Source organism: Triticum dicoccoides, chromosome 3A, assembly GCF_002162155.2.
Source record: "Triticum dicoccoides isolate Atlit2015 ecotype Zavitan chromosome 3A, WEW_v2.0, whole genome shotgun sequence".
Lineage (NCBI taxonomy): Eukaryota > Viridiplantae > Streptophyta > Magnoliopsida > Poales > Poaceae > Triticum > Triticum dicoccoides.
Window position 1 is genome coordinate 625,661,316 of NC_041384.1, and position 56,737 is coordinate 625,718,052.

At 46.1% G+C, this 56,737-nt stretch overlaps 3 protein-coding genes and 1 pseudogene across 4 annotated transcripts; 1 reads left to right on the forward strand and 3 right to left on the reverse strand.

Moving 5' to 3' along the window:
* Positions 1-15,406: 15,406 nt before the first annotated feature.
* On the forward strand, positions 15,407-16,347 carry LOC119269692. The gene is made up of 2 exons (XM_037551590.1): positions 15,407-15,789; positions 15,872-16,347. The coding sequence occupies exons 1-2, from the start codon at positions 15,525-15,527 to the stop codon at positions 16,060-16,062; spliced, it is 456 nt and encodes a 151-aa protein (XP_037407487.1). The 5' UTR covers positions 15,407-15,524; the 3' UTR covers positions 16,063-16,347.
* Positions 16,348-16,480: 133 nt separating this feature from the next.
* LOC119269691 (histone-lysine N-methyltransferase ASHR3-like) lies at positions 16,481-20,970 on the reverse strand. Of its 2 annotated transcripts, XM_037551588.1 has the most exons (10): positions 20,868-20,970; positions 20,509-20,664; positions 19,682-19,708; positions 19,386-19,500; positions 19,022-19,121; positions 18,641-18,734; positions 18,232-18,310; positions 17,768-17,939; positions 17,554-17,634; positions 16,481-16,770 (listed from the first exon to the last, which is right to left on the reverse strand). In XM_037551588.1, the coding sequence occupies exons 2-10, from the start codon at positions 20,611-20,613 to the stop codon at positions 16,701-16,703; spliced, it is 843 nt and encodes a 280-aa protein (XP_037407485.1). In that variant the 5' UTR covers positions 20,614-20,664; positions 20,868-20,970; the 3' UTR covers positions 16,481-16,700. The 2 variants fall into 2 exon arrangements, with proteins under 2 accessions (XP_037407485.1, XP_037407486.1); XM_037551589.1 differs by lacking the exon at positions 20,868-20,970 and having other exon boundaries at positions 20,305-20,640.
* Positions 20,971-37,016: 16,046 nt separating this feature from the next.
* On the reverse strand, positions 37,017-38,722 carry LOC119269693 (E3 ubiquitin-protein ligase PUB23-like). Its single transcript, XM_037551591.1, has one exon. The coding sequence runs from the start codon at positions 38,443-38,445 to the stop codon at positions 37,189-37,191; it is 1,257 nt and encodes a 418-aa protein (XP_037407488.1). The 5' UTR covers positions 38,446-38,722; the 3' UTR covers positions 37,017-37,188.
* Positions 38,723-39,871: 1,149 nt separating this feature from the next.
* On the reverse strand, positions 39,872-43,070 carry LOC119269694 (annotated as a pseudogene).
* Between the last annotated feature and the right edge of the window lie 13,667 nt (positions 43,071-56,737).

Consider the following 56,737-nt stretch of genomic DNA (forward strand, 5'->3'; position numbering starts at 1 on the left):
GGGAACCTTCCTTCTTTTGAGAAAGAGACAGAGAAAGAAAGTAATGATATGGAGCCTTACGGCTCGTTATTGCTTACCGGGGTCTGGTGCTCCACAAAGTGTTAGATAACATATGCAAAAAGGATTACAGCATGAAATTGACAAGATGTGCGGGGCACATGAGCTTTACTTGTGCACGGGGTCTGCGCCCGGCTTTGTACAAAGGATTACATGCAACAGCGGCAAGACTTGTACAAAAGGTGGTTGCCGGAAAAGCTTCCGGCAACCGCGCCCTACGGGTAAAACTTACGAAGATGTTCAATGTTCCAGGAGTTGCTCACCGGAATGCCATCTTCGGTCTCAAGGCGGACAGCGCCGGGCCTAGTGACTTGTTTCACCCGATAAGGGCCTTCCCACTTCGGTGTCAACTTGTTGGAATTCTTGGCGGACTGAACACGCCGAAGAACAAGGTCGCCTTCCTCGAAGCTTCTAGCTTTAACTTTGCGGCTATGGTAGCGACGCAAAGCTTGCTGGTAGTGAGCGGCTCGCACAGCAGCCTGAAGACGGTCTTCCTCAAGGAGCAGCGCGTCATCTTGCCGCAGCTGCTCTTGCTCGAGCTCATCATAAGCGAGCACTCGAGGCGACCCGTAAACGAGTTCTGTAGGGAGAACTGCCTCTGCTCCATAGACTAGAGCGAAAGGTGTCTGGCCAGTGGCTCGATTTGGCGTCGTCCTGATCGACCAAAGAACCACCGGCAGCTCCTCGATCCAGTTTCTTCCGCACTTGTGCAGCCTGTCGAAAGTTCTGGTCTTGAGGCCTCGCAACACTTCAGCATTTGCCCTCTCCGCTCGACCGTTGCTTCTCGGATGAGCAACAGAAGCGAAGCAGACCCTGGCGCCAAGATCTTGGACGTACTGCATGAAGGTGCGGCTCGTAAATTGTGTGCCGTTGTCGGTGATGATCCTGTTAGGGATCCCGAAACGGCAAACAATCGACCTGAAGAACATGACTGCTGACTGTGCTGTCACCTTCCTCACTGGTTCCACTTCCGGCCACTTTGTGAACTTGTCGATGGCGACGTACAAGAACTCAAAGCCCCCGACAGCTCGGGGAAAGGGGCCGAGGATGTCGAGCCCCCAGACCGAAAATGGCCAGGATAAAGGGATCGTCTGGAGAGCTTGAGCTGGCTGGTGTATCTGTTTGGAATGGAACTGGCACGCTTCACACTTGGTTACTTGTGCAGTTGCATCCTGGAGGGCTGTCGGCCAGAAGAAACCTTGTCGGAACGCTTTGCCGGCAAGTGCTCTTGCGCCAATGTGGTGACCACATATGCCTCCATGTATCTCTGCCAACAGCTGTTGTCCATCTTCCCGGCGAATGCACTTCAATTTCACACCGTTGAGCCTTATTCTGTACAGTGTGTTGTCGACAAACTTGTACATACTTGACTGCCGGGCTACTCTTTCCGCTTCTTCTTGCTCTTCGAGAAGCTCTCCTGTCTGAAGGAAACGAACAATCTGTTGCGCCCATGCCGGAGCTTGCGGCTCGACAACAAGGACCAAAGGCATATCTGTTGCTGTGGGAACATCCGCTGCTACGACAAGAACCTGTGGTTCGGCCGGAGCGTGATGATCCCCGGCAAGCTTGCCGGAGCAAAACTTGTCGGGAGTGTCTGCTTCAACGGAAAAAACCGTGAGGTTCGCCGGAGCAGACTGCTCCTCAGCACTCTTGGCGTCGATCTTGGTGACCTTCTTGGCGGCGGCTTTGGGAAGCTCTGCCGGAAAGTAGTCACCAGAAACCAACTTTCTCTTCTTACTCTGTCCAGTCGATGGGGTTACGGATGATTGAGTCAGCTTGAGCACAAAGATCCCTGGTTCCACAGGTAACTTTAGTGCGGCGCACTTTGACAGGCCATCAGCAATATCGTTCTGAGCTCGTGGAACATGCTCCATTTGCAGGCTGTCAAAGTGTTCTTCTAGCTTCCTCACTTCATCAACATATGCTTCCATCAACGGACTCTGATAGTTTTTGTTTACTTGGTGGACGACCAACTGCGAGTCACCCCTGACAATGAGCTTGTTGATCCCAAGGTCTGCTGCGATTCTGAGGCAGGCAAGCAAACCCTCATACTCTGCGGTATTGTTCGTTGCTTGCTCCTTGGGAAAGTGCATCTGGACTACGTACTTGAGGTGCTCTCCGGTGGGTGCGATAAGCAGCACGCCAGCACCGGCACCTTGCAGCGAGAAGGCACCATCAAATTACATCAACCATTCTTTGCTTGCCTTTTTGACGGGGATGCTCGTTTCTGGAGTTTCTTCATCTGGTGTTGGCGTCCACTCCGCTATGAATTTCGCCAATGCTCTGCTATGTATAGTTGAGGTGCTCTCAAACTTGAGGCCAAAGCTTGACAGTTCCAGTGCCCACTCGACAATCCTGCCTGTTGCTTCTGGATTCTGCAATATCCTCTTCAACGGAAAGCGAGTGACAACTGTTATCTCATGTGCCTGGAAGTAATGGCGCAGCTTTCTCGAGGCCACGAGGAGGCTGAAAAGCAATTTCTGCACGCCAGAGTACCTCGACCTAGCCCCCTGCAGAAGGGAACTGACAAAGTAAACTGGGCGCTGCACCATTTTCTTCTGCACCTCCTTGCATGCCTGCGCAGATCCATCTTTGTCGGGACCAGAGCTTATCGGAGAAGCCCCCTGCTTGTCGCTGGATCCACTTGCTGCGGTTGCTGGCTCATCGTCCGCCTCCCTCTCCGCTACTAACGCAGCACTAACCACTTGATTGGTTGCTGCTAGATACAGCAGCAACTTCTCTTGTGGCTTAGGTGCGACAAGTATTGGAGTGGAGGACATGTACCTCTTCAAGTCCTGCAGCGCAGCCTCCGCTTCCGGAGTCCATTTCATCGGACCTGCCTTTTTCAGTATTTTGAAAAACGGCAAGGCGCGCTCTGCGGACTTAAAGATAAACCTGCTGAGAGCAGCCACGCAACCGACAAGCCTTCGTACATCCTTGACGCGCTTTGGTGCTTCAATCTGCTCGATGGCCTTGATCTTGTCGGGATTGGCTTCAATTCCCCGCTGTGAGAACCCGAGAAGCTTGCCGGAAGGGACTCCAAACACGCACTTCTCGGGATTGAGCTTAAGGTTGATCTTGCGTAGATTTGCAAAAGTTTCATCTAGATCTTGAATCAGAGTAGCCTTGTCCTTGCTCTTGACCACTATATCATCCATGTAGGATTCCACATTTCTGTGTATCTGGGGCTCAAAAGCGACATGGACTACCCTTGCAAATGTTGATCCAGCATTCTTCAACCCGAAGGGCATCCATACGAAACAGTATGTGCCACATGGGGTGATGAACGTGGTTTTATCCTCATCTTCTTCTGCCATGAAGATCTGATGGTATCCTGAGTATGCATCAAGAAATGAAAGCAAATCACATCCGGCTGTGGAGTCAACAATCTGGTCAATGTGCGGCAAGGGAAATGGGTCGTTGGGACAAGCTTTATTGACATCAGTGAAGTCTATACAAAGCCTCCATTTTCCGTTGGCCTTGCGCACGACTACAGGATTGGCCAACCACGTGGGATGGAGCACTCCTCTGATAAGGCCTGCTGCTTCCAGCTTCTTGATTTCTTCTGCAATAAACTCTTGGCGCTCCACTGCTTGCTTCCTGACTTTCTGCTTGACGGGCCGCGCATGAGGACAAACGGCTAGGTGGTGCTCAATCACTTTCCTGGGAACACCGGGGATGTCAGACGGCTGCCATGCAAACACGTCAACATTCGCCCGCAGGAAAGCAACGAGCGCGCTTTCCTATTTGGGGTCGAGAGTGGCACTGATGGTGAAGGTACCACCAGTGCCGTCCTCCTTGGCGGACACCTTCTTGGTCTCTGGTGGAGCTGTCATCGCCTTCTTAAACTTGCCAGTGGAGCTCGATGGTACGTCCTCGACGGTAGCGCAGCACTCCGAAGAGGTGCGCTTGCCGGAGTGGGCATCAGAGCTCTTGCCGGACTTGGTCTTCTTCTTCCCCCCGGGAGCTTCAGCGGCAAGTGACTTGCGATCGGCTGCGGCTGCTGCTTCCCGGTAAATCTTGTCGGCGCAGATAAGGGCATCTTTCTTGTCGCCAGGGACAGAAACGACACTTATCGGGCCTGGCATCTTGAGCATGTTGTATGCATAGTGAGAGGCTGCCATGAACTTGGTGAGCGCTGGACGGCCAAGGATCCCATTGTAAGGTAATGGAAAGTCGGCAACGTCAAAAGTGACCCTCTCAGTTCTAAAGTTCAGCTCGCTGCCAAATGTGACTGGCAGCGTGATCTTTCCCTTCGGCTTGCTCCTTCCCGGGCTGATTCCTTGGAACGTGCCGGTCTCTTCGAGCTCGCTGTCAGGGATCTGGAGTTTCTGGAGGACCGCGGAGGATATCAGGTTCAAGCCGGCCCCGCTATCAACTAGCATCTTCGTGACCTTGAGGTTGCGGATAGTTGGAGAAACCAACATCGGCAAGCACCCGACCGCAGTTATGCGATCAGGGTGGTCCTCAATATCGAAGATGATAGGCGTGCTGGACCATTTCAGGGGCTTGCGTGACTCTACGGATGGCTCTGCTGCATTTACTTCCCGCATCCACTGTTTGAGTTGGCGGTGCGAAGTATGCAGAGAGGCGCCACCGTCAACGCACAGGACCTCTGTGGCTTTCTGAAATTCCTGCTCGTCGGCCTCGTCATCATCCATGTCTTCGTCATCGTCGTCGTCTTCATCCTTGTCGCGGCCGTGGGGAGGTCTGTCTCCTTGCCGCTGCTTGGCCTTGCCGCGGCGTCCTCCCCGGCTGGGGCGTTTCTTGCCGACTCCTCCAGCACCTTCCTGGGCCTTCTCCTTGTCGCGTCGCTCGTACTCAGCTTTTTGCAGCTCAACAAGCTGATCGACCTTCTTGCAGCTCTGGAGATCGTGGCCCTTGGTGTGGTGGATCTTGCAATACTGCTTGCCGGAGCTGTCCTGCTTGTCGGCGGCTGCCACAGGCTGGGCCTCCTTGCCGGAGCCACCAGCTTTAGCTTCCTTGGCGCCACCTCCGTTGCCGGTCTGCTCGACAGCTAGCACTTCCTTGCCCTTCTTCCTTCTGTTGTTCCGCCGTCGGCCTTTCCTTGCCGGGGCGGCATCCTCACTGTCGGATCCTCCTGCTCTTGTATTCTCTCCGGGGAGCCTCCTCCCCTCTTCAGCGTGCGCACACTTGTCGGCCAGGACGTAAAGCTCGCTGACGTCCCTGATCTTACACATCGCCATCTCCTCCCTCATCCTGCGGTTTCGCATGTTCTGATGGAACGCGCTGATGATCGCGGCAGGGTGGACGTCTGGGATGTTATGTTGTACACGGCTGAATCTCTGAATGTACTTGCGCAGTGGCTCTCCTTCCTTCTGGGCGAGCAGATGAAGATCTCTCTCTTGGCCATGTGGCTTGTGGCCGCCTGTAAAGGCGCCGACAAATTGATGGCATAGATCTGCCCAAGAGGAGATGGAGTTGTCCGGCAAGTGCATGAGCCAGGACCTGACGTTGGGCTTGAGCACCAGCGGGAAGTAGTTGGCAAGGATCTTGTCGTCCCGTCCCCCGGCAGCCTGCACCGCGATGGTGTAGATGCTGAGGAACTCTGACGGATGCGACTTGCCATCGTACTTCTCTGGTACGTCTGGTTTGAAGTTTTTCTTGCTGGGCCACTGGACCTGCCGCAGCCCATGGGTGAACGCAGGGCAACCTACCGCGTACGGCAAGTCGCCTGGCTCCCCCGGCGCGTGCATGTCGACAGAGGGCCCAGCGCGCTGGTCAGATTGACGCCGCGCTTCTCTTCGGCGCTCGATGCGAGTACGAGCGTCCTCTTGTTGCCGTTCATGGAGAACTTGGTGCTGGTCGCGACGAGCTCGTGGGTCCGACGACGCGGTGGAGCCGCTGTCGGGGTGGATCCGGCGAGTCGGCGATCTTGGCCTTCGTGGTGGAGAGTGCATGGAAGTCGCGCCTCCCTCGGTCTTGTTGCCACCGGCTCGCGTTCGGCAGTCCTGCCGCGGCAGCGAGGTGCTTGGTTGCCGCGCAGTGTCGCCGTTGGCGAAGCCGATGAGGCTCTGGATAGTGGCCCTCCACTCGTCGGTCTTGTCCGCCGTCGGAGGGTAATCTAGGAGCAGTTGAGCTCGCACCAAGTCTTCTGCTGGAGTGGTGGGCGACAGAGGTGAACCGGTGCGAGGAGCGGGACATGCTCGGACTCCTAACCACGTTAGAAGGAGCAGTGTCCCGACCAGGCGACCGTACTTCGCTCGGGCCAGCATGTTGACGTGCATGCTGGTCTTGGACGCCACGAGAACCACCAGCTTGATCTTGGCCCAGCGGACGTATGGCGCTGCGAGCGCCATGACGCTGCTGGTCCCGCGCCTCCTAAGACGGGCGCGGTGCGCATACGGACGCCGAGGTCTGCGCCGCCTTGTCTTTGGACTTGGCCGCACTGTGAGCTCCCTCGTCGACGCCCGTTCTTCCGCCGGCGTCCACTCCACCACCCGTTTGCTCCGGAGGCGGTGGAAGCGACGCAGATGGATCAGCTGCCTCCGAAGCCTTCTTCTTCGGTGGCATGTCGATGAAGACGATGAAGATTTAGCTCGTGTGCACGCCGGATCGGGTTCACACGATCTCGACTCCCCCTACCTGGCGCGCCAGAGATGTCGGGGGGGCTAATCCTCGAACACCTATGGGACCGGCGGGCCGAGTGCCTTTCGATTCGGTGAGGGCGGAGGTCGCACGAAGAGCGGATCGAGGCGAAGCACACGAGCGGTTTACCCAGGTTCGGGCCGCACGGATGCGTAAAACCCTACTCCTGCTTGCTTGATTGTATTGAGTTCTTGCTCAGGAGCGATGAACGCTACCAGACCGAGCGTGAGAGTGTCCTTGGTGTTTTCGAATGAGCCGAACCCCTTCTACGTTGCGCATGGGCCTCCTTTTATACGCTCAAGGGGTCACCGACAGGTGGCAACGTAGACTAGAGGGGTAAAAATGGAAAAAGAATGCGGTAGGTACAGCTACCGCTACTGTGGGCACAGTGTATCCTACCTAAACCTGTTGGCAGGGGACAAGGGCATTGAATGCCCTTCTGAGACGCCTAAACAGTGCAAGAAGTGATCGTTAGGAGCGCCACCGTTTGCCACGATGGCCTCCTCTTCATCTTCGCTTGCCACCGCATACCCCTGGCTGCACAGGCTCCCGCCACGCGCCCCTGAGAAAGCCTCAGGGTAACGCGCGGGTGGATGCGCTGGAGCGCGGGTACAGAGTGGCAGCTGGCCCCCGGCAAGTACCTTGTCGGGGTCGTCGTCTTGTCGCGCCCGGAAGCTTGTCGCTCGCCAGACCTTGCCGGGATGCGAGGTGTGTCGCGGCAAGTTTCTTGAGGTGCCGATGTTGGCCTTCCCGGCAAGCTCCTCTTGCCGGGGCCTTGTCTCTTCCCGGCAAGCTCCTCTTGCTGGGGCCTTGTCTCTTCCTGGCAAGCTCCTCTTGCCGGGGCCTTGTCTCTTCATCTTGAATACTTTGTTCTTGAATGGCTCCAAAGGAACCAGCGGAGGACCCTGGCGGTCGCCCGGCAAGCCTTGCCGCGGGGCGCTGCAACTGCCCGTGCACGAGTTCGGGATACTAGGGTACCCCTACTCTAGTACACCGACACTCCCGATAAGAGGATCGATGGTGATGATTTCCCCCTCCCGGAGGGAAGTTTCCCCGGCAGAACAGCTCCGCCGGAGCCCTAGATTGGTTCCGCCAAGGTCCCGCCTCGTGGCGGTGGAGTTTCTTCTCGAAAGCTTGCTTATGATTTTTTCCTTGACGAAAGACTCCATATAGCCAAAGATGGGCATTAGAGGGCTGCAGGGGGGCCACGAGGCAGGGGGTGCGCCTAGGGGGGTAGGGCGCGCCCCCACCCTCGTGGACAGTGGGTGGCCCCCCTCTGGTACTTCTTTCGCCCAATATTTTTTATATATTCTGAAACGTGCTCCCGTGAAGTTTCAGGACTTTTGGAGTTGTTCAGAATAGGTCTCTAAGATTTGCTCCTTTTCCAGCCCAGAATTCCAGCTGCCGGCATTCCCCCTCTTCATGTAAACCTTGTAAAATAAGAGAGAATAGGCATAAGTATTGTGATATAATATGTAATAACAGCCCATAATGCAATAAATATTGATATGAAAGCATGATGCAAAATGGACATATTATGCCTCATGGGCAAGATGACTAAGACTCCGTTCTTCGGAACAATGGAGCGAGCAATAGACTTGTTGGAAATAATACATACTGATGTATGCGGTCCGATGAGTGTTGATGCTCGCGGCGGGTATCGTTATTTTCTTACCTTCACAGATGATTTGAGCAGATATGGGCATATCTACTTGATGAAACATAAGTCTGAAACATTTGAAAAGTTCAAAGAATTTCAGAGTGAAGTGGAAAATCATCGTAACAAGAAAATTAAGTTTCTACGATATGATCGTGGAGGTGAGTATTTGAGTTATGAGTTTGGTCTTCATTTGAAACAATGCGGAATAGTTTCGCAACTCGCGCCACCTAGAACACCACAGCGTAATGGTGTGTCCGAACATCGTAACCGCACTTTATTAAATATGGTTCGATCTATGATGTCTCTCACTGATTTACCGTTATCTTTTTGGTGTTATGATTTGGAGACGGCTGCATTCACGTTAAATAGGGCACCATCAAAATCCATTGAGACGACATCTTATGAACTATGGTTTGGCAAGAAACCCAAGTTGTCGTTTCTTAAGGTTTGGGGCTGCGATGCTTATGTGAAAAGGTTTCAACCTGATAAGCTCGAACCCAAATAGGAGAAATGTGTCTTCATAGGATACCCAAAGGAAACTGTTGGGTACACCTTCTATCACAGATCCGAAGGCAAGATATTTGTTGCTAAGAATGGATCCTTTCTAGAGAAGGAGTTTCTCTCGAAAGAAGTGAGTGGGAGGAAAGTAGAACTTGGCGAGGTAATTGTACCTACTCCCTTATTGGAAAGTAGTTCATCACAGAAATCAGTTCCAGTGATTCCTACACCAGTAAGTGAGGAAGCTAATGATGATGATCATGAAACTTCTGATCAAGTTACTACCGAACCTCGTAGGTCAACCAGAGTAAGATCCGCACCAGAGTGGTACGGTAATCCTGTTCTGGAGGTCATGTTACTTGACCATGATGAACCTACGAACTATGAGGAAGCAATGATGAGCCCAGATTTCGCAAAATGGCTTGAGGCCATAAAATCTGAGATGGGATCCATGTATGAGAACAAAGTGTGGACTTTGGTTGACTTGCCCGATGATCGACAAGCCATAGAGAATAAATGGATCTTCAAGAAGAAGACTGACACTGACGGTAATGTTACTATCTACAAAGCTCGACTTGTTGCAAAAGGTTTTTGACAAGCTCAAGGAGTGACTACGATGAGACCTTCTCACTCGTAGCGATGCTTAAGTCCGTCTGAATCATGTTAGCAATTGCCGAATTTTGTGATTATGAAATTTGGCAAATCGATGTCAAAACTGCATTCCTTAATGGATATCTTTAAAAAGAGTTGTATATGATGCAACCAGAAGGTTTTGTCGATCCAAAAGGTGCTAACAAAGTGTGCAAGCTCCAGCGATCCATTTATGGACTGGTGCAAGCCTCTCGGAGTTGGAATATACGCTTTGATAGTGTGATCAAAGCATATGGTTTTATACAGACTTTTGGAGAAGTCTGTATTTACAAGAAAGTGAGTGGGAGCTCTGTAGCATTTCTGATATTATATGTGGATGACATATTGCTGATCGGAAATGATACTGAATTTCTGAATAGCATAAAAGGATACTTGAATAAGAATTTTTCAATGAAAGACCTTGGTGAAGCTGCTTATATTGGGCATCAAGATCTATAGAGATAGATCAAGACGCTTAATTGGACTTTAACAAAGCACATACCTTGATAAAGTTTTGAAGAAATTCAAAATGGATCAAGCAAAGAAAGGGTTCTTGCCTATGTTACAAGGTGTGAAGTTGAGTCAGACTCAAGCCCGACCACTACAGAAGATACAGAGAAAATGAAAGTCATTCCCTATGCTTCAGCCATAGGTTCTATCATGTATGCAATGTTGTGTACCAGACCTGATGTGTGCCTTGCTATTAGTTTAGCAGGGAGGTACCAAAGTAATCCAGGAGTGGATCACTGGACAGTGGTCAAGAACATCTTGAAATACCTGGAAAGGACTAAGGATATGTTTCTCATTTATGGAGGTGACAAAGAGCTCGTCGTAGATGGTTATGTCGATGCAAGCTTTGACACTGATCCGGATGACTCTAAGTCACAAACCGGATACATATTTTTATTAAATGGTGGAGCTGTCAATTGGTGCAGTTCCAAGCAGAGCGTTGTGGCAGGATCTACGTGTGAAGCGGAGTACATAGCTGTTTCGGAAGCAGCAAATGAAGGAGTCTGGATGAAGGAGTTCATATCCGATCTAGGTGTCATACCTAGTGCATCGGGTCCAATGAAAATCTTTTGTGACAATACTGGCGCAATTGCCTTGGCAAAGGAATCCACATTTCACAAGAGAACCAAGCACATCAAGAGACGCTTCAATTCCATCCGCGATCAAGTCAAGGAGGGAGACATAGAGATTTGCAAGATACATACGGATCTAAATGTTGCAGACCCTTGACTAAGCCTCTCTCATGAGCAAAACATGATCAGCACCAAGACTCCATGGGTGTTAGAATCATTGCAATGTAATCTAGATTATTGACTCTAGTGCAAGTGAGAGACTGAAGGAAATATGCCCTAGAGGAAATAATAAAGTTGTTATTTATATTTCCTTATATCATGATAAATGTTTATTATTCATGCTAGAATTGTATTAACCGGAAACTTAGTACATGTGTGAATACATAGACAAACTGAGTGTCACTAGTATGCCTCTACTTGACTAGCTCGTTAATCAAAGATGGTTAAGTTTCCTAGCCATGGACAAAGAGTTTTCATTTGATGAACGGGATCATATCATTAGATAATGATGTGATTGACTTGACCCATCCATTAGCTTAGCACTTTGATCGTTTAGTTTATTGCTATTGCTTTCTCCATGACTTATACATGTTCCTATGAGTATGAGATTATGCAACTCCCGAATACCAGAAGAACACTTAGTGTGCTATCAAACGTCACAATGTAACTGGGTGACTATAAAGATGCTCTATAGGTGTCTCCGATGGTGTTTGTTGAGTTGGCATAGAACAAGATTAGGATTTGTCACTCTATGTATCGGAGAGGTATCTTTGGGCCCTCTCAGTAATGCACATCACTATAAGCCTTGCAAGCAATATGACTAATGAGTTAGTTACGTGATGTTGCATTACGGAACAAGTAAAGAGACTTGCCGGTAACAAGATTGAACTAGGTATTGAGATACCGACGGTCGAATCTCGGGCAAGTAACATACCGATGACAAAGGGAACAACGTATGTTGTTATGCGGTTTGACCGATAAAGATCTTCGTAAAATATGTAGGAACCAATATGAGCATCCAGGTTCCGCTATTGGTTATTGACCGGAGATGAGTCTCGGTCATGTCTACATAGTTCTCGAACCCATAGGGTCCGCACGCTTAACATTCAGTGACGATCGGTATTATGAGTTTGTGTGTTTTGATGTACCGAATGTAGTTCGGAGTCCCGGATATGATCACGGACATGACGAGGAGTCTCAGAAAGGTCGAGACATAAAGATCGATATATTGGAAGGCTATGTTTGGACATCGGAATGGTTCCGGATGACTTCGGGCATTTACCGGAGTACCGAGGGTTACCGGAACCCCTCGGGGAGCATATGGGCCTTAATGGGCCTTAGTGGGAGAGAAGAGAAGGCAGCCCAGGAGGGGGCGCTCCCCCAAGCCCAATCCGAATCGGGTGGGGGGGGGGCGCCCCCCCATTTCTTTTCTCCTTCCCCTCTTCCTTCTATTCCTAGTTGGACTAGGAAAGGGGGGAGTCCTACTCCTACAAAGAGGAGGACTCCTCCCCCTTGGCATGCCTAGAGAGGCCGGCTGGCCTCCCCTCTCCCTCCTTTATATACGTGGGGAGGGGGGCACCCTAGAACACACAAGTTGATTTCTTAGCCGTTTGCGGTGCGCCCCTCCACAGATTTCCACCTCGGTCATATCGTTGTAGTGCTTAGGCAAAGCCCTGCGTCGGTAACTTCATCATCACCGTCATCACGCCATCGTGCTGACGAAGCTCTCGCCCGACACTCAGCTGGATCTAAAGTTCGTGGGACGTCACCGAGCTGAACGTGTGCAGATCGCGGAGGTGTCGTACCTTCGGAGCTAGGATCGGTCGGATCGTGAAGACGTACGACTACATCAACCGCGTTGTCATAACGCTTCCACTTATGGTCTACAGGGTACGTGGACAACACTCTCCCCTCTCGTTGCTATGCATCACCTAGATGGATCTTGCGTGTGTGTAGGATTTTTTTTGGAAATTACTGCGTTCCCCAACAGGCTCCGGGGTAGGCGTGACCTAACCCTTGTTGGGGAGCCTGTGCGCGATGTTCGCGGACAGATAGCCCGCGCCCCGGAGCTCCTTGACGTCCTTCTCGGTGACGGAGGAGGCCTCCCACTTGCCCTTGGAACCGGATCCAGACATGGTTAGGGAGGTTGGTGGCGGTGGGAAAGATTGAAGTTTTGGGGCGCTGGAGCTCAGAGGTGGGAAGGCAAGAGCTAGAAGAAGGTGTGGGGAAGAAAGGAGGGATTTTCTACCTTCTTATAGGCAGTGAAATACCAAACGCCCCCCACTCAAGCCTTAAAACCTGCATGTTCCCAAAGAGATCGTGTGAATGGCGCGGTTGGATTATCCAAAACCGTATTGATGAGAATCCCGCAATGGGGGGCACGATCTCTGTTTTGACAAGATGTGGCAATGGGGCTATGCCTCGAAACGCAAAACGGGAGGCATGCAAACGGTTCGGAATATTAAAGAGCCAAATGTGACGCTTCACGGGAAAAAGTTGTCAGTAAAAGAAACTGCTTTATTTGGATATCTTGCCTTCGTGGCTAAGGGTTGTATCAATTATACAGAGTCGGATACAGTTCCTTTGTATAGAGAATTGTCCTAAAAGTGTTCAGGAGAAGGAACCCGTCTTGCAATGCCGAAGACAATCCGTGCGCCGAACACATCGCCATCGACGACTGGTTCAGGGGCTACTGAGGGAGTCCTGGATTAGGGGGTCCTCGGGTGTCCGGATTACTTGATATGGGCCGGACTGATGGACCGTGAAGATAAAAGCAGAAGACTTTCCTCCGTGTCTGAGTAGGACTCCTATATGCGTGGACGGCAAGATTGGTGTCCGGATATGTTATTTCCTTCCTCTACAAACCGACTTTGTACAACCCTAGGCCCCTCTGGTGTGTATATAAACCGGAGGGTTCAGTCCGTAGAGGCTATCTGAATTCTCATAGGCTAGACTGCTAGGGTTTAGCCATTACGAGCTCGAGGTAGATCAACTCTTGTAACCCCTATACTCGTCGAATACAATCAAGCAGGACGTAGGGTTTTACCTCCATTAAGAGAGGCCGAACCTGGGTAAACATTGTGTCCCACTTGTCCCTTGTTACCACCAATCCTCAGACGCATAGTTCGAAACCCCCTACCCGAGATCTGTCGGTTTTGACGCTGACAGGCGCGACTGTTGTGTTGGGGCTTACTGAATTTGCATGCCTATTTAGAGGGCACGTAACTCTGGAGACTGACTGCGTGGAGATCGGACGGGAACTTCAATTTGTACGAGAGTGCAGGAATGCCTTCCAAGCAGTTCTGTCGGATATGAGGAGACAACTCTCCTTGTTCACCAACGTGGAGATCAGCATCGTCGGCCGTAAGAAAAACAAGTTGGCTCATGAGTTAGCGGCCATTGCAAGGAAGGTGTGAGACTTCAAAATTATAGTTGATGTACCCGAGGCCATGAGGCTAGTAATGCAGAATGAGATTGTAACCACCATGGCGTAAGTCTTAACCATGGTTCTAAAAAAATCAACATAAGCAAGAAATGATACTTGGTAGGTGCAAACGGTGGGCTTCCCAGGGTTACCAACCAAACTTGCATCTTGTAAATCATTAAAAACAACATGAAAATGGTTAAATGTATATCCAATGATTAGTATAGCATCAAAGTAGAATTCCACAAATCATCTAGCGAAAGCATGTAAAAGCTTGTTCATCAATATCATGAAAGTATTAGGTGCATTGGTTAATCAAAAAGGCATAACTAATCACTCATATACCATGAATTCAATTTTTGATGTTGTTTTCTACCCATCTCCCAATTTCATAATAATTTAATGGTATCCACTGCGCAAATCAACTTCAAAAAATATGATGGATCCACTGAATTCATAAAGCATATTCTCTAACAAAGGAATAATATGACAATATCAAACAGTAATATTATTGACGGCTCTGCAATCAACACAGATAAGTCACGATCCATCCTTTTTGACGCTAAGACAACAAAAACAATCCATCAACTAAAGGATTTGTGAACATAACCCTTGTCAAGTACTCACTCCGTCTTAAAATAAGTGTCTCAAATTTAGTAGTATAACTTTGTACTAAAGTTAGTATAAAGTTGAGATATTGAGTTATGTACTTGACGCTGAATCTGAGACTGGAACCAGCACGCCGCCGATAGGAAAACAGGGCCGAAATCACTATTCTGACCCTTTCAACGAAACTTGTCACAAAATGAACTCGACGTGAAAGTATTTCACGATCTGACCCTTTTAGCAACGCCACAGCCCGCGGCGTTTCTGCCAAACACAGAAACGCCGAGGTAGCTAGCGTTTCTGACCAAGAAGAAACGCCGAGGCAGCTAGCGTTGCGGACCAGGTAAGAAACGCCAAAGGCGCTGGCGTTGCTGCCCACCATTGAAACGCCAAGGGACCATGGCGTTGCTGCCTTTTTCATGTGCATTTGAAATGTGGATGAACAACCTAACTAATAAGGCTAATTAATTACGACCAAAGAGGGTAGCAACGCCATGGTCCCTTGGCGTTTTCATGATGGGCAGCAACGCCAGCGCCTTTGGCGTTTCTTACCTGGTCCGCAACGCTAGCTGCCTCGGCGTTTCTTCTTGGTCAGAAACGCTAGCTACCTCGGCGTTTTTATGTTAAGCAGAAACGCCGCGGGATGTGGCGTTGCTAAAAGGGTCAAATCGTGAAATACTTTCACATCGAGTTCATTTTGTGTGATTTTGTCCGGAAAACAGCGGGCCGTACGCATCGCGCAACGTGGTAATATCCACCGCAACGGATAAGAACGCCACAACGGATAAGACCGGCCAGCCCAAAAGATCCAAGAAGCGCACTATAATATCGTCATCACCCCACGCCGTACCTGTCACCGTCCATTCCCATCCCACCCCACTCCACCAGTCCACACCGCAGCAGCACTCCAGTGAGCTCGAAACCTAGAGGAGGAAGCGATACAGTACTACAGGCAACCATGGAGGTGGTGACCGGCAGCAACGGCGGGAGGCTGAACCCGTGGGCGGAGCCCTTCGTGCCGGGCAGCTGGTGCCGCCCCGCCCCCGTGCAGGCGGCGGCCGCGGCGGAGGTCGAGGACTTCTCCACCGAGTGGTGGCGCCTCGTCGCCTCCTCGCCGTCCTTCCGCGACAGCTGGCTCCGCGACTACGGCGACCTGGGGCTCCTCGACGCCGACGAAGGCCCGGACGACAGCGACGCCTTCTTCCCTCCGCCGCGCCACAACGGTACGTGACCAGACCGGCCCAGATCTACTTTTCTTCACGGTTGTTACCTTGGTGTTAAACCTACCACCGTGGTTCGGAGCAGATGGAGAGGAGAGGAAGGGAGAGGCCGCCGTCAAGAAGAGCGGAGGCGAGGTGGCGCCCTGGGGGATCGAGAAGTGGTGGCGGGCGCACGTCGCCTCGCCGCCGGAGGTCCCGAAGTACGCGGAGAAGGCGCCTGCTAAGGTCCTGGGCGGCGGCAGGTTCAGCCCCCGCACCATCCAGCAGCCTCGCTAAGGGACCGGCCAGCCTCATCGCGTTCCGCATCGATCCATCGATCTTGGCATAAATGAATGGAAAAGGGATAGAAAAAATAGTTGTTTGCGAGCTCTTCTGCTCTTAATTAGCTTTGCTTATGCTAAATTTCGTCGTGTCTCGTTTTCGTTCTAGTTTCCAGCTCAAGATCTTAGGGAGGTTCAATTCGCTGCGCTGTGTATGTACAGACGTCTGTAAATGATGTACTACTGTGTAATAAGATGCAGTGATGCAATGACTCCATTCGGTGCAAATGGTTTTCCAGTTTTCGTTGCCTGAACCACAATGCTGCATGTAGATTTCTGATGGATCCCACGGAGAGAAGCACAGGTTGCTCTCGGCATCTGTAGAGGTTCAGCATCGCAATCCAGAACGACTAAACTGAACTATTTGAGATAAAAAGCAACTAGACAGTTTGCTCTCGGCATCTGTTGAAAGAACTAGCTAAACACTTTTTACAGAGTTAAAACCTGCACACTTGGAAGATGAGTGGGTAATGCTGCTCTCAGCATCAATCTTCACTATACATTCCATTTCCTGCTATGTACTTTTGCATTGAGCCACAGCTTCCCTCGGTCAGAGCTGTTATATGTACCCCCCTTTGGTCAGTCTTTTACCTATCACAGCTTCCCTCGGCAGTTTTCAGCGCCACAGAAACACTCTGTCTGTGGACCAAAATGTTGTACGAAGCTACGAGATAGACCAAAAACTGAGATGAGAGTGCATCATAAAACATACTTCTGTGTACTTGCAACACTAATTCAAAAGTGAAGCAATACAGGAAATGATCTTTTAGTGCTTCCCAAAGGCTAAATATTTTACTCAGGTGCAGTGCTATATGTCGAAGATAAATCCAGAGTCTAGGACTGTTAATCTAGGTCGTGATTATGTCCCAGCCTAATTTTTTTTCAACAATCAATGAACCATTATTATGTTAAGAAATGCTGTCAAAAACGAGAACTAAACTATAGTACAGTAACAATTATGAGTTGATGCCTCTGGAGAATTAATATTAATATAGAGTGGCGGTGCCACACACAAATTGCCACTTTGTTGAACTTATATTGCATCAGAATACTTGGAAGTTTGGAAGATTTCAGAAAGGTTGATACTTGACACCGAGGGATATTGGATCTAGCATCACCACTGCTGACATATCCTTTCCATGTAAACCTAGTATTGTCACTAGGACTTTATTTTTATTCATCTATGGTGTCAGCTTTTATTGACTATGTAGAACATAAAACGGAATCCAGAATTTTCTTATTACAGTGGAGCACCAGAAAAGGCAAAATGATAGTATGATTTAGTCAGGATAAAGATCCAGCTAAGCATCTGTACGGCTACGCAAATTAACGTTGTAAACAATTTGTTGGTTGTAGAATGCATACAAATTATACCAAACGTCAATGTGAGTGTACATCACGGAAGAACGGTATACAAAGTGCTAGGCTGATTGAGTCTCTCATGTACCTGTAATTGTAGGTCAAGGGCTCACCCACTCGTATACCCTGTAAAGAAAACACACCTAGCCTTGTCTTGCCGTTAACTTGCCTGCCAACAAACAACTCAGTTAAGCCATAAAAACACTTTTATATAGAGAATAAAGGAACAGCAAGCCACTAAATAAACAAACACATAGGTTAAAGAAATCCATATGCCAAGCTTCTGCAAATAAGACAATTACCAATTCTCCAACCGACAGTTAGGTCTGCAGCTGTGGTTAAAAAAGCGACAGTCATTTCCTCTGAATGTTGCATCAATTATAAAGTTGTTGTTGACTTTACACATGTAGAAATTTTGATCTCGGCGCTGTTTCATGTCTTGAAGCCTTTCTTCAAATCTCGCGCCATCTATAACTGGAATGGGGCATTATAATTATAAAATAATATATGATCTAACAAAAATGGAGAGTATACCGAGGTGAGCATCAATGATTATCTTTTGTAGTAGCTATTCTAGAAATGAAACTAGCTTTTGATTTTAACAGACATGAACTCAGGTTAACAGCAATATGTTCAGCACAATAGCAGAATAGCTCACACAACATCATTAGGAAGGTAATCAGAAGCCATAGTCTCCTGTAGAAGTAGGGGTTTAAACGAACTACAATCAGATTATAAAGCAAACCAAAGAACGAATCTCAAATACCTTCTCCAACAAACTCTATCACAAAATCACCTTCCTCAATGGTTTCCAATGCTATGGCACCCCATCCGCAATGTTGTGTCTACAGAAAAAACCCACCAGGGAGTTATTTGTCACACAAAAATCTCTTAATCATAACTATATTATTATTACCAAAGAAAGTTAATAACAAGATGCAAAAATAAAAGGAAACAAAAATATATTTATATAATTGGCGCACCAGATCAAGTTTAGGCATGAAACCCCAAATAGGAAAACAAAATACTTTATAGAAACTGGAGAAGGAAGAGAAGTCATGAAATTAAGGAGTATGTTAACATTGTAAAAAACATTATAAGTTGTGAAAGTTAAAACCTTTAATTATTTTTTGTCCTCTGAAAACATGAAAAAAGAAGTCCAATGAATTCCTTACCTTAACAACCCCGATCCTTTTCTCTCTGCGAAATGGTCTGTTGGTGCACTTATTTGAGCACTTGCAAGCCTGAGAGCAGCTAATGGACACAGACCTGTAGGAATTATCATAACTTTCTATAAAAAAATTGTAGATGCATTTATATAAAATGAACGCATAAAGCATTTTATAGAATATAATCACTCTAAACTCTAAGATACAGCATTACAGTATACATTGGAAAAACCGTTTGCTGTTCAATTGGAGTATAATAATCTGGAAAATCATTCTCTAGTTATAAGCACTTCGAATTCTGATGAGAATCATCTCATAAAAAACAACGTTACACAGAGAATAAGGATCCCCCAAAGCATGCACACAAGAAATTAAGTTGGTTCGTACCTGCACGAGCATCTTATTTGACAGGTCAGAGGAGGATCACAATCACTGCATTTAGCTTCAATGGCATCACCATCACATTTCTTCTTGACGAAATATACATCTTAGCTCATTGAGGAACGAAAGATTCCAAAGTTAAAAGATAAAAATGAAAATATATACTCCCTCCGTTCCTTAATACAAGTCTTTTAGAGATTTCAATATAGACTACATACGGAGCAAAATGAGTGAATCTACACTCTAAAATATGTCTATATACATCCGTATGTAGTCCGTATTGAAATATATAAAAGACTTATATTTAGGAACGGAGGGAGTAAAAGGGAAACTGGTCAACTAGTTTAAATTGCAATCATATAAAGGATACTATGCTTCAAACGTACATATGGAGGTGGTTTTGTCACACTTTCCAACTCCTCCTTAATATGGTCAATATTGAACTCTTGATCAGCATATGGGAGAGGTAATCGCTGGAAGGCTTCCTGTAAATGAATCAATACTCAACAATGAATACAGATCAAAGAAAAACTATAAGAACAAAACCGTTAATAGTCCACCAACATCACATATTTACGAAGGCAATATGACAGAGAAACAAAATTGGATAAGTTCTGTGTGTTCAGCAATACAGAGAATCAAATGTGAAGTGGAACTATTAACCACCTCAATGTTATATGCTGGACCTGCACCCTGTAAGAAGCACATATCACACCGTCAGCAACATTAACAACAACAGAAACAACCAAAGCCTATAGAAATAAAGAGATCAAATAAAATGCATTCAACCATATTAAAGCAAATGGTATGGAACAAATTGTTGAATGTTCTTTCTTTTCATGATTTAAGTAGTCAACAAAGAGAATATTTTGGAATGCATATTGGAGGCATTTACAATTGGAGGATGCCGTTTGCAGACCAACTTATCCGAAGAGGCCCTCCGTGGTCGATACACTAATACTAGTTAATGAATTGAAACCAGAGTACAAAATCATCAAGCTTATGTTTCATAATAAGACCTTCAGAATTGGTGATACGAAATAAGAACATATGCTTGATATGGTAAAAGGCTGTCGGTATGTGAGCATATAAGGTTATTGCTTCAGGCAACCTGCTCAATAGTCTGTATTTCAAATTGAGAATCGTGGGGCTGCAGGTTATGGTCAGGAAGAAAGTTATAATTCAAATTTGCATCCCTGTGCATCATTACACTTAAGGCTTTAATTTATACTATTCTCTCATCAGCCAATATTGAACAATCATATCAACCCAATACTAAATAAGCTTACCATGTTTTTATTGTAATTCTCGGCTCTTGCTATTAAGTAGAAAACTGTAAACACTCAGTCGCAATTATCTAGGAGAAACTGCCATGATGCCGGTTAAAAACCCAATTGTCCACACTGCTATATTATTGTAGGCACTGAAGATACGGTTTATATAAGGAACTGACAGAGAAGCACCAAATAGGGTGGATGAAGCATAGCATCAACCTCACTAGTTGATGACCAAATACTCCAACTTATCATTAGCTTTGAAGGATCAACAGGCTCAGCCATTCTGTTCTGATGCAGCGAACATTGCGTACATGCAGGCATTACATGTTTCAGCCGGTGCCAAGTTGTTCTCCTTTTGCAGTGAAAACATAACTGCACAGTTAACAAACATATGAGGGGATAAATAATCGTAAATTGTTGAAACTAACAAAGGCTTCAACGAAACAAAATACTCGTAATTATTTCTCATTGGTTGCACAGATAGGCATTTATATCTATAGTATATATCATTGTTTGTAATCTTGGAAAAAAATATAATTGCTTTTTAGATATGTAACTTTGTTTCAGCAACTTACATGTCGAGGGCAGCTTCCATCACTTTTTTCAGAACAAACCTTATGCAAGGTTACTTCACAGTGATGACCTGAACATCGCGTCCTTTCATCGGGCAGGATACTCCTTGAGCAAATTGGGCACTCAACCTAAATCCAAAGGATTTAAAAGATTCCTTCTTTTAGAGAATCAGTAGGGAATCACACTCACACTACCTTATGTAACATCCGGAGTACACATTAAAATACTGTGTGAGCAGAATCACTTGATATTGGTATCCTATATTCAGAATCTTTAAAGTGGATCAGAATCCTATAGGAAGTGTTACTTGGCATCCTTCCTTCATTTCTTGACCAAGCTTTCACCTAATATTTAATTAACTTATAAGAGTCTGACTCTGTTTCTATGCAGAAGATTGCATACCCTGATCACCTTGATGTCCCTTATAACAAGATTTATAGCATATTCCAGGATTGTTGTTCCCTTATTATCAGCAACCAGAGCTACAGAGAATGAATACAAGCAACGGCACAACACTTGTGTTTAATTGAACTCTCAATATTACAGCCTTCTTCTGTCAGTTCTATCAGAGTTGGGCGATCACATATGCAGCAACTTTTTATACAGGTTACCAAAGCATCTTTGTCCAAAGAACATTCCAGGAACATATACTTCGGAAGGCATCCGTATTTCCTAAGAATATCTACCCGCTTCAAAAATTCAGTTTCTTCAGGTTATCTTCAGATCAACACTCCATTCTTGCATGCACTTGGGTGATGTCGTTGAGCTCAAGAGTTTTGAGTCTCATCTCCTACCTTAACTGAAAAGACACATAGTTCCTCCTGTGCGCTCTAGCTTCTTTTTCTTGCATAGAGCTAAATTCTTCCATATGTGCTCTGCATACATAACTTGAGATGCCACTATTCGTCCAGTTCATATGGTTAATGTTACAGAACTCAATTCAACATTTTGTAACATGTTTCTGAAGTACTCCATGTTCTTTAGTTGTGAGCAACTATCGGAAACAGTGTGTGCCCTCAGTCCAATTGTCCTATAAAATGAATAACCACCTCACATTTTCTAGTGTGGTGATGTCCTTGTTCAGATACAACCCTTATTGCACCGATTTCCACATCTCTATCACAGTTCTAGTTTTCTCTCCAATTTCTGTGGTGACATCCAAATCCATCTAGTGTATCATTTGCTCTCAGTGTGGAGTACTAATAACCGCATTGAGACTCATTGTTCTTTGTTCCAAACCATGTTCCCCTTTCGGTCTCTATCCCGAGTTCCGTGCCACCAGACAATCACCCCCATTTACCACTTAATCCCGTTTCTAGCAAACCTAACATTTTAGTTGTCAGAGTCCTGATTGACACACAAGCTGCTAACTGAATTGCAGGCCTGGCAGTGGTACCGGCACGTACCTTCCTCGGCGCGCCTTTCTGGAGGAAAGGGAGGACGCACTCCTCCGCCGGGGCGCCTGACGCGGCCTTCGCTGCCCCCCACTCCTCCGCGCATGCCTGTACAGTCCGCCGCAGAGGCGCCGCGGGGGACTTGCGCCGTATCCGCGAGGACGACGGCGCCGCCGAGGGGAGGCCACGGACGCGGGTCCGGACGCTGATGCGCACCGACCGGCGGGGGTCGGTTCCTCCTGGAGACTCCGCCGCGGCCGGCGGGGACGGTGGCGGGGGAGAGCAGGGGGGCTGCTGGGGCGCCTGTGGGCCGAGGCGGGCGGAGCGGCGGACGGGCGCTGGGCGGGGAGGCCCCGCCATTGGAGGTGACACGGCGATCGGACGGGACAGGATTAGGGTTTCCGTGCGACGCGCGGCGCGGTGTTGGGGGGATTTGGGGAGGTTGCGCGGGCGGAGAGGAGCGGAGGGAGCGAGCGGAGGGCGGGAAGAAGAAGAGGAGAAGTGCGGGTGCGGTTTGGGTAGTTCCTTGGCGGAGTGGGGTCGTGGGGAGTGGTGATGTGTAACGCTTAAACAACGCTCGTTGTGACCGTTAAGGCAAATCGGCCACTGCATCCGCAAATGGTCCGGCAGGGGTGCGGCCCATAAAAGTAGTAGCTGCAGTTTCCTTTATTTTACGAAATTGTCACTGGCGGCCGGTCTAGGAGGCAAAATGCCATTTTGCATGGCCTACGGGAACTTTTGTGATAGGGTGCATGTAAAAACTATGGAGACGCATCTCTTTTTGGTGGTGATTAGACGCTATGAAACATCGCATTTTAATTTACTCATATTGCTATGCATTTGGAATGAAAGAGGTCAGATCTGGACGGACTTTTAGAAAATATGCTTGGATGGCCGGCTTCCGTATCCATGTCCGCAGAGAAGTCCGTTGACAAATAGTGTGTTCCGTTTTAGATAACGGTGTTGGATATGCCCTGACAATCATATGGTCAATCCACCCGGCTTCAAAATCTAGACTTGGCATGGGTGTCTGTAATTTTTTGAATTTATTTCAGTCTTCTCAACATTCATTTCTTCCACGGAGACAAGTTCATCAATCTCAAGATTTATCGGCTTAGTCTTCACAATGGGGAGTAACTTAGGGTAGTAACATGCATGTTACTACCTCCGCAGTGGGTAGTAACATATGTGTTGTCATGCATCACTTTATTTATTAAGTTATAGGCTCATATTTTCTTGATATGTGTGATGTTATATTAACTAGCTATGTTATCACATGTCTCTTTTTTTTCATTAATTATATGCCGCATCATTTATTTTCTATATCTATATCTATACCAATATAAAAAGACCCAAAGGGGCAGACCCAATACATCTTCCATCTATTTGCGTTAATCCAACGGTCTTAATTCTCCCGATGGTGAGCGATTAAACACGTTTAGCACTAGCGTTGGACATTCCTTTCTCTCCTTGACCCCTTTCCTTTCTCATCTAACGATAGAAAGGAAATACTAAACTGCCTCCCTACACCGCCTGGACGCCGCCGCCTTGCTCCGCCCCAATCCCCTCCGTACGCCGCGCCTTCACGCCATCCGCGACGACGCCGCCTCGCTCCCGTCACACCGTCGGTGACGACGCCGCCCCGCTCCTCTCCGTCGCGGTGCCTTCACGACGCCGCTCCGCTCCGCCCTGATCCCCTTCGTACGCCGCGCCCTTCCTTGCTCCGCCCCAATCCCCTCCGTACGCTGCGCCTTCACGCCGTCCGCGACGCCGCCGCCTCGCTCCCTTCACGCCGTTGGCGAAGACACCGCCCCGCTCCTCTTCGTCGCGGTGCCTTCACGACGCCGCTCCGCTCCGCCCCAATCCTCTCCGTCGCCGCACTGTCACGGCCTCGCCCCCATCACACCGAGCCGCAGCACCTCCCCGACGTCGCCCGCACCCACCACCTCCTACAACACCTGCTCGGGCCGCACTTGGGGACGACGCCTACTCCTAGGCCAGGCGGGGACGGCGCCTTCTACATCGCCTCGACGACCGTCTGGTACGCTGCCTCCTACATAACCTGAAAGGCGTCCATTCACATCTCCGCCTTCAAACACGCAGCAGGTCTTTCATCTCTGCGTTCTTTCATCTCTATAAGTACAGGAATCCAGATATACATGTAACATGTTTGCACTTTTTTTGTCGAGTGTCATAACAAATAGGGCTGGTCTAATAATTTATTAAAGGAAATAATGCATACTAACCAAGGCCTCTATCTTGTAAGAATATCCATGTGATTAGGATCGTCATGTTGTACCGCAATATTGGCCTCTTGCACTTTATTAGCATAACATTTTGTGGGTGTTCCATAATCTATACCCAAACAAATTAGCATTATTAGTTTAGAAAGCAGACTCGGTGAATTAGTACAACTAAATATGGACTACATGATTCATCTCCGCCGAAAAGCCAGTTTAAAAACATCTTCCATCGGTGATTTGCATTGATCACGTTATACTGATTTTGTTCTTCCTCACACCTCAAGCATCTATGCAAAATAGTTATTCTTCACGTTATACTGATTTTGTTCTTCTCCCTCGCAATCAGCTAATCGTGGCCACTTTGGGCATCTTACAAGAGCCGCCTCGCTCCCTTTGGGCAGAGCTGACCGGGGATAATAATCACATGGATGATGATAAGAAGGCGCAGGGCAATCAAGGCAAACAAGGATGGTATGCACGGATGTCTGACGATAAAAAGGCCGAATACCTCGAGAAGCGGCGTCAGGCACGTGCTGACGAGAAGGCTGCAACTCTTATTGCTGTGAAATGTCAGCAACTATCTCAAGACCATCCTTCTATTCTGTCTCCGGAACGTACACCATTCAGCAATATAACCAACACACACAAATATGGTACATTCCTTACCTCCAGAACTTTACTTCTTCATTGCTTCATGGAGGATGTAGTCATGATTGTTCTGTTTCCTTCACTCTTTTTTGCCATGTATAGTGAGTACACCTGCAAGCTCTGGGAGTACTGCTCATCAACCTGCAGATAGCAATGTTCAATGCAAAAAACAAGGTGGGGGGTGGTATGCCCGTATGTCCCAAGAGAAGAAATCAGAGCACCTGGAGAAGCTCCGTATGGCCCGACTAGAAAAGAAAGCTATAGAAAAAAGTGTGAATGTTGATTTACCTCAATCCCCTGCCACTCAGTTTTCCACAGGTAACATCCCCCTATCTGCTATATATTCATTGCCTTGGCTGTCAGACGATGTAATCATATATTTTGTCTCTTTCATTCCTCAATTTTGCCATATGGAAAGTAAGTACAGCAGCAGCCTCCGGTACTACTGATCATCAACCTGTAGAGACATGCAAAAAACAAAGTGGACATGGGTGGTATTCCCGTCTGTCCCAAGAGAAGAAAGCGGAACACCTAGAGAAGCTCCGGATAGCCCGACTAGAAAAGAAAGCTGCAACAAAAAGTTTGGGTGTTGATGTATCTCAATTCCCTGCTCCTCAAGTTTCCACACGTAATATCTCATATCTGTGTTATGTTGGGTTTCGTAGTAATTTCAAAAAATTTCCTACGCACACGCAAGATCATGTGATGCATAGCAACGAGAGGGGAGAGTGTTGTCTACGTACCCAACGCAGACCGACTGCGGAAGCGCTGACACGACGTAGAGGAAGTAGTCGTACGTCTTCACGATCCAACCGATCAAGCACCGAAACTACGGCACCTCTGAGTTCGAGCACACGTTCAGCTCAATGACGATCCCCGGACTCCGATCCAGCAAAGTGTCGGGGAAGAGTTCCGTCAGCACGACGGCGTGGTGACGATCTTGATGTACTACATCAGCAGGGCTTCGCCTAAATTCCGCTACAGTATTATCGAGGAATATGGTGGCTAGGGGCACCGCACACGGCTAAGGAATAGATCACGTGGATCAACTTGTGTGTTTCTGGGGTGCCTCTGCCTCAGTATATAAAGGAGCCAAGGGGGAGGGGGCGCCGGCCAGGAGGAGGGCGCAGGAGGAGTCCTACTCCTTCCGAGAGTAGGACCCCCCCCCCCCCAATCCTAGTTGGACTAGGATTCCCCGAGGGGGAAAGAGGGAGAGGGGGGCCGGCCACCTCTCCTAGTCCTAATAGGACTAGGGGAGGGGGGAGGCGCGCAGCCACCTTGGGCTGCCCCTTTGTCCTTTCCACTAAAGCCCATGAAGGCCCATATGGCTTCCGGGGGGGTCCGGTAACCTCCCGGTACTCCGGTAAAATCCCGATTTCACCCGGAACACTTCCGATATCCAAACATAGGCTTCCAATATATCAATCTTTACGTCTCGACCATTTTGAGACTCCTCGTCATGTCTGTGATCACATCCGGGACTCCGAACAACCTTCGGTACATCAAAATGCATAAACTCATAATATAACTGTCATCGTAACCTTAAGCGTGCGGACCCTACGGGTTCGAGAACAATGTAGACATGACCGAGACATGTCTCCGGTCAATAACCAATAGCGGGACCTGGATGCCCATATTGGCTCCTACATATTCTACGAAGATCTTTATCGGTCAGACCGCACAACAACATACGTTTTTCCCTTTGTCACCGGTATGTTACTTGCCCGAGATTCGATCGTCGGTATCCAATACCTAGTTCAATCTCGTTACCGGCAAGTCTCTTTACTCGTTCCATAATACATCATCTCACAACTAACATATTAGTTGTAATGCTTGCAAGGCTTATGTGATGTGCATTACCGAGAGGGCCCAGAGATACCTCTCCGACAATTGGAGTGACAAATCCTAATCTCGAAATATGCCAACCCAACATGTACCTTTGGAGACACCTATAATGCTCCTTTATAATCACCCAGTCACGTTGTGACGTTTGGTAGCACCCAAAGTGTTCCTCCGGCAAACGGGAGTTGCATAATCTCATAGTTATAGGAACATGTATAAGTCATGAAGAAAGCAATAGCAACATACTAAACGATCGGGTGCTAAGCTAATGGAATAGGTCATGTCAATCAGATCATTCAACTAATGATGTGACCTCGTTAATCAAATAACAACTCATTGTTCATGGTTAGGAAATATAACCATCTTTGATTAACGAGCTAGTCAAGTAGAGGCATACTAGTGACACTTTGTTTGTCTATGTATTCACACATGTATTATGTTTCCGGTTAATACAATTCTAGCATAAATAATAAACATTTATCATGATTATAAGGAAATAAATAATAACTTTATTATTGCCTCTAGGGCATATTTCCTTCAGTCTCCCACTTGCACTAGAGTCAATAATCTAGATTACACTGTAATGATTCTAACACCCATGGAGCCTTGGGGCTGATCATGTTTTGCTCGTGGAAGAGGCTTAGTCAACGGGTCTGCAACATTCAGATCTGTATGTATCTTGCAAATCTCTATGTCTCCCACCTGGACTAGATCCCGGATGGAGTTGAAGCGTCTCTTGATGTGTTTGGTCCTTTTGTGAAATCTGGATTCCTTTGCCAAGGCAATTGCACCAGTATTGTCACAAAAGATTTTCATTGGACCCGATGCACTAGGTATGACACCTAGATCGGATATGAACTCCTTCATCCAGACTCCTTCGTTCGCTGCTTCCGAAGCAGCTATGTACTCCGCTTCACATGTAGATCCCACTACGACGCTTTGTTTAGAACTGCACCAACTGACAGCTCCACCGTTTAATGTAAACACGTATCCGGTTTGCGATTTAGAATCGTCCGGATCAGTGTCAAAGCTTGCATCAACGTAACCTTTTACGGTGAGCTCTTTGTCACCTCCATATACGAGAAACATATCCTTAGTCCTTTTCAGGTATTTCAGGATGTTCTTGACCGCTGTCCAGTGATCCACTCCTGGATTACTTTGGTACCTCCCTGCTAAACTTATAGCAAGGCACACATTAGGTCTGGTAGACAGCATTGCATACATGATAGAGCCTATGGCTGAAGCATAGGGAACATCTTTCATTTTCTCTCTATCTTCTGCAGTGGTCGGGCATTGAGTCTTACTCAACTTCACACCTTGTAACACAGGCAAGAACCCTTTCTTTGCTTGATCCATTTTGAACTTCTTCAAAACTTTGTCAAGGTATGTGCTTTGTGAAAGTCCAATTAAGTGTCTTGATCTATCTCTATAGATCTTAATGCCTAATATGTAAGCAGCTTCACCGAGGTCTTTCATTAAAAAACTCTTATTCAAGTATCCCTTTATGCTATCCAGAAATTCTATGTCATTTCCAATTAGTAATATGTCATCCACATATAATATCAGAAATGCTACAGAGCTCCCACTCACTTTCTTGTAAATACAGGCTTCTCCGAAAGTCTATATAAAACCAAATGCTTTGATCACACTATCAAAGCGTTTATTCCAACTCCGAGAGGCTTGCACCAGTCCATAAATGGATCGCTGGAGCTTGCACACTTTGTTAGCTCCCTTTGGATCGACAAAACCTTCCGATTGCATCATATACAACTCTTCTTCCAGAAATCCATTCAGGAATGCAGTTTTGACATCCATCTGCCAAATTTCATAATCATAAAATGCGGCAATCGCTAACATGATTCGGACAGACTTAAGCATCGCTACAGGTGAGAAAGTCTCATCGTAGTCAACCCCTTGAACTTGTTGAAAACCTTTCGCGACAAGTCGAGCTTTGTAGACAGTAACATTACCATCAGCGTCAGTCTTCTTCTTGAAGATCCATTTATTATCAATTGCTTGCCGATCATCGGGCAAGTCAACCAAAGTCCATACTTTGTTCTCATACATGGATCCCATCTCAGATTTCATGGCTTCAAGCCACTTTGCGGAATCTGGGCTCACCATCGCTTCTTCATAGTTTGTAGGTTCATCATGATCTAGTAGCATGACTTCCAGAACAGGATTACCGTACCACTCTGGTGCGGATCTTACTCTGGTTGATCTACGAGGTTCAGTAGTATCTTGATCTGAAGTTTCATGATCATTATCATTAGCTTCCTCACTAACTGGTGTAGGTGTCACTGAAACAGTTTTCTGTGATGTACTACTTTCTAGTAAGGGAGCATGTACAGTTACCTCGTCAAGTTCTACTTTCCTCCCACTCACTTCTTTCGAGAGAAACCCCTTCTCTAGAAAGGATCCATTCTTAGCAACGAATGTCTTGCCTTCGGATCTGTGATAGAAGGTGTACCCAACAGTCTCCTTTGGGTATCCTATGAAGACACATTTCTCCGATTTGGGTTCGAGCTTATCAGGTTGAAGCTTTTTCACATAAGCATCGCAGCCCCAAACTTTAAGAAACGACAACTTTAGTTTCTTGCCAAACCATAGTTCATAAGGTGTCGTCTCAACGGATTTTGATGGTGCCCTATTTAATGTGAATGCGGCCGTCTCTAAAGTATAACCCCAAAACGATAGCGGTAAATCTGTAAGAGACATCATAGATCGCACCATATCTAGTAAAGTACGATTACGACATTCGGACACACCATTACGCTGTGGTGTTCCGGGTGGCGTGAGTTGCGAAACTATTCCACAGTTTTTCAAATGTACACCAAACTCGTAACTCAAATATTCTCCTCCACGATTAGATCGTAGAAACTTTATTTTCTTGTTATGATGATTTTCAACTTCACTCTGAAATTCTTTGAACTTTTCAAATGTTTCAGACTTATGTTTCATTAAGTAGATATACCCATATCTGCTTAAATCATCTATGAAGGTGAGAAAATAACGATATCCGCCACGAGCCTCAATATTCATCGGACCACATACATCGGTATGTATGATTTCCAACAAATCTGTTGCTCTCTCCATAGTACCAGAGAATGGTGTTTTAGTCATCTTGCCCATGAGGCACGGTTCGCAAGTACCAAGTGATTCATAATCAAGTGGTTCCAAAAGTCCATCAGTATGGAGTTTCTTCATGCGCTTTACATCGATATGACCTAAACGACAGTGCCACAAATAATTTGCACTTTCATTATCAACTCTCCATCTTTTGGCTTCAACATTATGAATATGTGTATTACTACTATCGAGGTTCAATAAGAATAGACCACTCTTCAAGGGTGCATGGCCATAAAAGATATTACTCATATAAATAGAACAACCATTATTCTCTGATTTAAATGAATAACCGTCTCGCATCAAACAAGATCCAGATATAATGTTCATGCTCAACGCTGGCACCAAATAACAATTATTTAGGTCTAATATTAATCCCGAAGGTAGATGTAGAGGTAGCGTGCCGACCGCGATCACATCGACTTTGGAACCGTTTCCCACGCGCATCGTCACCTCGTCCTTTGCCAGTGCCCGCTTATTCCGTCCCTGTTTCGAGTTGCAAATATTAGCAACAGAACTAGTATCAAATACCCAGGTGCTACTGCGAGCTCTAGTAAGGTACACATCAATAACATGTATATCACATATACCTTTGTTCACCTTGCCATCCTTCTTATCTGCCAAATACTTGGGGCAGTTCCGCTTCTAGTGACCAGTCTGCTTGCAGTAGAAGCACTCAGTTTTAGGCTTAGGTCCAGACTTGGGTTTCTTCTCTTGAGCAGCAACTTGCTTGCCGTTCTTCTTGAAGTTCCCCTTCTTCTCTTTGCCCTTTTTCTTGAAACTAGTGGTCTTGTTAACCATCAACACTTGATGCTCCTTCTTGATTTCTACCTCCGCAGCTTTCAGCATTGCAAAGAGCTCGGGAATAGTCTTGTTCATCCCTTGCATATTATAGTTCATCATGAAGCTCTTGTAGCTTGGTGGCAGTGATTGGAGAATTCTGTCAATGACGCAATCATCCGGAAGATCCAATTGAATCAAGTGATTATTATACCCAGACATTTTGAGTATATGCTCACTGACAGAACTGTTCTCCTCCATCTTGCAGCTATAGAACTTATTGGAGACTTCATATCTCTCAATCCGGGCATTTGCTTGAAATATTAACTTCAACTCCTGGAACATCTCATATGCTCCATGACGTTCAAAACGTCGTTGAAGTCCCGATTCTAAGCCGTAAAGCATGGCACACTGAACTATCGAGTAGTCATCAGCTTTGCTCTGCCAGACGTTCATAACATCTGGTGTTGCTCCAGCAGTAGGCCTGGCACCCAATGGTGCTTCCAGGATGTAATTCTTCTGAGCAGCAATGAGGATAATCCTGAAGTTACGGACCCAGTCCGTATAGTTGCTACCATCATCTTTCAACTTTGCTTTCTCAAGGAACGCATTAAAATTCAACGGAACAACAGCACGAGCCATCTATCTACAATCAACATAAACAAGCAAGATACTATCAGGTACTAAGTTCATGATAAGTTTAAGTTCAATTAATCAAATTACTTAAGAACTCCCACTTAGATAGACATCCCTCTAATCTTCTAAGTGATTATGTGATCCAAATCAACTAAACCATAACCGATCATCACGTGAGATGGAGTAGTTTTCAATGGTGAACATCGTTATGTTGATCATATCTACTATATGATTCACGCTCGACCTTTCGGTCTCTGTGTTCCGAGGCCATATCTGCATATGCTAGGCTCGTCAAGTTTAACCTGAGTATTCTGCGTGTGCAAAACTGGCTTGCACCCGTTGTAGATGGACGTAGAGCTTATCACACCCGATCATCACATGGTGTCTGGGCACGACGAACTTTGGCAACGGTGCATACTCAGGGAGAAAACTTCTTGATAATTTAGTGAGAGATCATCTTATAATGCTACCGTCAATCAAAGCAAGATAAGATGCATAAAAAGATAAACATCACATGCAATCAGTATAAGTGATATGATATGGCCATCATCATCTTGTGCTTGTGATCTCCATCTCCGAAGCACCGTCATGATCACCATCGTCACCGGCGCAACACCTTGATCTCCATCGTAGCATCGTTGTCGTCTCGCCAATCTTATGCTTCCACGACTATCATTACCGTTTAGTAATAAAGTAAAGCATTACATCGCGATTGCATTGCATACAATAAAGCGACAACCATATGGCTCCTGCCAGTTGCCGATAACTCGGTTACAAAATATGATCATCTCATACAATAAAATTCAGCATCATGCCTTGACCATATCACATCACAACATGCCCTGCAAAAACAAGTTAGACGTCCTCTACTTTGTTGTTGCAAGTTTTACGTGGCTGCTACGGGCTTAAGCAAGAACCAATCTCACCTACGCATCAAAAACCACAACGATAGTTTTTCAAATAGACTCCGTTTTAACCTTCGCAAGGACCGGGCGTAGCCACACTTGGTTCAACTAAAGTTGCAGAGAAAGTCGCCCGCAAGCCACCTATGTGCAAAGCACGTCGGGGGAACCGGTCTCGCGTAAGCGTACGCGTAATGTTGGCCCGGGTCGTCTCGTCCAACAATGTCGCCGAACCAAAGTATGACATGCTGGTAGGCAGTATGACTTATATCGCCCACAACTCACTTGTGTTCTACTCGTGCATATAACATCAACATAAATAACCTAGGCTCGGATGCCACTGTTGGGTTTCGTAGTAATTTCAAAAAAATTCCTACGCACACGCAAGATCATGTGATGCATAGCAACGAGAGGGGAGAGTGTTGTCTACGTACCCAACGCAGACCGACTGCGGAAGCGCTGACACGACGTAGAGGAAGTAGTCGTACGTCTTCACGATCCAACCGATCAAGCACCGAAACTACGGCACCTCCGAGTTCGAGCACACGTTCAGCTCGATGACGATCCCCGGACTCCGATCCAGCAAAGTGTCGGGGAAGAGTTCCGTCAGCACGACGGCGTGGTGACGATCTTGATGTACTACAGCAGCAGGGCTTCGCTTAAACTCCGCTACAGTATTATCGAGGAATATGGTGGCTGGGGGCACCGCACACGGCTAAGGAATAGATCACGTGGATCAACTTGTGTGTTTCTGGGGTGCCTCTGCCTCAGTATATAAAGGAGCCAAGGGGGAGGGGGGCGCCGGCCAGGAGGAGGGCGCAGGAGGAGTCCTACTCCTTCCGGGAGTAGGACTCCCCCCCCAATCCTAGTTGGACTAGGATTCCCCGAGGGGGAAAGAGGGAGAGGGGGGCCGGCCACCTCTCCTAGTCCTAATAGGACTAGGGGAGGGGGCAGGCGCGCAGCCACCTTGGGCTGCCCCTTTCTCCTTTTCACTAAAGCCCATGAAGGCCCATATGGCTCCCGGGGGGTTCCGGTAACCTCCCGGTACTCCGGTAAAATCCCGATTTCACCCGAAACACTTCCGATATCCAAACATAGGCTTCCAATATATCAATCTTTACGTCTCGACCATTTCGAGACTCCTCGTCGTGTCCATGATCACATCCGGGACTCCGAACAACCTTTGGTACATCAAAATGCATAAACTCATAATATAACTGTCATCGTAACCTTAAGCGTGCGGACCCTACGGGTTCGAGAACAATGTAGACATGACCGAGACATGTCTCCGGTCAATAACCAATAGCGGGACCTGGATACCCATATTGGCTCCTACATATTCTACGAAGATCTTTATCGGTCAGACCGCACAACAACATACGTTGTTCCCTTTGTCACCGGTATGTTACTTGCCCGAGATTCTATCGTCGGTATCCAATACCTAGTTCAATCTCGTTACGGCAAGTCTCTTTACTCGTTCCGTAATACATCATCTCACAACTAACATATTAGTTGTAATGCTTGCAAGGCTTATGTGATGTGCATTACCGAGAGGGCCCAGAGATACCTCTCCGACAATCAGAGTGACAAATCCTAATCTCGAAATACGCCAACCCAACATGTACCTTTGGAGACACCTATAATGCTCCTTTATAATCAACCAGTTACGTTGTGACGTTTGGTAGCACCCAAAGTGTTCCTCCGACAAACGGGAGTTGCATAATCTCATAGTTATAGAAACATGTATAAGTCATGAAGAAAGCAATAGCAACATACTAAACGATCGGGTGCTAAGCTAATGGAATGGGTCATGTCAATTAGATCATTCAACTAATGATGTGACCTCGTTAATCAAATAACAACTCATTGTTCATGGTTAGGAAACATAACCATCTTTGGTTAACGAGCTAGTCAAGTAGAGGCATACTAGTGACACTTTGTTTGTCTATGTATTCACACATGTATTATGTTTCCGGTTAATACAATTCTAGCATGAATAATAAACATTTATCATGATTATAAGGAAATAAATAATAACTTTATTATTGCCTCTAGGGCATATTTCCTTCATGTTATTCATTGCCTTCGAGTGTGTCTGCACCAATCGAAAATGTAATCTATGTGATCTCTCACTGATTTTCTCATCTTCAAGTTGCAGCTTGTACGGTGGGACACAAGAAACAAAGTGGTCATGGTTGGTTTGCTAGACTATCTGAAGATAAAAAAGAAGAATACCGGAAGAAGCGTAGGATGTCCCGGCAGGAAAAACAAAATGCGATTCTCCATGACGATGTTTCGCTTGGTAATATTACTAAATACGATGGTGGTATGCTAAACACGGAGGATGATGATGATAATGATTGGATGTACACTAATCTGAATTACCAACGAGCTAATCTGAATTGCCAGCAAGGTACAGTGCACGTTCAACATATACATGACATGCAAGGACAAGAAAGATTTCTGCCCAGAAGTTTTATATCTGGACAGTCCAGTGAAACGAAAGGTGTGTACTCACCCAAACTAATTTCCTCGTGCCCTGCGACATGTGAGCCAGGGGCCTGTTGTGGTCTCCCTCGAAAGCAGCAAGGGCGTGTCTTAGTCGCCGTTTAGAACAGCCCGCCATGTAGCACTTGCTCGCCGGCCACCGCCGTTTTCAGGAATTGCCGTTCTACAAGTTGGTTGGCATCGAGGCGGAGCCTCAAAAGCAGGACAGGAAAGTTGCAGGCTCGAGCACATTGCCCGGTGTCACGAGCGCTGGGTTTTCGGGGCGTTCCTGCGGTGATTTGTTTTGACAGGCATTAGATCAGATCGGAGGTAGGAGATGAAGTTGTACAATGAGATTAAGACATCACAGGGGGTAATCTGTCAAACACATTTAAGTGGCTAAGAGGAATCCCACCTCTCATATAATCCGTTCGTTTTAGATCTGACGGATAGGAGGGAAAGTTTTCAGATTTTCACTAAACAAGCGTTTTCACCCGATACGTTGCCATATATATATATATATATATATATATATATATATATATATATATATATATATATATATATATATATATATATATATATATATTTTCTTCACCCCCCTCTATTTTACCATCAATGCATCGTAATTTTACGTTCCGTAAGTTTTGTCTTATTTTCGACGTAAAAAGAGACCATAAGAAAATATATAATCGCCGTAAAAAATATTGTATGTTATGTAAAATTACAAACGTAAAAACATAGTCTAAAATACACATAAACTATAAATTTTCTTGTCTTATGGCCTATATTTTTGTTTTTTATGTCAAATTTTACGTAGTGAATCAATAGGAATGTAACTATTTGAATTCTAAACGTAATTTAATTATGAAATGATTGTAAGATTACCTTGGGTGAAGAAATACTTATTCTGCACCCCGGATGATGAATAGTAACACTATAGGGTCGCGCTATTCGTCATCCTGGGTGGGGAATAATTATTCTTCACCCCCTCTCTATTTTGACATCAAGGCACCGTATTTTTACGTTTCGTAAAATTTGTCTTATTTCGTCCACAAAAGAGAACGTAAGAAAATATGTACTCGCCGTAAAAAATATTTTATGTTACGTAAAATTATGAATATAAAAACATAGTGTAAAACATACATAAAATGTGATTTTTCTGATCTTATAACCCATATTTTTGCTTTTTTTATACCAAATGTTACATATTGAATCAATATGCATGTAACTATTTATATTCTAAACGTAATTTATTTAGGAAGCGATCGTAAGATTACCTCGGGTGAAGAATAACTTATTCTGCACACTGGGTGATGAATAAGTTACACTAACTGATTTCTTATTTCTTATTCTATATTGTGTTAATTGTAGATATTGCTGGTGTAGTCATGTATGTGGGCCCAGTTGGCCATGACATAGATTCCCCCCTAGGCATGAGGGAAGTAGCAGTCATTGACGCTGGCATGCGAATTATCTTCCTACACATTTCCAAAGAACTAGCTGAACGTCATTGGAATGAACTTCTTTCTACTGAAGCAAATGTTGGCTTAATCATGGCAACCTCTATGGAGGTTGATCAACTATCCAATAAGTTTTTTCTTAAGAAGTATTGTACCCTTTCTGTATCATGTTATTACTAACTTGAGAGTTGATAACAGAAACTCTTCTTAGCACGGGGACAACAACTTTATGCATACATAGCCTTTTCTTTTTGTTGTTGGACATTGAGATTTGCTTAATGACTTATTTGGGTTTATATATTTATTGTGTATGGCTACACGTGCATTGCACGTGCATGCTTACTAGTGATTAGATAAGTATGATGTTACCACCTATATTACTCTCATTGTGGGTAGTCTCCGAGTGCTCATCGAGGCAAGACCCGTTTGCATACTATCATAAAGTGAGTGTTCCTACATTTATACGAGTGTCTACGTTTGCACATTTTTTTTCTAAGAAAAAAGGCTTATGGTCACTCCACGCCATCAGATTACTAGTCACCAGCAAAAAAATAAAATCCACTAAGCATGAAACATGGCAAAATCTTTTATCTATGATGAAAGAAATGAGATCATCCTCCAAAGAATAAGTAAGCAACCAAAAATGCTCGGTGTCGATGTATTTCTCTTTTGTAGGCACGAACCAGTGCCCTCCGGATCCAAAAAAAAAATTAAAAGAAAAAGGTAACAACAACACAGGGAAAGAATGAATCAACAGCCGAGCATTCCGACGAACGGGACGGGAGTCGGGAGGCATTGATCGTCACGAAGGGTAGAGCGCCAAGAACTTGGGCGACAAGCACGGCGAGCTCCTCCAGATCCTGGAGTGCAGCTTGAGCACCTCGTGCGCCTTCTCTTTGGTCTTGACCCCGCACAGCTCGGACCGCAGCGCCAGGCACAGCTTGCCCACGACGCCGGCGTGCGCCATCTCCTGCAGCACGGCCGGCGTCGCTGCGTGCCGCGCGACGGACCTCAGCACGCGCACCGCCCGCTCGCTGGCCGCATCCGACACCCGCAGCACCTTCTTGCCCACCACGGCCACCCCCGCCGCGTGCGCCACCAGCTCCGCGCGCCCCTCGGCGCACGTGCACAGCCGGTCCAGCACGGCCAGCGCGAGCTCGCAGACCCGCCGCTCGGGCTCGTCCAGCAGCAGCTCCACGAGCGCCGGCACCGCGCCCGCGCCGACGATCTTGACGCGGTTCCGGCCGTACGGGCAGAGCGCGGAGAGCGCGTGGAGCGCCGCCTTGGTGGCGCGCGTCGAGACGCGGTCGCGGACCACGCGGATCACCTCGGCGAGGAGCTCCTGGTTCAGCCCGATCACCCAGGCCGGCACGGAGACGTCGGCCAGGGACCTCACGAGCCGCACGGCCTGCGCCCTCGACTGCAGGTTGGACGAGCGGAGCACGGCCGTCAGGGACTCCGCCAGGTTGCCGTGCCTGGACACAACGCGGACCAGCTCCTGCTCCGGGATCCGGAGCGACGCGAGGACCCCGACGGCCTCCTCCCGCGCCGTGGAGCAAGCGCTGGCGCCGGTGAGGACACGAGACAGCGCGTCGAAGACGCCATCCTGGGACTCCAGCATTGCCCTGGTGTCCTCGCACTCGGCCACCAACTCCCCCAGCTTCCTGAGCGCGCCGACCTGGGCCGCGGCGGCGTCGGAGAGCAGCGACGCGAGCTCGTCGCGGCGCACGGGCCTGAGCGCGGCCACCTCCCCCTCGACGTCGGAGCCGGGGGAGACGGACGCGACCCAGGAGCCGATGAGGCGGCGGAGGGTGTGGTTGGGCGTGAGCTGGAGCTCCGGCTCGAGCGGCTGGCGCGTGACGGGGCAGGTGCGCTGGCTGGCGCTGCACGCGGCCGGCGCAGCGGACGCGGCGAGCCAGCGCGAGATGGCGGCGCGGTCGTAGGAGATGCCGGTGGGCAGTGTCACCGGGTCGCGCATGATCTGCAGCGAGATCGGGCAGAGGAAGTAGGACGGCACCTCGGCCGGGGGCGCGCCCGGCGCCGCCATGGCTGCTGCCATCTTCTCCGGAGCTGATTAGCTCGCCCGGCCGCAACAGGTTAGACGCGTCCGACGAAATGCGCCGCGGGTTGACGAAGTGCCTGTGGGGGCGCCGGAGCGGGATATATAGCAAGCCGGTCGGTGGCCCGTGGCCGGTGCGCGCGCGTCGGCAAGCTGGAGCTCTAGTTTATTCGCGCTAGCTAGCGATCTGTGGGTTTTGGAAGAAGAAGTTGGAACGAAGAAGACCAGCGGGGGTTGCGGAGGCAGCTGTTGCCTCCGGATTATTTTAAGGCGTCGGGATTCGTCGTGAGTGGTGGCGTTCACATGCATCGCATCACATGGCTGCCCTTTGTTTACTGGTCGCTCGTGGCTCGGGTCAGAGCGGAGCCACATTTGCGTGCTAGCCCCTCGCTTGTACCGAAATTGCAAACCAGGCCCGTCATTACTCCTGCATTTGACATTTTGGATAGTTGACTTTGCGGGGCGTTGGTGCGTTAGCGTCGCGGTAGCTGGGTTTCTCCTCTCGCTTCTTCGCTTCTCCGCCCTTCACCTTCACGTTGGAAAAGTAGGCGACGGTTGTGAAACATGTGGCGGCGATAGATAGATGGCAGCTCCCGCGGTGGCCTCGACTTTTCCTTCAGGCTGATCATAGTGGGAAGTAATTTATACTAGTGTCATGTATATGATATTAGTCTAAGGGACTGTTTGGTTTCAAATAAGTCATCAATTTATAAGTCAAAAAGTAAAAAAAGTGACTTATTTTGCCAAACAGACCCAACTTATAAGTCATCCCCAACTTGTAAGTCATAAGTTGCTCCACCTCAACTTAAAACTTATAAGTCACTTCCTTTTGCGTAGGTCCCATCACATTTACATAAAAAACAAGGTGGAAAGGTGTGCTCAAATGACTTATAAGTCAGGTGACACTACTAGAAAAACCCCTACTAATGGCGCACCTAATATGACCATTAATGGCGCATCAGTGGTGCGCCATTACTAGCACGCCATTAGTAATTTTTACTAATGGCGCACCACTGGTGCGCCATTAGTATCTGGTATACTAATGACGCACCTAGCAGTGCGCCATTAGTATACCATTCGGTGCTCCACTGATATTCCCTCTAGGTGCGCCACTAATAACCTTATAGGTGCGCCACTAGTAATAAAGGAAGGTGCGCCACTAATAAGGGCTTAAATGCTCCACTAGTAATGTATTTGGAAAACAAAAAAAAAATCCAATTTTACAGAAAACAACCTATAAGGAAAATAATTTAAAAATAAAAAATGAAATATAATCATATTTTTTATTATAGTAAGAATATTACAATGTCTTTACAAGTATCCAATAAAAGGAAAATTGCAAGGAAATAAAAGAAAATCCTAAAACTAATCTTCTAGTAATCTTTTCTTCTTTTTCTTCACTTTATCCCTGCAAAATGTAACAAAATAAACAGAAATACAAACAAACTATTTATAACATGTCAATATTGTCATTTTTTATAACATGTCAATACTGTCTTTTCCAGAATTACATGGTGTGAATATTGTATGAGTAAGATTATAATGGAAATGAATTGCAGAGGACATATGAGGTTCAACACTAATCATCGACAAGATGGAAGCGCTATGTACATATATGGGGCATTCGTTCTTCGTTCTTCGCTCTCCGACCGACCGCACCCACCCTACCAGGACTGCTCGGCGTTGCCCTCACCTGCATTGTTCCTCTTTTTTTTTGAGAATGAAAGAGAGGGAATGAAAACCTGAGCGATTTCAAGCATGTGATGAAAGGATTGTTTTTGGGCCGATCGCCGTACCTTTTTCTCTTGCTCTTGTCTGACGAGGACGAGGTAGGGTTGCTGTGCCAGTTCCGCTTGCGCTGGTTGATGAACCAGTTGTTGATCTGCTTCAGCTGCAACCCCGTCTCCTGCACCAGCTGCGCCTTGTCCTCCTCCTAGCAATACCCACCAGCGATGCTCATCAGTAGCACAACAAGAATTGCATGTAAAATGGTGACAAAGTTGCTGGCGATGACGGTATATGCGGGATGTCTGTCACATACAGTTGGGTACGGCCATTTGGCGTGGGCTTGCCACCAAGCTTTCAGGGTAGACGCCGTGTCCCCTGGGAGCTTTCCGGCTCTTCGCTTCCGCAGTATCTCCTCCCTGATGTCCACAAGCTTTTCTCTATACCCCTGCAAAGTCAGGAAAATAATTTTGTTTACAGTTCAGTTTGGACACCAACATAGTGGTAGCTGACAGAATGGAAGGCACCGAGTTTTACCTGTTTAAGCTCATGCTTCAGCTCTTGCCTCACGCGCTCGACCAAGGATCTCTCACCCTCGGTTAGCATTCCGAAGCCCATGCCATCTGACACATCATTCCCGTCAAACATGTTGCTCTCACTATCGACCGGATTGTCTTCGTCATCGGACATAGTTGCCCCGGTGCCTTCACCAGGAGATGCCCCTATAGGAAGAATCGATATTAGCAAAACTCAGAACTGGCCAATCTCCAACTTATCCTGGTCACATTTATATTGCGTCTTGCCTTGGCAGGTACTTATTCTTGCTCTAGTTTTTTTTAGTACAATATATAACTAAGCCTATCCAGGCTTAATCTTGCTCTATTTTTTTTTCTGACACAATTCTCATTATTATCTGAAGGCAAACTTCCATGTTCAAGCATATGCCTCTCATCGTAAACTGATTGATGATTACACATACAAAACAGATTATGCAAAGTTCTATTGTCAACAAAAAAAAGAAAAATCACTCCCTTTGGTTTTCACAGCGACACCAGTTTCCAGTGTGACTGGATATTGGCATGGTTTTCTCATAGGTGTGTGCCTCGTGATGCCTATAGGCAGAATGGTGGAAAATGTGACGTAGCAAAAGGAACTAAAAACAATACTATATGCAGACAATCAATATCCATGAATTAAATTCAAGTAAGGTACAATTCCACTAGAAATTTTGTAGCCATGTCAGGACAGCTTAGCTAAGATTATGAACGCAAGGTACTGTCAGTTCAGTTGCATGGTTGGTGCAACACAAGGTTCATGAATAACTGCCACATACACCGAACTGAAATCTCAAAAGGTACAGCTTTGAAGCCAGGTCCAACAGCTCAAAGTCTGCAACTCTTGTAACTAACAATAATATATAAGAAGGAACCGGTACTACTATAAAGGTGGACCTAGTATCTCATAGGACCTACAAGGGTGTGAATTATGACCTATATTTTCTGTCACGACGCGCAATAATACAGGAAAATGGCCAGTCATCGAGCTCTTTCTAGTTGAGTTGAAAAACAAAATATAAGACGTTTTTGCAGTTCTTATATTCTGGTACAGAGGTAGTATTTGTGTTATGTTTGTACTCGCTGGATGCAGAGAGCAGAAGCAATGGATCCCTTCTTTTAAAAAAGAATTCCCCTGTGGTTGAGATCCTATGAAACGGCGCTCCTCATGTAGCATGATACTTACTGTGACTATCAACCTCTTAATAAGCATGTAGTGTAGAGATTGTAAAACCCTCTTCCTAGAGAATTTAAGAAGCACTTATCTTGCTGCTGAACTGATGAAGTTAAGATGATGTATGGTACCTGTAAGACTCTGCAGAGTTTGCTCGAGCTCCCAGCAGGCCATCACCGCCTCCATGGCATGGACGCGCACATGCTGCTGGAGCTGTTCCTTGAAGGAACAGAGGAGCAGCACATAGTGTGTCTGCAACAAGGAAAACAGAACCTTTAGAACACATATATAGAGAAAAAGGCAGGTGGTCGATAATAACCTTTACACAAGGAGAATTGCCATTTCCAGGCAAAGGAAGGAGCCCCTGCTTGCCTAGCAAAGGGACACTTGTAGTTGTTTTTTGGGGTTTGCTTTTGTCTCTATCGCAGAGGTGAGGCGCTTGTGGTTGAGGAAACAAAGTTGCTCACAGCTAGAGCCTAGAGCACGCAGTAAATTATTTGGAGGTGGGATGGGTAGCAATCAAGGGATAACTAGCATAATACTCATAGTTGAAGAAGCTAACTTTAACCAAATCCACCGGCGGAGGTTAGCGAGTGCTAATAATCCCATGTGAGCTCGTGCGCAACCAATCAAACATGTTGTGTGCGTTGGAAGAAAAAGGTAACCTGGCTTAGCCTGTTTGAAATCCCAATCCCAGTCCCAACACGAGCGGGGCAATTTCATCGCCAAATCCCATCCAATCCCCAAATTTTCGAACCACACACGCACGCACGCCGCGTCAATCTACTACACATAACATAGAGCACGCGCGGGCAGCCCGACCCAGCCGGCGCGGGGCGTCCGTACGCGGCGTGAGCGTGAGGCGAGGAGGCCTGGTGGTGGTAGCAGCTCACCATGAAGAGGTCGAGCTCCTCGCCGCCGGCGGGCGCGGCAGCGGGGGCACGGGCGGCGGGGCGCGCGCGGCGATCTGCGCGTCGATGCGGGGGAGCTGGTTGACGGGGGTGGCGACGCGGAGGCAGGCGACGTGCGCCTCCAGCAGCAGCAGCCTGCCCTGCACATAAAACGAACCAATGAGGGGACGGGAGGGGAGATGAAGAAGATGGCCTGCAGCCACACGCACCATGGTCGGGGTCGGAGATCCGTCACCGGAGATGGCCTGCAGCCGTCGTCTGTCGCCCAGAGGTTGAGGCGTCGTACCTCCATGGCTAGGCTAGGCTAGGGTTTCTGGCATCTCCGTCCTGGCTTCTGTCGACCCTGGATGGATGGTCGCGGCTCAGGTCGACGACGGGACGATGCGCCGTGGATCTGGATCTGGGCGCTCCTCACCTCCCTGGAAGCTCGCCGGAGAAGGCCTTCCCTTCCCTCCCCTCCTCTCCTCTACTGGGAGAGAAGAGGAGAGAAGAGAAGAGAAGGTGAGGTGCGGCAGCGCTGCAGGGAGAGGAGGCCGCCATGACCGGGCTCCTCCTGCTGCCATGGTCGCCATGGCATCGGGCTAGGGTCTCGGCCCGACCAGGCAGACAGAGGAGAGGATAGGGAGGTCGCCGGCGCGGCGTGGATGGGAAGAGGAGGCCGCCGGAGAGGTGATGCGGAAGAGGAGATCGGCGGCGGCGTTGGGTCAGAGCCGGAGGAGAGGCGGGTGGCTGTGTCAGGAGGAAGGGGAGGGGAGAGAACGTGACTAGAGGGAGGGGATAAGGGGTGATAGCAATGGCGCACCGGTAGGGGGTGCGCCATACGTATAGATAGCAATGGCGCATCTCTTACTGGTGCGCCATTACTAGTTAAAACTAGTAATGGCGCACTTTCCCCCTGGTGCGCCATTGGTAAGTCTGGGGAGGGGTGTGGGGCCAGGACAAAACTACTAATGGCGCACCACACACTAAGTGCGCCATTAGTAATATGACCACTAATGGCGCACCCATATCTGGTGCGCCATTGCTATATAGCAGTGGCGCACCACATGTCTGGTGCGCCATTAGTGTCCATATCATCTATAGCCCTTTTCCTAGTAGTGTGACAACCAAACAGACGTGACTTATAAGTCACTGGTTTTAAGTCACCTGACTTATAAGTCAGGTGACTTATTGAAACCAAATAGGCCCTAAATTACTATTTTTATAGTGCAAAGTAACATAGTACTAGTGCCATATATGACTTCATTTATTATCTTGTAGACTCATCTTTTCTCAGGAAGCGCTATGTTACAGTAACACCTCTCTCCTCATTAACTACATGTCATATAAGTAAAATTTTCTTAAAATACGTTATGTTACTACCTAAATTACTCTCACTATGAGTGGCCTCACAGCCGCGAGCTAGGTTTGACTGGCGAGGTGCATGTGCAAGCTGATCCAGTCCTACCGAGTTGGCTGTAGCACGATCTTAACGTTTGACATGCCACCGTATTGCTTGGCGCAGATCCCCCGAGAGAGTTCCATCCGTAACCGTAAGCTCCTATCGGTATCTCAAAAAACTCCCATCGGTAGTTCCAATTTGGCCGGAAAGCCCCCCATGCGTGTGGTGTTCCTGAAATGTGTACAAGCTCAGGCCCCTTTGCGCAAAGGGAGCCTGCATGGGACGGGGTGTGATTGGCAGCTTGGCAGCGTGGGGAGGCTCGATCGAACGGTTGACCCTGGAAAATTGCAGGGGTTAACAAATTTGTACGAATGCGCAGGGGCGTAGGGAATCGCGCTGTCCCTGCTCTGTGAGCCGTGTTGTTAATGTTCAGATCTCTGACCCTGCTGGGCGGTGCCATGTTCCGGCTATTGAGATGTGCGCGCCGCGGCGAGCTTGGAGGAGGTGCCGCCATCCCATAGGCTTTGACCACCTAATTCTGACTTGTTTAATGCTTCACCTGATCGATCTGAAAATATGATGATCTGCTCCAACCTGTCACGCTGAGTTTTCTAAGCCCCGCGCCTTCAGAATCTTTCCGTGGATCCCTCTTTCAATGGCTACGATCTATCTTTTCTTATATGGATGTCGACGTTGAATTCTTTTAGAGAGGGGTTATACAGTCTTATCTTTTATCCTAAACCTTTTTTACAAGATCTGGTTCTCAAAAGTTGTCGTTCTAGAGGCTGTTTAGTTTGAGACTAAATTTGCCTAAGGTTGCCATATCTAAAGTTAGGCAAATTTGATCAATTTGGACGGGTGTTTGGTTCAATCTACACCTTAGGCAAGCCATACTAGGGTCCCACACCTTAGGCATTCCCATAGGCTTGCCAACTTGTAGCTCTCATTTTGAAGAACTAACCTTAGCCAAGTGTGACAACATTGAATGGCAAAGTGTGACATGGTTAGGCCTAGAACCAAACAGCCAGGAATTAAAGATCGGGGGGCCAAATGACTCAATCTTTTGATAGGAGGCCCCTGCTGCTCCCCCTGTCTCCACCACTACAAACAACCCCTTAGATAGACCGACAAGTCAATAGTTTTGAAGTAAAAACTGAAGCTATATCTTTTGGATTGATACTTGGAAACCATTCCTACAAATTACTTTTAAAAGTAATACCATTAACACAAATTTGTTTAGTTTATGATATGTTGTGATTAGATTGGCGCTCAATTAGTAGCATTTTGCCACCATATTGACTTTTTTTAACCATGCAAGGTACAAAATGTATGTTGTATCCTTTGCTTATGAATTGGTGATGTATAGATGCCACCCATATAGGCGAATAGTAGTTGAATTCCACGATAACCAAAAGCATTAGGTTGATACTCACTGGGTGACGTGGTTGTGCCTCAGCAGACTATTTTGTTGTTGCGCTGCATTTGAACTTGTTGTGTGAACATAATGGTTGCTTTATTTATAAAAGGCGGGGCGAAAACCTATTTCAGAGTTGTTATTTGTGCACTTGTTATGTGTGTCCTACTAAGGTAGATTAGTTTACTTGATGTTTTCCAAAACGAAATGGTTGAATCCCACGAAATGATGATCTATCGTATAAATCAATGCTCAACTTCTGCTGGAACTTGACACCTGAATCTAGCTGGACAACGAATTATTTGATACTCCATGTTGTTGGTTCCAATCTAAACACACATAACAAGAAATGCCAGCTGACCAAACTGTTATACTATAATAGCACTTTCATCCACAGTTTTGCAAAATCTGGGGGCACATACAGTTTACGAGAAATAAATCTAGCACTCTTTACGTTTTTGTATACAAGGCCACTTCATTTTCGTGTCAAACTTTGATTTTTAATTTTGTTCGACAAAATATAAGTTATACGTCATCATAAATATATCATCGGAAAGTTTTTAAAAATGTGCATCCGATGGCATACTTTTTATGGTATATAACTCATGTTTTTGTTGATAAAATTAATGTCAAAAGTTATTAGACATAAAAATATGCAGTGTCTTTGTATACAAAAATGGAGCGAGTACTCCCTATGGTAGATATCATCTCATATACCACACTCCCATCCATTTATTCACGGCTGCTATCAGAACAGGGTGTTGATACTACATGACTCTTTGTGGTTAAGCTAGCATATGCACGAACGAATGTATCATTCCGGCTTACATTGCACTCCAGATCCGTGCAGTCCGGATCCAAGTACATTTGCATCATGTCAACGATAATACTATTCAAGAGACCTCGTCCCCGACGTTCCCATGAAAAGAAGGGTTTGAATTGCTAACCAAGATTCTTCCATCTAATTAAATTGAAGTTTGTCAACCAATTTCCAGCCTAATTAATAGTTGTGGCTCTGCTAGCTACTATAGTGTCCACTACTACCTCCTCTCGAGTTTATATGTTTGCGTGTACGCCTAGATCAACAATTTAACTACTTAATTGATGACTTTATTTATGGTGTGGAGTATCATAAATTAGTATCATGCATGGTGCACATTATTATATGTTAATTTCATAAACGACTTTATTTATTGCCATGCAAGACACTTAGTAGCACATCGTTTAATATAATACAGTATCATATCATGATACTCACCCATTCTTTTTTTCATTTAGTTATATGTCACCGTATCTAAATTGCTTAGTTGACGTGCATGATACTTCATATGATACTCCGACTACGACCAGCCTAATTTGAGTTACAAAGCTTGACTTTGACCAAAGCTAATACACGGACTAAATAAAAACGGAGAGAGTATATCACAAAACTTATATGATTATAAAATTCAAACATATTACTTATATATATATATATATATATATATATATATATATATATATATATGTTGCGATATAGTACAATTCATACTATTGCATTGGTAAATTAACGACCTAGAGGCATGCGAAGGACATATAACTGAAAATGCCTGTCCGGGTTGACTTTGGGAGCGATGCTGGCGCGAACGGTTCTTCTCAGCTCCATGTGGTGGTGGATGCAAGTGCCTGTCCAACGCCAACGTCGTTTACTTTCTGCCTTTTCCATGGTCCGAGTCCGACTGGGAGAACGCCTGCATGGTACTCCACGTTGGACGGCCGGGCCAATGCATGCACGGCTGCCGTCAGAACGCGCGCGGAGAGCTGACCTTTTGGGCTCTCGCCATCGCCAGCGACTGCTCGATAGTTCCAGCACATGTGAAAAACTCTCGCTGCTCGTGCGCCTCGAACGCCTTGAGCTCGCTCGGCAGAAAGGGCTGACCGGTCTACTGCGTGCTCGTTTAAGCGCGTCGCCGTCTGGATGGGCCAGCCGGACCGGACCGGACCGGTGCGCGTCGGTGCTCGATCGATGTGATGGTGGCCGCACCGCGGGCGCTCATAATTCCGCAGGCACGAAATTTCTAGATTTCGAGTATATTTATATGCTATACTGGTGTGTGAGGTTGATGCGTGGATATGTATTGATATTCCTGGATCGAAATACGACCCGATGCCATTAGAAAATAACGTAAATGTTGAATACTTCGCGGGATTGTTTAGTGATGGAGCGTATACGTGGTTCCAATTATGGAGGGGGCAATGACAAATGATACACACGTCCCGGGAAGAGAGAAAGAGTCGTTGGTTCAGCCTTGTGGCTGGCTTTCCCATTTATTTGGAGTCAATTCATCTTTTTCTTTTCTCTGCTTTCTTTAGCTCATCTATAAGGTCCTTTTTAATGCTTCAAGATGTATTGGTGCTAAGGGTGTCACGTAGGCATAAAATGATGTGACAAATCAATTACAAAGAAGAGAAAGCATTATGCTAACCCTAGAAGGAAACAATGCCAAACACATGAACCTATACAAAATGAGTATCAACCGAGAGTTTAGGTGTTATAGAATTAAATAAAGGAGTTTATGTGCTAAACAATTAAATGAGTACAAAATAGGTATGCACTGGAAAGATTAATTGCTAAAGTATTAAATGCACTTAACACCTCATCTAAGCACCAATGCATTGGAAGATGCCTAAGATTGAGACGATTGCCCCTACTCTTGAGCTCATCTTCACTGCCATCACGATGACAAAGCTAGCTTTTCACGAGGTTCATCCGGGTGGCGTGATTGTTCCCTTAGGCCAACTCTAACCAATCCCTAATTCGATCTCCAGTTTTCCTACTCTATGTGGCATCCAGCTGATCCCCTAAACCGAATAAAGGAGGATAATTTATCCTCTGCCGCCTATCCGATCCCTAAATATACTTCGTCTGGAGGAGGCCAAGAATAAATTTTCTTCACACAAAGGCCTCCTTGTGGGCGGACGCGACTCGCGTGAAGCTTCCTTCTCGACGGTGGTGGCCTCTGACCTCGTCGCTAACCTCACCCCCCTACTGCTTCGTTTCCCTTCCTTAGATCGCTGCTCCGTCGCCCTCGTCACTAGCAGGCCTCGCCTCCGACCACTGCTCTGTCGCCCTTCCTCTCCTGAGACGATGCGTCTGTCCCCTTCCTCCTCCGAGCCATTGCATCACCGAGCAGGGCCGCCGCCGGTTCCGCGAGCCCATGCTGCTCTTTCGGGCGCGCGCGCGAGGAGACTCGCCACAGGACGCAACCGAAGCCGCCCTCACTAAGACATGTCGCCTCGTCGTAGCCCGTGGTGCTCCTGATGTTGTTGGTGTGGCTCCTCTTGCAGCACATCGGCGATCCTTGGGTCGTGGTGGCATGGTTGATGCCGAGGATGGCAGCAGCAACAACATCAGAACAAGGGCGACGACAGTGGCATCAACAGGATGACAACAACGGCCATTTGTGGCGACGACCAGCGACCAGCAGGGGAAGTGCCATGGTGGCCTGCATCTCCAGCACATCCCGGCCGAGGGCTTCCACGGGTGGCTCTACAACGACCCCAACGCCGCCCTCCATCCTTGCCGAGCACGAACGTGACGGTGAACGCCAGCGTTTTCGACGTGGTCACCATCGTCACAGACACACATAGTAGATGTTCGACGAAATGCATAGACCATTTAAGTTTACTCCACTAAATTTAGGAGTTCGGCTAGGTCCGACGGAAACTTAGTGGAGTAAATATACTTCACTAAGGTTTACTCAGCCGGATCCCCCGCTATTTTTAGGGGATCGGTTAAAAATGCCCTTAACGATACAACATCCCCAACCAGTGGAGCGGGTTTCAGGCTGCACACGCAACCAGTGGAGCATCCATTTTATGTTTCAAATAGTATTCTTAACTACTAGTCTGTAGTTAATCTCTGACAACCAGGGCATGCTCGGATAGCAAGGGCAGTTAGGCCACTACCCGAACCGAAAGTACGGGTGGCTCAGCCATAGTCGTTTGAAAGAGCGTGTGCCTGATAGCTTGAATAGAGCCTGATGGCATGGCATGCGCAAAAGGACGGGTTGACTCGGGGAACCCCAACTCGGAACACCCAAGTAATGACACAATGGGGCAACCAATCGACAAAGCCACCTCCAAAGGCTGTTTTTTCGCTTATATTTTACTCCATCCATTCTTAAGTATAAGTATTTTTAGAGATTCCAATAAAAGACTACATACAGAGCAAAATGAGTGAATCTACACTCTAAAATATGTCTTTAAAATTAAAGACTTATATTTAGAAACAGAGGGAGTAGTTTCCATTTGTTCATTCGCATTTGATCATCTATATCATTCCCATGTGTGTTATTATTCATGATAATGGATTTTGAGGATGATCTATAGAACAAATATTTGTTAGACGTGTGATGACCCACAAGTATAGGGGATCAATCGTAGTCCTTTCGATAAGTAAGAGTGTCGAACCCAACGAGGAGTAGAAGGAAATGACAATTGGTTTTCAACAAGGTGTTCTCTGCAAGCATTGAAATTGTCGGTAACAAATAGTTTGATAGTAAGATAATTTGTAACGAGCAAGTAATGGTAACAGTAAATAAAGTGCAGCAAGGTAGCCCAACCCTTTTGTGGCAAAGGACATGTCAAAACGGTCTCTTATGATAGGCAAAGAGTTCTTGAGGGTACACGGGAATTTCATCTAGTCACTTTCATCATGTTGGTTTGATTCGTGTTCGCTACTTTGATAATTTGATATGTGGGTGAACCGGTGCTTAGTTGTTTTTCTTACTTGAACAAACCTTCTACTTATGATTAACCCCCTCACAAGTATCCGCAACTATGAGAAAAGTATTAAGATAAAATCTAACCATCGCATTAAACTTTTGGATCCAAATCAGTCCCTTACGAAGTAGCGCATAAACTAGGGTTTAAGCTTCGGTCACTCTAGCAACCCATCATCTAATAACTATTCCACAATGCATTCCCTCAGGCCCTAATAAGGTGAAGTTTCATGTAGTCAACATTCACATGACACCACTAAGGGAATCACAACATACATATCATAAAAATATCGAACACATATCAAGTTCACATGATTACTTACAACAAGATTTCTCCTGCGACCTCAAGAATAAAAGTAACTACTCACAAATGATAATCATGATCAAGATCAGAGGGGTATTAAGTAACATAATGGATCTGAACATTTAATCTTCCACCAAATAAACCATATAATAATCGACTACAAGATGTAACCAACACTACTAGTCACCCACAATTACCAATCTAAGGTTCCAGTACAAAGATTGAACACAAGAGATGAACTAGGGTTTGAGATGAGATGGTGTTGTTGAATATGTTGATGGAGATTGCCCTCCCTAAGTTGGGAGAGTTGTTGGTGATGATGATGACGATGATTTCCCCCTCTGAGGGGAAGTTCCCCCGGCGGAATCGCTCCGCCGCAGGGCAAAAGTGCTCCCGCCCAAGTTCAGCCTCGAGACGACGACTCTTCATCCCGAAAGTCCTTTCCTTATTTTTTCTAGGTCAAAATGACTTATATACCAGAAGATGGGCACCGGAGGTGGGCCGAGGAGGGCACAATCCACCAGGGCGCGCCTAGGCGGGTTGTGCCCACCTGGTGGGCTCCCTCTGGTAGTTATTTGCTTCAATAATTCTTAAATATTCCATAAAAAATCTCTATGAAGTTTCAGCTCATTTGGAGATATGTAGAATAGGTAACTCCGACGTAGCTTTTTCAGGTCAAGAATTCCAGCTGTCGGCATTCTCCCTCTTTGTGTAAACCTTGCATATTATGAGAGAAAAGACATTAGAATTACTCCATAAAGCATTATTATGCAAAAAACATTATAAATAATAGTAGGATAACATGATGCAAAATGGATGTATCAACTCCACAAAGCTTAGACCTCGCTTGTCCTCAAGCGAAAAGCGAAATCGAAAAACATGTCCACATGCTTAGAGAGAGAGGTGTCGATAAAAACAAAATACGAACATAGAAGCATCATGTATATTATTATAATAACAACAAAATTTATTATGGAACTTTTATCACATAACTTTTATCATAAACTTCTCATGAACAAGTAACAATTCATCACAACATCGAAGTATAAAGCATAAACTCTATTGAAAACCAACAAACTATGTTCTGAGTCAACTTTGCAACTACAATTTATCATCTTTTCAGGAAGGGTCACGTATCAGAGCCTTTTGGCAAGTCCACATACTCAACCATCATATAGTCTTCTATAATTGCTAATACTCACCGCATACACATTAGCAAAAAGTTTCAACCAGACACAAAGAAAGACAAGGGCTTATAGTTTCGCCTCCCAACGTATTCACCTCAATGGTGATGTCAACAATAATAACTCATGCCCACCCATATCCAACTGGATATATGTGCCTAGATCTTTCCTCACCACATGGTGCTTACCAAAATAGAAAATAAAAATTAATAGGGAAGAATAGTTTTACTCTTGCATAAAAGTAAAAAATAAAAGTAAAAGATACGCCCTTCGCAGAAGGAAGCAGAGGTTGCCATGCGCTTTTTGGTTGTATGCTCAATCTCTTAATGCAAGCGAATGTCACGTTATATTGCCCCTTGTGGTAGCAACTTTTATTATGCAGTCTATCACCTTTATTATTTTGCCATCACAAGTTCGTACAACGCTCAATTTTCTCTTACACTAAATGATCTAACACATTTAGAAGCAATTTTTATTGCCTTTTTGCACCGATGACAACTTACGTGAAGGATCTTACTCAACCTATAGGTAGGTATGGTGGACTCTCAAAATAAAATTTGGGTTTAAGGGTTTTTGGATGCACAAGTAGTATCTCTACATAGTGCGGAATTTTTGGCTAGCAAAGATAGGGAGCAAGCACCACATGTTAAAGGGTCCATGGAAATATAACTTCTATGTGAATATGAACAAGCATAAATCACTACGTTGTCTTCCTTGTCCAATGTCAACAATTTTGGCATATAATATTTTGATGGGGTCTCACAATCATAAAAGATGTCCAAGATAGTATATTTGCATGTGAATCTTCTCTTCCCTTATTAATTCTTTCATGAATTGCATCATTGACCAATGTTATGTTTGTCAATCTCCAATAAATTTTACTACTTATACTCTTCCTTATGTGATGTCATTACTTACCATAAGATTAGTATATGATGTTTTCCATTTATTTCCTTTCTTTTTATTGGAATATGAAATTAAATAAAGCAAAACTCAAACTAAACTTTATTATATATCTCGCACACAATTGCAACAAAAGATCACTAAGCAAGCACTCAAAAAGAAAGGATCGAACTAAACTTTTATTCAACTAAATCAAAAGGTAACTAAGGATCAAACTCAAATAGATAAAGGCAAAGATAGTGGTGGTGATACGTGATTGCTCTCTGACTATAGCGCCAGAAAAGCTCATGTCTGCTAGGACTATGTTGGTATTTCTCGAAAGAGGAAGGATGATGCAGCACAGCGACAGTAGGTATTTCCCTCAGTGAAGAAACCAAGGTTATCGAACCAGTAGGAGAACCAAGCAACACAAGGTAAACAACACATGCACACAAATAACAACACCTCACAACCCGACGTGTTAAAGGGGCTGTCAATCCCTTTCGGGTAATGATGCCAGTTGTAGTAGATTGGAATAGTAGATCACAAATAAAATAAATTGCATCAAAGTATTTTTGTATTTTTTGGCTTAATAGATCTGAATAAAAATGCAAAGGAAAAGTAGATCGCAAGTAAATATATGAGGAAGAAGACCCGGGGGCCGTAGGTTTCACTAGTGGCTTCTCTCGAGAAAGATAGCGAAGAGTGGGTAAACAAATTACTGTTGGGCAATTGATAGAACCTCAAATAATTATGACGATATCCAGACAATAATCATTACATAAGCATCATGTCCAAGATTAGTAGACCGACTCCTGCCTGCATCTACTACTATTACTCCACACATTGACCGCTATCCAGCATGCATCTAGTGTATTAAGTTCATGGAAAATGAAGTAATGCAATTAGAACGATGACATGATGTAGACAAGATCCGTTTATCTATTGTGTAGATATATATCCCGTCTTTTTATCCTTAGTAGCAACGATACATACGTGTCGGTTCCCTTTTCTATCACTGGGATCAAGCACCGTAAGATCGAACCCACTACCGAGCACCTCTTCCCATTGCAAGATAAATAGATCAAGTTGGCCAAACAAAACCCAAATATCGGAGAAGAAATACGAGGCTATAAGAGATCATGCATATAAGAGATCAAAGAAACTCAAATAACTTTCATGGATATAAAAAGATATGACTAATCATAAACTCAAAGTTCATCAGATCCCAACAAACACACCGCAAAAAGAGTTACATCATATGGATATCCAAGAGACCATTGTATTGAGAATCAAGAGAGAGAGAGAGAGATGAAGCCATCTAGCTACTAACTACGGACCCTAAGGTCTACAAAGAACCACTCACGCATCATCGGAGAGGCACCAATGGAGGTGGTGAACCCCATCCGAGATGGTGTCTAGATTGGATCTGGTGGTTCTGGACTCTGCGGCGGCTGGATGAATATTTCGTTGAATCCCCTAGGGTTTTGGGAATATTTGGGTATTTATAGAGCAAAGAGGCGGTCCGGAGGGCAGCTTAGGTGGGCACAACTCACCAGGGCACGCCTGGGCCTCCTAGCGTGCCCTGGTGGGTTGTCCCCTCCTCGGGACTCCCCCAGGTGCAACCAGGGCCCAACTTGTTCCTTCCGCTCCATAAAAAATCTCCATAAAGTTTCGTGGCATTTGGACTCCGTTTGATATTGATTTTCTGCGATGTAAAAAACACGGAAAAACAGGAACTGGCACTTGGCACCATGTCAATAGGTTAGTACCAAAAATGATATAAAATGACTATAAAATGATTATAAAACATCCAAGATTGATAATATAACAACATGGAACAATAAAAAATTATAGATACATTGGAGACGTATCAGCATCCCCAAGCTTAACTCCTACTCGTCCTCGAGTAGGTAAGTGAAAAAAACAGAATTTTTGATGTGGAGTGCTGTTTAACATGTCATATCATATTTTTTTTCTTTATAGCATGGACAATTGGACTTTTTATGTGATTCAAAGCAATAGTCTAGTGTTGACATAATAATTTAGATACTCAAGCATATCAACAAGCAACCATGTCTTTCAAAATATCAATGCTAAAATAAGTTATCCCTACAAAATTATATAGTCTTCTCATGCTCTGTCTTCTTAACACAAAGTATTTATCATGCACAACCCCAATGACAAGCCGAGCAATTGGTTCATACTTTTTAACGCGCTTCAGCTTTTTCAACTATTACACAATACATGAGCGCAAGCCATGGATATAGCACTACAGGTGGAATAGAGTATGATGATAGGGGAAAATATAGAGAAGACAAAAAAGTAAGAAAGTATCACATCGATGCGGCTAACCAACGGGCTATGGAGATGCCCATCAATCGATATCAACGTGAGGAGTAGGGATTGCCATGCAACGAATGCACTAAAAGCTATAAGTTATGAAAGCTCAATATGAAAACTAAGTGGGTGTGCATCTAATCCTATAATGAAAAATTCCCACTAGTATATGGAAGTGACAACATAGGAGACTCTCCATATGAAAAACATGGTGCTACTTTGAAGCACAAGTGTGGTAAAGGATACTAGCAATGCCCTTCTCTCTTTGTTATTTTTTTATTTTTTTCTCTTTTTTCCTTTTTCTTTTTCTCTCATTGTCCAGAGTGTCATCCCAACTTGTGGGGGAATCGTAGTCTCCATCATCCTTTCCTCACTGGGGCACTGCTCTAAACATGAATAATGATGATCATCACACTTCTATTTACTTATAACTCAAAAGAAATAAAAATTAAAACTCGATACCTATGACAAAATATGACTCTATATAAATGCCTTTGGCATGTACCAGGATGTGCAATGATCTAGCGTGACATGTATGAAAATGATGAATGGTGGATGAGCCACAAACACTATGTCAGCTATATGATTGTAACGCCCTCGATGCGGCTATATCTCCCACGTGTCGAAGCACGACTTAGAGGCATAACCGCATTGAAAGCAATGTCGCAAGTGAGGTAATCTTCGCAAACAACCCATGTAATACATAAGGTAAAAGAGATACATAGTTGGCTTACAATCGCCACTTCACACAATTACATGAATAAAGCATTACATCAACTAGATACAATCAAGGTCCGACTACGAAACCAAAATAAAAGAAGAACCCCAAATGCGACAAGGTCCCCGATCGACCCCAACTGGGCTCCACTACTGATCAACTAGAACGAAACAACACAAAGGACAAGGTCTTCATCGAGCTGCTCCTGAGCTTGGTTGCGTCAACTGCACGGTCTCGTCGGCACCTGCAAGCTGGTTTTGGAAGTATCTGTGAGCCATGGGGACTCAGCAATCTCGCACCCTCGCGATCAAGACTATTTAAGCTTATGGGTAAGGTAAAGGTATGAGGTGGAGCTGCAGCAAGTGACTAACATATATGGTGGCTAACATATTCGCAAAAGAGAGCGAGAAGAGAAGGCAAAGCACGAACGAAGAACTATGATCAAGAAGTGATCCTAGAACAACCTACGTCGAACATAACTCCAACACCGTGTTCACTTCCCGGACACCGCCGGAAAGAGACCATCACGGTTACACACGCAGTTGACTCATTTTAAATAAGTTAAGGTTCAAGTTATCTACAACCGGACATTAACAAATTCCCATCTGCCCATAACCGCGGGCACGGCTTTCGAAAGTTCACATCCCTGCAGGGGTGTCCCAACTTAGCCCATGACAAGCTCTCACGGTCAACAAAGGAATAGACCTCCTCCCGAGACATTCCGATCAGACTCGGTATCCCGGTTCCTCAAGACATCCTCGGCAATGGTAAAGCAAGTCCAGCAAGACCGCCCGATGCGCCGACATCCAGATAGGAGCCGCACATATCTCATTCTCAGGCACCGGATGAGCGCTCTGTACAACTAAAACCAGCCCTCAAGTTTCCCCGAGGTGGCGCTGCAAAGGACTCTAGTTCGGACCAACACTTAGACAAGCACTGGCC

Excerpts from the sequence above, each read along its gene's own strand:
- LOC119269692 (XM_037551590.1), top strand. The coding sequence starts at position 15,525 with ATGGAGGTGGTGACCGGCAGCAACGGCGGGAGGCTGAACCCGTGGGCG. Across the intron at positions 15,790-15,871 it reads CCCTCCGCCGCGCCACAACG|ATGGAGAGGAGAGGAAGGGA; the intron begins GTACGTGACCAG and ends GGTTCGGAGCAG.
- LOC119269691 (XM_037551588.1), bottom strand. The coding sequence starts at position 20,613 with ATGCCTGCATGTACGCAATGTTCGCTGCATCAGAACAGAATGGCTGAG. Across the intron at positions 19,501-19,681 it reads GTCCAGCATATAACATTGAG|GAAGCCTTCCAGCGATTACC; the intron begins GTGGTTAATAGT and ends ATTCATTTACAG. Across the intron at positions 17,940-18,231 it reads GATAGAGTTTGTTGGAGAAG|TTATAGATGGCGCGAGATTT; the intron begins GTATTTGAGATT and ends GCCCCATTCCAG.
- LOC119269693 (XM_037551591.1), bottom strand. The coding sequence starts at position 38,445 with ATGGCAGCAGCCATGGCGGCGCCGGGCGCGCCCCCGGCCGAGGTGCCG.